Genomic DNA, 72,089 nt, shown 5'->3' with positions numbered 1-72,089 from the left:
GTTCCCAATAAAGTATGATATTCAATTGAAAAGAAATGTTAAAGATGTTAAGATTTTAATGCATATTAATGATAGAATTGAATTGGAATGGAATGTGATATATATATATATATATATATATATATATATATATATATATATATATATATATATATATATATATAAAAATATTTTTTAAGAATATAGTGTCTATTTTAAGAATGTACCAAGCAGAATTCGATTGGAACTTATGTATTATATTGAATGCTATAATCTTAAAGCTATACATTGAAGCTTAAATAAAAGCTTGAATGGATAAAATTAAAGGATATAAAGGTGTCATACTCTAATTGGTAACTACAGGGAAAAATTTGCTTAATAAGAAAAGATAATGTGAAATTGTAACAGGACAGACAAAAGTATAAATATAATGATTTGAATTGAGATAATTAAAACAAAGCTGAGAAAATTAGAAGAGGGGAAAAACTATGTAGAAAATATAAAATGGTAATAAGATATGGAATAGAATATAAAAATGAGCATGAAATTGAGTTTTGTGTCTGTATGAAGAAGTGATAACCTGGGACCATGCTATTTTCAAAAAGGATGTTTTATTTGTATTTTGTTTTTGTGAAAACCCAAATAAAAAAAAAACTAATTATATCTATTGGTATTTTCTGGTCCCAGTGTAGGTGGCTACTACTTTCAGATCAGTGGTGAGATTCAAATTTTTTTTACTACTGGCTCTGTGGGAGCAGCTTGGTGCAGAGTTGGTATTCAGCAGGTTCTGACCTGTTCTGGAGAACCGGTAGCAGAAATTTTGAGTAGTTCGGAGGACTGGAAAATACCACCTGTGACTGAAGATTTTACAGGATCCTTCCCCTGCCAGGCCCACCAAGCCATGCCCACAGAACTGGTAGTAAAAATATTTGAATCCCAGCACTGGCTTGGTGGGCATGGCAGGGAAAGGATACTGTAAAATCTCCAGTCACAGGTGGAATATGCTGGTTCTCTGAACTACTCAAAATTTCCGCTACCACTTCTCTAGAACTGGTCAGAGCCTGCTAAATACCACCTCTGTTTCAGATAATTTGTTTTGCTTGCAGAATGCAACCAAAGAAAATATTCTAAGGTACCTTTCAAGGTAAAGTAGGCTTTAAGAGTGTGCAAAAAAAAAGCTTGAATTTGCCTCAGTGAGACACTTCTTGCCATGGAGGAGACACTATCATTTCTTCAAATACTGGAGATGTACAGAAGCCTGTTACAGTTAATGGAACTGTCAAAGCCAGAGTTAGTGAAACAAAGCAGCATGAATACTCTGTTTTTAGATGCCAAACCATTTCCATTTCTTTCAAAACCAGATTCATACATTTGCACAGGGCAGCCAAGTTGTTTACTGATCAAATCAAGGCCAATTTTAATAAACATAGAGCAGTTTTAATTGCTAAGGACAATTGGTTTTAAAAACTAAATCATGAAGTTATGATTTGTGTTGTATGATATCCTAATAAGAAAGCATGAACAAAATATTAAAATAACCTTTTTCTTAAATTATGAGCAATAATTCTTTGTAATTGCTATAAATTATTTTATGTTTCATTGAATGTTCAAAAAATATACAACACTGAGAATTTGTTAATATGCATTTTAAGCATTTAATCAATGTATTTGTTACTTAAAGGACAGATGACTAATCAATTAAATACAGTGGGATTCAATTGCTAATATTTCTTTTCAGGTGTTATTAAATATACCATTGAGAAAGGTATAATTATGTATTTAGATACATTTCTGTCTGATATACTCTTAATAGAAATGTATGAATAAAAGTATGAATATAATTATTTATATCACTCCATCAGGTGATGCTAGGGCTCGAACCACTGGAGTACAGACTTGTGAAAGTTTTAAGCTAATAAATATTTAAAGGCAAATATTTACGTGCTCTCTGAAGCATTTATATTTAGTCTAATAAAGACTAAAGTTTTAAAGAAGACATTATAACAGATGTCAAATACCTAAAATGTCATGACTAGGAAGAAGGGTTGAATTAATTTTCCATAAGTTCCAAGAATAGGACTAGAATCAACAAGTGGAAGCTTTACAAAGAGTAAGCCAAGAGGTAAAGAATAATTTCCTGTTCGTAACAGCTGTTAAGTACTGGAACAGCCTGCCTCCTGAAGTTGTGGATGTTCCAGTACTAAAATTTTTCAAACAAGGGTGGTATAGGCATTTATCTATCCCATTGGGAAGATACTATCTGGGAAGTATGAGGATTACTGCCAAGGCAAAATGTGCCTTCAATTTCCTGTTCAAGATTTTATACTGTATATTTATTTAAGAATGGTTTCTACTGAACACAGAAGGGATATACTTTTCAGTGAACATACTGCTCCTACCTTTCTGTGAAGTAAAACTAGTCACCTAACAAGGGACATAAAACTAAATAACTATTATATCTATGTATAATATGAAGAGTCACTTTAAGATTGTATTGCTTCTCCAAAAATTGTCTGTATATGAAAGTATCTCTTTAATTTCGTTTATAGTATTCATTATCACCTGTTTCAACATTCACTAGTTAATGTTGTCAAATGCTCATGTATTATATTACCAAAATTCCATTTCATAAGAAGAGTAATATAGGTTAATTCATCACTGTCACTTCAGGCAATGTTCTGTAGCAAGTTTGACCAGCAAAATGAAAGGCAGTAGAGATATGAGAGAATGTGGGTACTTGAGATTTCAAGCATTACCGAAACTGTCTTTCTTACAAGATTCTTTCATGAATTAATGATATTACTCTTTTGCATTCTTAGAGCCATATTTAGGCAAGCAGGTTAAGCTTTCTTTAAAATCACTCATGTACAGATAGAATTAAGAAAAAAATTATCAAACGTTTTTTCTATGCATAAAAATAAGCACGTGCCCATTATGCTTTCCCTTCTTGAATTAGCCACTACATAATGGCTTTACAGCACTCTCTTTGAAGGAAGATTCTATCATATTTAGTAGTTGTTTTATTGGAATTAAGGGATTAAATTAGCTGTGATGAAAAGCTGCCTTTTGCAATTGACTGATGGTGATTTTGTCAATCATGATGGTGTTTAAGTAGTGCTTCAAATGTTTTGGGATTGAACACAAGGTGCCTATTACAATTGATAACTAACTTTGCTTTCTTTTGCCACAGTCATTCTATCTCTATGTTCAGGTTTTTGTGTTTTCTGATTTTCTTTAGTTCTTTGTTTTCTATTCTATTGCATCTAGGTTTTGCCACATCCACTAGCCAGGTTTTTTTTTATTGTTAAGTCTTGTATTGTAATGCTTGAATTATGAAATCCCAGAGTATTTCAGCTTCTTCATTTTCCATTAATTATATATTTTTAATTTATTTATCTTATTTAGCAGCTACCCATTTAGCTCATAAAGCAACATTGTCTATTACATGGTCTGATTAGTGCTTGCCCTGTTACTATTGGTACTATTACTATAGTTACTACCTTTGCTTTCTCTTGCCACGCTCATTGCATTTCTATTTCCATGTCTTTGTCTTCTTCAGTTCTTTCTCTATTCTGTTGTTTCCAGGTACTCCACATTCACGATGAAACTTTTTTTCTTTCTTACTGACTGTTGTTAAGTCTATGGCAGGTACCTGTCTGTTGAATTCCAGAGTACTTTAGCTTCTTCATTTTCTATTAGTTTCTCTATTTTATGGTCCCACCAGTTCTTACCTGCAGGCAAATAGTGTTTCTTGCTGATCTTCCAATCATCATTATTGCTACTTTCTCATGCCATTGTTTTCAGCCAATGTGTGACATTTTCTTGCAGCAGCTAATCAGGTGGACCACTGTTTCTTTGGCTTCAAGAGATGGTACTTGTATGTTTCTGTCTTATCAATTCTGGCTTTGTATGCATTTGTTCTTAAGGCTTGGTCTTGTGCAACCAGGATTAGTCCTTCTGTCTCTTTCTTCATATTTCCAGCTCTTAACCATTTCAGGTCTTGTTCTTATTTGCTTTGCCTGCTATTTTTTTAATGTACTGGGTAAACTTCTAGTAATACAAACCAAGGACATAAATGGATTTTTTTAGAACTTACTAGCATTTGAAAATGAACAATGCTTTCTAAAAACATGTTTCTTCTAATATCAAAACAAATTTGTGGAAAGAACTACAATTAGGACACAACTGTGATAGTAGGTGTATTTTAGTTATTATTATTGTTTATTACATACAGAAAGAGTATTTTAATTTATTTGGGCTATTCACTTTCTACTTTTCCATTTTTAATGTAGATTGCAATTTTAAAAGGTGGTCCTCGATTAATGACCAGTTGTTCTATGTTCATTCAAAGTTACAATGGCCATGGAACAGAATGGCCTCCAGATCATTGTAAATGATCACTCCACCACCATCACCCCAGGAAGACCAGAAATTTATTTTATTTATTTATTTTTATTTATTTGATTTGTCAATTGCTTACAAGATGATAGGTATAAGTATAAACATGAATAAAAATACAGGAAATAGGTATGAATAAATGGGGACAATAGGACAGGGACAGTAGGCATGATGGTGTAATCATCATGATGCTTCCAATCATGTGGGTGCCTCAACTTATGACTGTAATGACTTATAACCCTAATTCTGGGCTCAATTATAGTAGTAAGTCAATAACTATCTGTACAGTTATAAGCACATATAAAAATGGAAACAGTACTTTCAACACCCAATACTTTCATTTAATAAAACTGATGTATCTATGTTTTGTCCACATTTTTCTACAAAATCCTGTGCATCCTTCTTTTCTAGCATTAGAGATTTTATTTTCAATTCTGGGTTGAGTCTTATTTTCTTTCTCCCTTATCTATTGAACTTAGCCTGATATAATGTTCTCTTTATTTTTCTGTGCAGCATTTCTGGTGTCCACTAATGCATAGTTGTAAAAAAATTACTCAAAAAAGGATCTTGATAATCAATTTACATTTGTTTTATCCACTTCTATCAATGCAGACTGGGCACCAACTTATCTGTGAAACTTCATAGAAAAAATGGTGTTAGTGGTTATTTCTGATAGCTCATGTAAGGCAATAGCTAAATGTATGAGCCTTAGTTTCAATTTTAACTTTATCACAAACTCATTAAAAGCCTTAGACAAACAATATACTCTTAACATTTAGTTACCATATCTGAAATAAAGGAGTTGTATGATTATATGTGTTTTAACATTGATTCATTTTACAAAATTCCTTTAAATATTACAATTAATTCAAACTTGAAAGCAGGAATGTACAAAGTAAGACAGGAGCAGTATGTTTTTCTTCTGAAATGTTATCTTTATCCTGCGGTATGCACTAATCTGAGAATTCTGGAGGTGGTTTTTACTATAATTATTTATACTTCTAAATAATGTTTTGCAATGTGATCACATTTATATTTACCACACTTGGCAGGTTTTTATCATACATGTGATTGATGCTGAGAAAAAGGAAGAAAAGTGATTGTAGCAAATGGCATACCCAGTTCTCAGTTCAAAGTGTGAAATTTAAAAATAGAAGAAGAGATTTCCTAAAACATTGGTTTTGTTTTGGAAACAAGAAGCACAGAGACAGTCCTCTAGAAAAGTAGGGAGGATCAGAATCAAACTATTCAATTCGCTATGGAAAAAACATGGTTCAAACATTCAAAAACTGTTCAAAAGCCCCAAACAAGTTCTAATACATTGTTCCAAGCTAAATGAAATTTTTTTTCATTCAAAATCAAAGCCTGGGGTTTCTTAACATCCTTCTAAGTTATTATATCCACAGCTTAATTATGCAACATCACACAAATTGCTTATTGCCTTCAAAGCCACAAGAACAATGGGGCAAATGTTGACTTCTTGATATCAATAGGATTTATTTATTTATTTATTTATTTTTGCAGGGATGGGTGTAATACACTTGGATTGGGTCACTTTAAAAAAAGGAAAACACATTCTAATTGTTTTAATGGGACTTTTTAAATATGTCCCTTCCAATCCACACATAATATGAATATGTGGGAATACTAAATACTAGATTTTGGCTCTTAGGCAGGGACTAAAGATCTTGAAGGCCCATCTTTTGCAAATTATGATTATAAGTAAATTTGGTCCATATGAATACAACTGAATGCAAGTAAAGCATTAAGATTGAAAGGCCTTTTGTCTGATAAATAATTTCCTGGAATCCTTTTCAAATTTAAGAATAGAAGGCAATCCAAGTTGTCACCTTTCCTGGTAATGGGGAAAATAATAACCACAGCAAATATCTAACAATTTTAGCAATTTCCTCAGAAGGAAATGCTTTTGCTCTATATCTTTCTGTTGTGACTACAAGTAGTGATGACAATATGTTCATTGATTTTGTAATGCAGGAGACTTCTTAAAAACACACAAATAAAATCACAATATTTTCAGCAACTTTCCTCCATTTCTTGCTTTAGGTAAGAACAAGATTTTTAGCAATGTTTCATGACTGTGCTTAAAAAACTTCAAAAGTCTTCACTAATTTTTTTTTTGAGGATTTTCCTACATCAATGGTAGGTAATTTATATTACTCACTTTCATCTTTACGAACTTGAACCACCATCCTCTGGCTCATGCTGCAGGAGCATTTCAATAGCAAAAATAGAAAGGGTGCGTGAGTTGCAGTATTTATTTTTCTTCCATCTTTATGAACTTCCATCTTTATGAACTTGAACCACCATCCTCTGGCTCATGCTGCAGGAGCATTTCAATAGCAAAAATAGAAAGGGTGGGTGAGTTGCAGTATTTATTTTTCTCTTTCTTCCAATTAACTTGCCAAGCATTTTCCATATAAAGAAAAAATTAAAAACTCCTCAACAAAATTCAAAAGATCTGTTTTTCACCACCCACTGTGATGATGTTACTATATCTTCATAATATTCTTCAGTGCTCTGAAGCAAGCATACTAAAGAGCATATTTGCTTTATGTCAGTAACTTTCAAATGATATTGCCTCTTGTTGACACACATATTTTTAGCATCAATGTTCAAAGAAGAAAAATCGCATGACTTCCATATATAAATAGTCCTCTATTAAAAGACAGTAAACAACCATTCAAACAACCATTATCACATTTTGGGTGCCTGGCAGTGGGCTCATATTTATGGCCATTTGCAGCATCCCATAATCATATGACTGGGATTTTTAACAGTTTTTGCTTGTTTTCAGTTTTTACTTCTGATCTCTGGCAAAAAAAATGTTCATTGGTGAAAAAGGATTCATTTAATGACTGAGATGTTTGCTTAATGATTGCAGAGTTTACTTAATGACCACCACAAAATAGGTTGTAAAATCAGGCTTGATCATGCGTGACCTGCTTAATGATTGCCATGATTTAGGACTGTAATTTCAGGCTCCATTACAGTTGTAAGTTGTAAGGGCTACCTGAAATGCAACATGCATGAGCAAGTACATGCTCTGCAAATGTGTATAGGACTATTATGCATGGTCAGACTTCCCTGGTCATGAACTAAGTGGAATGATAAATAATTCCCATTATTCCAAGTTTGGTCCAGAGGGATTTATTTTACTTCTTCCTGAATCTCACAGACCTAGCAGGCAAGTAAGAGAAACTTTGCTTCATTTTCATTATTCTACTTCCATTCACATTGTGACCAGCCTGGGCTATTTAAGAACAAATACTAATAGTCCATTAGCCACAAAGCAAGCCTTGCAGTCCCGATGTAGAATTAAACACTCTTACCCAGCCTGACCCAGATTCAGTAGCAAGAGCATGCCAAGTAAATAGCAAGAATTTACATGTGAACTAAGGTCATGCAAATATGGATTTTAGATAAGCTCTAAAGGGCCCAGTGCTGAAGGCAGATACTGGGGTTCAAGAGGTGTATTCACAATGAACCTATGAAATATTCAACTGATTCTGGCTGTGGATGTAAAAAGTAATTTTTCATTGTATGTATATAATGGTATATATTGAATTTTCTCTTAGTTGACTTTAATATTTTTCTAGTTGACATTTGCCTCCCAATTCAGTACCCAAGAATGAAATATGTAGAGTAGAAAAATGGAAGGGAGCAACTTGGTATCACTCAAAAGTTGGCACCATGTTTTTTCACTAGTTAAGTAGGTTGGGATTAATAGGAACTAAAGCTCAGAACAGAAAGATGTCAATCTGCATACTGCAGCAGAATATGTATTTATAGGAGGTGCATAGAGAATCAATCTCTAATTCTTCAATTCTTTATGAATTCTCTCTAGAGAATTCTTTTCATAATTTTTTTTTAGAAACAATGAGGATAGGCCAGACTTGAATAAAATTTGGTTCCTATACCCAGCATGTCACTCAACAGCAACATTTATTTAAATGTGAATAATACTTCCAAAATATTTTCAACCTGGAAATCTTTGCTGATTCTTCCACCAAGAAAAAAAAAAGAAGTATTTCAATCTGGATAGATACAATTTATTACATTTAAACTGTTTAATTATATGACCATCTCACTTGCTAGGTCTTTTTAATGAAACTTCTGGATTTAAATGGTTTAATTCAATAATGCTAATTCAACTGCTGTTAACTTGTAAAATATATGCTTATTTTTCCAGTGGGATTTTTGGAAGAGGGACAATTAATAGTTTAAAAAATCCTGACATTTATCTAGTAATATATTTTGTAAACTTGTTCATGTTCTGCAGAGAATTTATAATGTATTAAAATATAAAATCATTTCTTTTAATTGTGATTATGCAACTTAAAATTTAAAAAATCTGGCATTTATATAGTGTCTAATTCCAAATATAGTTTTCAAATATGTTCAGAAGTGTATGGTAACCTAACTGAAGATTGAATATACAAGTACCAGAGGTTAAATTATACTATTATTTGTATTATTTTCAATAACATTATGATCATTACTACTACTATCAGTATTATTACTGACATCTGTGCCAGACCTATAAAAATCCAAAGCACGTTAGGCAAATTATTTTTTATTGTTTTGTGGGTGGGATTCATTTTACTGCTCATTGTTTGGGATTTGGAACTTCCTTGTTTGAAAGGTGAGATTCATTTATTGTTATCCTCAAACTATGAAGTTGTAATATTCAATGGAAGGTCAGATCAACTATCAGATTGATACTGGCTGAACAAAAAAGCTTTAGGGGCAAATGGAGTGTTGTAAATTGGTCATTTTTTGTAGATGCTATTATTTCAGGGTAGCATCTAAGGTTTGCTGCAAACATTTAATTTCAAAAAATAAAAAAAGAGTCTACCAGCACTTTAGAGAAACCAGCAACATTCACAGAAGTCCTATTTATATTTTTTCTTACCTCTTCATGGGTTCTATATTAGTAATGCTATTTGTATTTTCAAGACACTACTACAACCACTATCTCATATAGAAATTATATTTTCCATAACCAGTTCAGATACTGACATTCCCAAAAACAAGCACATGGAACCTCTCAAGTATTTGGAATGAAACTAAAATAAGGTCTCAAAAATAGTTCTACTCCTCCATATTTGTATGCAGAGTCTATGTGTCAAGCATCCAGACAGTATCCATGAAATTCAGCTGCCACTATGTCCATTTGGATTTCCTAGGCATATTCCAACTGTGAGTTCTTCGTTTAAAATTGTGTTCTCCTTTTATTAAGTATAAGCTTGACTTCTACCATAGAATTTGCAAGGCCATTGTTTGCAATAAAGATGAGTGGAAAAATAAATTCAAATTGAATGAATAGCTGTAGTTCCACTTATAACATTTGAATTGATATAGAGTAACTACAATGAACAATGATTAAATTTGTGTTACCCGATTCTTCCCTATTATTATATCTAATGGTCATGCATATGTAGGTCTCCAAACAGTCTGTACTCTGTCGAAGTAGAGAACAGAGTTTCTATGTCAGGCTTATGCATAGTTAATGTAATGCTACTTTGCAATAAATAGTCATAAATAGAAAAAAAAACAGTGATTAGTGTCATAGTACCTTCACCCTTCATGAAGTAAAATATAGAGTCTATACCTGTTTGTTCAAATGTTTTATTCCCAAAAGCCTGGCCAAAAAATTTCAAACACTGCAATTTAGGAATGCCCCCAAAATATATTTTAAATCACAACTGTACAAATAGTTCCCTAAACTTGCTATGAAATTTTTGAGGTCCTATCTCTAGACTCAAGTATTTTTTGAAAAATAATTCATAAAAACACATTTAATTTCATAAAATATTGTTGACATTTAGTTTGTAAAAATGACTTTCCTCTGTCCTGAGTTTACAATGAATGAAATGGATTTGGACTGGCCTTCAAATAATTAGATCCTAGCTCTTAAAATAATGGCTGCCTCTTCCCACTGAGCATATGTTCACACACATATACACACTCATTCACACACAGAGAGATTCACACAGAGACAGAGTATTTTTGTAAACAATTATGTTATGGTCTCATGAGTTTATAAGTGCAAATTTGTTAAAAAAATAATGACGTACATTGATATAAAAACATTTATTCAAAATTCTTTATATAAAGTTTGAAAAATGGACATTTTATCAGCCCTGCTTGTTCATTCTCAATTGAGAATTACTTGTAAAACTCACCTCTACCTGAGGACTTCTGAAGAGCATCTTCTCATTTGTGCCACAGAATTATAAGAAGACAGTATATTTGTTTTTATATAAATCTTTATATTTCAGTTTCCACTTATAATTCACAAGGAAAATTGGGCATGATATAGGCTACTCTGATGGGTTACTCTTAATTTGGTCAAAATTGTCATATTTATATTTATAAATTTTTCCCATTGCTTAAATACAATTCATTTAATTGTACTATAATTTCCACTGACATAATTTTATTTACTTATTTTGACATTTCTATTGACATGAACTGGAATGTTTTACCATCTCGGTGCATATCTTAATGGAGTCTTAGCAGAATCTACTATTAGTAATGTCATTTTATAATTAAGAATGCCATAACCAATTTTCTTTTCAAACTGACACAGCTATTCCAAAACTGGTTGGGGTACATAAGCATTAGTATGTTTTTAATTTAAAAGTTATTTAAGCTTATACCCAACACATAAATTTATTTATTTATTCATTTTTTATAGCTGTCCAGCACCAAATGACTTGGATTTGTATTAATATCACTCCCATTTCCTGATAAAAACTGTTTAGCATATTTACCATGGAAATGGTAAATTAACTTCAGTATTTGACTAATAAATGTAAAAGTGGACCATACATATGCCACATTCAATTAATATGTAAGAATAGCACTTTGTGAATAATGCTTTCCTGTGTGTATTTCAAGATGAGAGAATTAGTTAATATTTCCAGGCTTTTAAAAGCTGATCGTCTGCAGATATTGCAATTGTTCGCAGTTGTTCTGTTTCAGATCTACTATCATAAACAGTATTATTGTTAGAAGTACAAACCTATTCCTTCCATTCTATTGTTAGGATGTTTCCTAACAGGAAAAATAAATGTCAGACATGTCATTCTTCAAGTGTTTGTGTCACTGAGGGATCTTGATAAATGTTTAAGGAATGTAAGTGTTTTGAAGAGTTGTTAGAAGACCACTGATAGCGTAAGAGTTTGACATTATTTACTAGTGATTTATAGTGCTACTCAGCACCATTATTCAATGCTAGGTATAGAGTGAACTCTTTATTTAATGTAACAACAACTATAAAATATATACCTGTTCCATTGAATCATCATAGATACATTGGCCATTGAGCAAGAATTGTTTACAATTCACAAAAAGTCTACAAAATGATAAGTCTTTCCATTAGTCATAATATGGTTCCTGATAGCTGACATATAGGAAACAAAAGTTATGTTGCAAAATATAATAAAAGAGACTTTTAAATTATTTATTGATTTGAAAATATTTATTCTAGACATTCTTTACAAATTTAAAAAGTGGATGATAAATAAAAAAAATCACAGACAGACAGACAGATACAGGTAGTCATCGTTGTATAACCACAGTTGTGCTCAGAGAGTGCTTTGTATTTATTTATTATAATAAAGGTTTGCTAGAATTCATTATTGGACTGCTTCAATTGACCAAAGACATGGTAGACAATGGAAGTATGAATACTAATAAATCCATCTGTGGACTATCTTAGTAATGCAAGGTTGCAATTTAGAGAATGTAAAAGATAAATATAGATAATGAAAGAAAGAAAGGAAATTTTATATGGTTTCAAAATTAAAAGAAAGGGAAAAATTGCAATACTTCTAAGGTGAAATTAACCAATTATATATATTAGATATATAATGTGTGAGTGCTGTAACTATTTGAAGTTAAAATGGCACTGAAAAAAGTGACTTGCTACTGTTTATCACATTTAAGACCATTGCGGCATCTCCATGGTCATGTGATCAATATTCAAAAGCTTGGCAACTGACTCATATTTATGATGGTTGCCATGTCGTGGGGTCATGTGATCACCTTTTGCTACCTTCTAACAAGCAAAGTCAATAGGCAAGCCAGATTCACTTAACTGTATTACTAACTTAACAACTGCAGTGATTCACTTAACAATTGTCTTACCAACATAAATTTTGAGCTCAATTGTAATCGTAAGTCAAGAATTGTCTCACTATATAGACATATATGCATACATATATGAGTGTGCATCTATGCATACATATGCATACATACATACATATGCAAGAAATGTCTGAATGTACATGTACAGTAGTTTGCTGATGGAGTTGTTGAATTGAATAGATCTGACCTGCAAGAAGATATAAGTTTAAGAATCAAAAGGGAATGTATGAATTAATGAACAAGTATGTTGCAAGCAAAGATGATTTGAAGAGATAGAGAAATATAGAAAAGTATTGCAATTATGTTGATATAAGCTAAATCTAAACCCTTTCATTATGTTGCTCCTTTCTGAACTTTATAGCAACCTATTTATCTGAAAAAAGAATAACACAAAGTTTGTAGTATGTATATATGTTATAGGGTTGCAATGTTTCCTTTAAGTTTAATAAACTTGGAACATTCTACATTAAAATAATATTGGTATGAGAATCATATAACCTTGAGAATGGTAATTTTAACAGTAAAAAATGTAGAATTAACATATTAAGTAAGTCATTACATTTTGGGTTTGTTTATACTTTTATTACATTTCATAAAATGGTTTTAATATATATACTGCATTATGGTGGGGTCTGGGGCCAAAGGAGCCATGATCTACCTCAACCGGGACTGTCAGAAGGTTTCATAAGGTTCCGAGAACTGAGAACTTACCAGCAATCCCGAGAGTGAGCGGAGAGAGGGAGCAGAGAGACCAGGACACCATCCCGAGCAGAGATCCCAAGACTCCATTCTGTAGGACACCATTCCGAATGGGTGAGACCTGCAAGAACTGGGACTGGAGGATAGCAAATAGGGCAATTCCATGCAGAGAGTGATGAGTGGATAGCAGAGAGTGGATAGTGATAAGAGCCAGGATGAGCTGAGATTAGATGAGAGCAGAGAGCAGATAGAAATAAGAGCCGGGATGAGCCATGATTAGATGAGAATGTGATTCGGACACTTACAGAGAGACTGATTCCGAGAGTGAGCCATTCTGAGTGACATAGATTGAACGGCATGGAATGAACTGTGACTGGTGGAGAGTGAGATTCTGAACTGCAGAAAAAGAGATGGAACTGACAGAGGGTGACCCTAAACATCTGAAAAAAAGACAGAACTAGAGGAGAGCAAGAGAGTGTTATTCTGAATGGCCGTGAATTGCGGGGAACTGAGGAGACTGAGGAGACTCACAGAGAATTGATAGAACCTACAGTCTCCATTTACATCACCTAGCTGATAAGTCAGCCTGCATTTAAATTTCCACTCAGCTGATTGGACAACCTCCACTTAAACTCCACCCAAATCTAATCCATTCCAAACTCCCAAGTAGATGATTGGTGAGTTCATTCAAATCTTCTCCATTCAAATCTATCAAGCAGCAATGCTTCCTCTTTAAAAACAAAAACAAAACTAAACAAAAACCAAACAACGTGGCTTTAAGGATAAGCAAAGGAACTTTTCACTACAAACCTCCAATACTTCAATACCTCCACTATTTCAGTACCTCAATACCAAATATTGATAGACAATACTTTGTCTAAAATAATTGATTTATCATCTAATAGTATAATAATTAATTGTTAAATGACCACTAATTTACTGATTCATTGAATTGATAGATATTTAATACTGTATCATTGATTATCTAGTCAATTGATCGATTGATTGTTAATAATAAGTAACCTTACTTTTTATTTGTTCTCTAACTTATCAATTAACATTTATTAATTATCAACATTCATTAAGTAAATGTCTACCTATCACATTAATTAGCCATTGTAATTGTTTTAGTGTACTATTGTCATTGACCATGCCAGCCAAAAACTCCAAATCCTCCACTACCAAACAACAATAAAGAATAATATCTCTACCAATGTCCCCCCAGACTCCTGCACGTGCTTCAAATGTCTTGAAACCATAAATGAAAATGAAAATAACATTAAATGCCACCTATGTGACAGTCAAGCTCACCTTGCCTGCTTAAACTTAAACAAAAGCCTAGCTGATCTCCTAAAAAATCAGATAAATAAAAAATATCAGATACATTCCCTTGTCTATGTCCATCATGTTTTCCTAAGTTAAACAAACTAAGTATCCTGCCTGACAGAGTTGAAAGCATTCACTCAATAGAAGAGCGCTAAGCAATACATTTTGAAACAACAATACAAGCAAGTCTAATCTCTCTTGAAAAAAAATACAGCACAAATAAGCGAATACCTATCAGCTCAAAATCAAATCCCAACTCAACAACCACTACCACAACTACTACCTCAACTACAATCACAACTACAACCAAAAATAACCACCAAACGACAGCCACAAATAATTACTATCCCATCAAATAATTCCACAAATGATATCCCCTTACTCATCAGAGACATCATGGAATGTGATCAGAAACGTCCAAATGCCATCTTATTTGGTCTTGAAGACACCAATGAATCAGACAACATCATCAAAGTTCACAATATCATAAGCAACTCAAATACAAGAAACATATCTCCTGAAGATATTGAAATAACCAGAGAGGGCCCTGAGTTCAAATACAATGATTGCTCAGTGGCCCTGAGATTTTGTAGAGTTGTTTGCAAAAATGAGTCCAGCAAATGTATATTCATTCATACAATAAATGCCATTGCAAAAACCAATCCCACCCATAAAAACTTCGCTCAAGACCAGACTTATCCATACTATAAAGAATCCACTCCAGTGAACTCCACATAGAACTCAAAAAACGTCTAGACAATGGAGAGAAGGACCTGTACATTGACTACATGCAACCTTCTACAATGCTGTAACAAATCTGGGACTAGAACAACTAGTAACCAACAACACTAGACTTAACAACTGCCTCGATATCATCTTCTGCGATAGTTTGAATTCAATTTATGGAATACAAATTAAAGAACCCTTTTCCAGCAGTGACCACAACTTGATTGACTTTTGTCTCAACATACATCCATACAAAAATAATCATAACTATGGGATCCCCAATTATAACTTCAAAAAAGGCAACTATGATCTTACAGACAATGATCTCTCATCTCTTGATTGGCAACTTCTGTTCACTGGATGCAATACTATTGAAGACCATTACAACATATTTTTACTTGAAGTCAAAAGAGGCATCAAACTATATGTACCAAAAACAACTCCCAAAACCAGAAAAAACAAATTACCCATAACAATAAGGAAGCTTCAATCCAAAAAGAAATCACTTTGGTGGAAAAACAAATCTGGTCACGTTGCCAACTTCAAAAGCCGATACAAAAATTTATGCCACCAGATAAAGACTGAATGCACCAATTATCACATTAAACAAGAAGAAAACCTTCTATGCACCAATTCCACCTGTGCTTTCTACAATTTTCTAAACAACAAACTAAAAGACTCAAGGTCCATTACACCCCTGAAAGGACCTAATGGTAAAGACTGCAACAATGACACCATTAAAGCCAACCTTTTTTACACATTCTTTGGCTCAGTATTTGTAAACAGCAATGGATCATGCCCAGTATTTCCTAGTTGAACTACAGAGAACTAAAATGATCTAATACATATTGATTTTACAGAAGACCATGTTGAAAAAGCACTCCACAATCTAAAATCATCTTTATCTATTGGACCGGATGGAATATGTGCCTACTTCTTAAAAAAAATATCCACTGCCACAGCCTAACCTCTAAGTATAATCTTTGAAAGATCTTTCAGGTCCAACTCCTTGCCAAAACTATGGTCACAAGCCACGGTCATCCCCATCTTCAAAAAGGGAGACCCCAGCCTAGTTGAAAATTACAGACCAATCTCTTTATCCTGCGTCACCTGTAAAGTCAATTATTAACCAATCCATTATCCTCCACTTAGAGACTAACAAACTACTCTCTAATAAACAATTTGGTTTCAGAAAAAAAACTATCCTGTAATCTGCAACTCTTACACTGCAAAAACATATGGACTACACAACTTGATCAGGGCAAAGCAATTGATGCAATTTACATAGACTTCTGTAAAGCCTTTGATTCAGTGGTACATGACAAACTACTTCTAAATCTAAAATCTTATGGTGTTTCTGGACACCTGCATAACTGAATAGAAGCATTCCTGTCAAACAGACAACAAGTAGTCAAAATTGGGAACGTCCTATCAAACTCTGTACCTGTCAACAGTGGGGTCCCCCAAGGCAGTGTTCTAAGACCAACTCTCTTCATACTCTACATAAATGACCTGTGTGATCTTATTAAGAGAAACTGTGTTCTTTTTGCTTATTATGTAAAGCTATTCAACACCACTGACAATACTGCTACCCTTCAAAAAGACCTCAACTGTGTATCAGAATGGTCAAACAAATGGCAACTTCAAATCTCAACAAATAAATGCTCTCTCTTACATATTGGCAACAAAAATCAGAAAATAAAATACTGAATAGCTTAATAGTCAAGACCTTGTTGATGATCCAAACTCTGTCAAGGACCTTGGAGTACTCATCTCTAATGATCTAAGAGCCCACTGTAACTACATAGCCAAAAAGGCATTAAGAGTTGTTAACTTAATGCTACGTAGCTTTTTCTCTGGTAATATCACACTACTAACTAGAGCATACAAAACATTTGCTAGACCAATACTTGAATACAGCTCATCAGTCTGGAACCCGCATTACGTATCTGATATTAATATAGTTGAGAAAGTCCAGAAATATTTCACAAGAAGAATTCTCCACTCCCCTACTCGTTGCAGAATACCTTATGCCACCAGACTTGAAATTCTAGACCTAGAAAACCTAGAACTATGCCTCCTTCGGTCCAATCTAAGTATAGTATATAAAATTATACATTTCAATGTCCTACCTGTCAATGAATACTTCAGCTTCAACCATAACAGCACAAGAGCACACAATAGATACAAACTCAAGGTTAATCGCACCAAACTTGATTGCAGGAAATACGACTTCAGCAACAGAGTGGTCAATGTCTGGAATACTCTACCTGACTCTGTGGTTTCTTTCCCAAACCCCAAAAACTTGAACCTTATACTGTCTACTATTGACCTCACCCCTTTCCTAAGAGGTCTGTAGGGGGCGTGCATAAGCACACCAACGTGCCTACCGTCCCTGTCCTATTGTTTCTTTTATTTTTCTTATATGTATCCATTTCATGTATTCATAGCTGTGTTTATACTTATACCTGTTATCTTATAATCGCTTGACAAAAATAAATAAATAAAATGTAGATATGTATACCAGTTATGAACTCAATGGCTTAACTTTCTCCATGACATATGATATCAAAAATAAATCTTATTGAAAGTACTAAGAGAGCCTCTTGAGAGTAACACTGTAGTCCTGAGAGCAATTAAAGAACATGCTAGGGGCAGAGCTGGGATTTTTATTCTTTGGACTTACTGCTGTAAACTGGGAAGAGTTTTATCTTTAATAAACACTCTCACTTTTTTTAAAATTAGCAGCTGTTTGTTTTGGAAGAATTGCTTTTTATAGCATATTTTCTGTGGCTTTATTTATTTAGTGTTGTTTATTATTTATTTGCACGCAAGCATTATTAGAAGCTATGCAAAAATCCTAAATAAATCTTTATGTAGAAATCGTTATTATGTTCCAAAATACAACAAAATTTACTGAGTTTTTAGGTGACCAGTAGTACTAGAACCCTGAAATTGATTAAGGTAGATTAAGATGTGAGAGGAAAGGAAACTAACTGAAATATTTAATTCTTAGTTGTTATCATATAAACTTAAATATCCTTCATCATTTTATAGCTCTTAAAATTCTGATACTTCATTTATGATTGAACAAAACTACTAATTATTTTTGAGAGTTAGATTTATTTATTTATTATTTATTTAATCAAATGTTGAGGCTACCCCACTCTACAATAATTCTGATGGCTTATAGATGTTTTAAAAACATATAGAAAGAACCCATAACAAATTGGGACAGCAGGTCACTGACTGTAAACCACATACAGGAGAAGGAGAAGGCACTACTACTACGACCCTTTCCCCAAGTTCTGCAAGAAATATCCTCTTGCATTTGTAGTTCCTCCTTATAAGATCCTGATTCGATCTGTGCTTTCTGATAGAAAGTTTATCACATTTGGCTGCTCTCTTAAGTATTTGTGTGTGTTTTTTTCAGACAGGGTCCCCAAAGTTAGTTGTAAAAACACCCAAGTTAAAATAACAGCTAAACAAATAATGCAACTATGGCACACAAGCATTTCATTTCCTAGTTGAAGCCCAAATTTAATATTTAAATGTTTCGCAATTGTTGTTTTATCAATAGAACAGAATAATCAATTGAACTCCCAAATATTGGAGTTCAACGAAGGAGCTTATACATCCCAGTTATGGTTTATCACTGCAAATATTCATGTTCAGAAGAATCATCAATCATAGATAAGGGGTCAGATTAAATAGCAATAGCAGTAGCAATAATATTTGGACTTATATACTCCTCCATACACTTTAGAGCACTCTCTAGTGGTTTACAATGGTAGAATATTGCCCCCAGCAATCTGGGTCTTCATTTTATCAATCTCGGAAGGATGAAATGCTGAGTCAACCTCGAGCCATGTTGGGATCAAACTCCTGGCTAGGGGTAGAGTTAGCCTGCAGTACTGCATTCTTACCACTGTGCCACCAGGTCTCCTTGCAAACTCCTGTAAACAACAACAGTCCAATATTCTGCCAAGAAAACCAAATGAACATTTACAATCATGTCAGTGTTGATATGCTACTATAATTAGGTGTGTCAAATTTTTCAACTCTCAATTTCCAAACACCAGAGGTGCTCAAAATTGTGACATGCCTTGAGGATTGTAAAGATATTTTGGTTACTTTAATATAATTTAGATGGGCTTGGTAAGTAACTACATAAATATCATAACTTTTAAAATTTTTGTTTGTTTCATTTATATGGTCACCTTCCACCTCGAAAAGAATCAATGAACTATTTAGAAAAAGCAAAATGAAATTTGAGTAACACTGCTATATATGATGTCACTGATTAACAATCTCTCCAATAACCAGGCAGATGCCCAGAAGCACTTTATAAGTAATAAAATGCACCTGGAAACCAACTCATATGATTAACTCACTACCCTGTTGCCACATTATTGACTAGCTGTAACTTATGAACAGTCTCCAAGGGAAGTTCCATGTAGAGCACATTGCAATTGTCCATTCATGATTGATTGATTAATGAAAGAATGGAAGAAATGGAATCCATTATTTAAAAGGGACTGTTGACATCAATGTTTGGATACTACCTATAAAATGATAAATGATCTCAATTTGAACTCAAGGCAAACCAATCATTTTTTCCACATCCGTCCACATTCTAATTACAGATGCAAGGAAGGTGAAGGTGAAGACTCCTATGATAACCTTCAGTGCCTTATTGACAAAATATTCTAAAAAAGGATATCATAGTAAAATAGGTAAAATAGCATCTGGATAATTAGAAAATGTGTACTTGATGTTCAAAAGGAGGCAGGAGGTAGACTATAGGAGATAGAATTCTGCCAATGTTCAATGCTTACAGCAAACAACAATTTAAAGAAGAAGAAAAACACACAACAAAAGAAAATCCTGAAAACAAAACTTATAGATCAATAGTGAGATAACACCAAAATCAAATTGTCTATATAGTCTGCAAAGAAAGGTGGAGAAGCTTTACTCAGTCACATAAATGAATACCTGTCTACCATGTCACATTGTAAGCGAATGACAAATCAAATAAATAAAATAAATAAAAATTCCATCTTGAAAAATTACTGGTTACACTAGAACAAAATAAATAAGTCAAAAACATTTGTCTTTAGTGGTACCCCATTTAGTTTTGTGGTGAAGATAAATAATAGATTTAACAAGTTCTATCTGATGGAGTACCTGAAGAACTATTGACTAAAAGCTATGACATAATTAAAAAAGAAACAAATGAAAATGTACCAAATTGCAAAAAGTAAATGCAGTTAAAATAGCTGTTGACAAGTTAAAAATAACTGAAGAAAAACAGAAATCAAAAGCCAACAGTGACAGGGAAGAATTTGGCCAATGAACTCAACATTTTCAGAGTAAAGGATTTGTAGATATCTAATATCTATCTAAAGTGACAGGATAATTAATGAATGGAAAAAGGCAAGATATTTATTTTTCCAAAATAATAAGAAACCTGTTTGAATCATTATAAAATATTTAAGAGGGCAAAGATCTACTGGAGAAATAAAAAAGTAATAAGGAAATGATGCTAATACATAGAATAGCTGCACAAAAAGTATGACAAAATTATTGATACATGCTACTATTTTGATACTGAACTACAGATAGAGATTTTGGAAAGTAAACTTACTTGGGCCTTCATCAATATTGTCTAGAAAGAGAGCCAGAAGATTTAGTAAAATAAACTAAGGGCATCTGCAATTTGGTTGGGCCAGGAGAGAGGGAGAAAAAAGTAGCAGGCAGCACAAAAGCCCTACCACTGGGTACATGTGCATGTTGGCAGAACTTCAGTCTACTGTTGAACCAACCATTTCAGACCGACTGCCCCTCTCTCCCAGCTCTGGACCATTCTGAGTTCAATTAAAATATTACAAGACAAGTGTGAAAAACACAGCAGTGGCTAAAGGGCTGGAACAGATCCATTTATATTCCAATTCCAAGCAATGACAGTGCTAAAAAAAGTATATCAACAATATTAGATTTATTTCACATTATATTTAATAATATAATGTCAAGATGTTGCCATAATTATATATAGAAGTGGAAGGTACAACCAAACTGGATGTAGATAACTTCCAGTAAATAGTGAAAAAAAAGTGTCTATTTTTGACTTCCGTTTTATAGTTTATACAAAGGCATAGACCACTGAGAGTTGTGAAATTTTTGGTTAGCCTTTAAATAATGGGGGAACCAGGCCACTTCATCTGCCTATTGAAGAGTTTTTTGTGATAAATTATGAGAAATACCAGATTAACAATACCGCAACATCAGAACAAATGAAAAGGAATACGAATTAAAAGATCTGTTAATACCAACAATCTCATACATGCTGATGACATTCCTTTGATGGCTTGAAGTGAAGAAGATTTAAGAAATCTCTCTTTGGAGGATGAACAATAAGAGTCCAAAAACTCACCTATTGCTTCATATGAAAACTCCACTAGCAGCAACAACAACACCAGTACAATTTATGTCAAAGCCAATAAAGAATAATAAAGAAGTTTGTGATCAGGAATTATTTGCTAGGCTTAAAAATTTATAGGCACATGTGAGCTATCCTTGCCCTAGTAAAATTTCAGACCCTTTCACACTGAGTAAATTTATCATAGCAAATGCTTACCTGGTCTTAAATCAAAAGTTCTTTGACTTTGGTTCCACTGACAGTTCTTTAATCACTTGGAAGTGAACATTAAAGAAAAACAGATATAAATAGGTATTATTTTGAAGGTTAGAAAAACCATGAATACAAATTTGAGCTACTGTTGCAACATCTGGAAGTAATGCAAGAAGTGACTTTAGCTGAATTACAAATTCTTCTCTATATTCATTATTTTAGTTTTTAATATTAGTATCCCTTAGCTATCACTACCATAATATGTAATCTAGTATTAAGCAACCCAGCGAAGCATAGCATAACCTGTCATACCCTAATTTAATAAGATATTATCTACTGAATTTGTATTTATTTTGTTTAGAAGAAAAGCTTAGCCATTGATCTAGTTTAGAAGTAATACAAGCAAGGTGAAAGTAAAATTTTATTTAATGAAGATAGCTTTCTTCTTCTAAATACCCATTGCTTGCCACAGTTATTTCAAAATGTCTCTAAGGTAATGTTTTTCCATTGTTTCACATCGTTTTCTCTTTCTCTACTTTTCCTTGCTTTTCTACCAGTTTATTTAAGAAACATTGCAAAACTATATAAACAGCAGTGAAACTGTGCTTTGCATATTTCATGGAATAAAAGAAGTTTAAATGTAAAACTATATTGATTCAGAATAATGGTACATAATACTAGATAGAAAATTTAAAAAATGTCATAATTTATTTTTTTCAGCCTATTACATAGTGGAGGACATGCACAAAAAAGACCTAACTTACACTCTATACTCCAGCTGTAAGGAAAAGAAATGACTAACTGAAGATGGCTGTGCCAACAACCATGGCAGAATGAAGAGTAATCAAGTAGATTGGCTCTTTCTGTTCTTCCTCTCCAGATAAGGAGAGGGCTTCAGATTGTCCACAACTGCTCCTCCTCATGAGGAAACCACAACAAAGAAGTCTCTAGTGCAGGGCTGTCAAACTCCGAGCCCACAGGCCAGATGCGTCACACACTGGCCATGCCCACGGCCATTTTAGCGAAGGGGAAAAAAGTCTCGATACATCATGTGACACCACCATGACAATGTGAGTTTGACACCCCTGCTGTAGTTGTTTTAGAACTCTAGGAAACTAGAGTTCTTGCTCAAATCATGGTTGGTGCCTTAAAAGAAATCTAGGTTACTATTTTTACTATTTTCTTTTTTCTGCATTTTTTCTTTTTTTCCTTTTATTTATTTTTAGCTTGTTTCATTAGTTTTTTTAGTATTATAAATACGATTTTTAATACAATTTCTATTGAAAATTACATAAAAATGTTTTCATTTGGATAAACATTTACTATAATAACAAATGTTGGCTTTTTGAAGGCTTCAAATAGAATTGTAGTCATCATCCGCTACCATTTAAAAATATGAAGATGTCATGGACTGAAGTATTTGTTCTGCAACTGAACTTTGGTCATTCCCAAACAAGATAAGTTACATGATCAAATGAATTTAAGAAGATGTCATACTGAGCATAGTCTGGAATACAACCTTCTGATTTATGATACTGACCTTTTTGGTCAAACTAAGTGTTTTTGATCTCATGAAATACAGATGAAAGCACCATCCTGTACCTTATAATTTACTTAGAAGTGTTAGAAGCATTAGAAGTAGAAACTTATTTTAGCTAAACAATATGTGCATCAGACATTCTGCTTCTATCATAAAACACCACATGAAAAACACATCCTTTTAAAACCTGGAACTAAATCCTTTTAAAACCTGGAACTGAATTAACAGCTAATGTACATATATCAGTTCCCATTTAAAAACGGATGTCATTGTAGCAAAAGCAATAGCACTTAGATTTATATACTGCCCCAAAGCACTCTCTGGGAGGTTTACAAATGTCAGCATGTTGGCCCCAGCAATCTGGGTCATCATTTTACTGACCTCAGAAGGATAGAAGGTTGAGTTAACCTTGAGCCTATCACAATCAAACTCCAGACTGTGGACAGAGTTAGCCTTCAATACTGCATTCTAATCACTGTGTAACCAGGGCTTCTATTTTTCATGAGTCTCTTTCTATGACAAGATATTTATCTGGTATAGTTCACCAGATGTACTTATTTTTTTCTCATTTTGTTGTAAACACTATGGAGGAAGTATAATGCTTCTGTATAACATAGACAAAATTTCAAAAATTGCTATATATGAACAGTTCTTTCATAGTTAAATGGTTAATTATGTATCTGCTTATTGTTTCTTGATGTTAAAATCTGCTTATTCTTACACGGTTAATTATGTATCTGCTTATTGTTTCTTGATGTTAAAATCTGCTTATTCTTACAGTTTCATTTTGTTTTCCAAAGGAGTAAAAGGTTCAAAGCGTGCTTTACTGTAGGCTTCTTGGTCAAATAAATTGATTCTGTCTTTGTTGTTGTTCTTCTTTTGACAATTATACCTATAATTTTATTTTATGGCAATTATAAAGTATTAATTTAAATAAACTAAGATCCCACAAGAAATAGGGAAGAAATTGCATTATCATTATTTTAATTATGTTATTTTTGGTATACTTTTCCTCCCACTTGTAGGAAATTCTATTACGTGTATCTTTAATTGATTTTGGCTATTTAGTAACAGTTTAAATTATCTTCACACTATCTAATAGATTCCTTTTTCACTGGGCCCACAAAAAATGTGCTTCATTGTAATGAAAGTAGTTTTGAATTTAATGAATTTCGGTGGTGCAGTGGTTAGAGTGCAGTACTGCAGGCTACTTCTGCTGACTGACAGCTGCCTGAAATTTGGCAGTTCAAATCCCACAAGGGTCAAGATTGACTCAGCCTTCCATCCTTCCAAGGTGGGTAAAATGAGGACACAAATTGTTGGGGGCAACATGCTGACTCTGTAAACTGCTTAGAGAGGGCTGTAAACCACTGTAAAGTGGTATATAAGTCTAAGTGCTATTGCTATTTCTAATGTTTCAAAATTGAGGGTCCTATAAACATTAATTATCTATGCTGCACAGCAAGTTATGAGATAAACCCACTAAAACATAACATCAAATAATACATATTAAATCTAGTTTGCATATCTGAAGGTTCTTCATCTTTCTATATTGCTATCAAGACTACAATATATTTTTATATAAACTTGGTTAGAAGATTGGCCACCTTTTCCTTCCCTCTGCCTATTTTTTTTTTATTTCAAACATTCTTGCCCAATGAAGAGTACTTGGACTTGAAAGTCTGCAATTATTTTATGAAACTTCAGCTGGACTTACAAAGATACTGTTTCTAATATTTTGTATTTTATATGCTCTATTTATACACAGAGAAGGAGAAAGAGAAATAAAATATTGGAATAACAATTTCTCAACCTGTTACAAATAAAAACATTTGCAAATATCTTGTGAGAAAGCTTACATGTAGAGCAATGTCAGTTGCTTAAAACAATTGATATTCATCAAGGCCATTTCAATCCTGAAAACTGCAAAAATGGACTGCATTTTTTCTTTTCCTGCCTATAGTTTTGCTGCCAAAGCTATTTTTTCTCCAGTTTTTATCTAGCTTGTAAATAGCAGCCCACAAAAATGCTCACCAACTGAATATTTTAGCTACAGCTATATGAAATCAGATAGAGTAAGTAATCACTTTGCTTGTAGCTCAACACCATTAAATATGTTGCTGATATTTGGGGTGCTGCTGAACTGATGAACACCAAGCTAGCAAAGACTTTTGAAAGTTAGGGTCCATGCCAGCATCTCACAGATGGACAATCAAGCTGTCCTAATAAAGCAAAGTTGTTAGAGATGTTTCAGATTGTGGGGGTTCTATAGCAGAGAATTAACAAGATGATTTGCTGGAAAGAAAAGGCAAATTTCTTAACAATAATTTTGGCATAAAGAACAGCTTTTTTCTGCACTTTCTGAAAAAGAGCAAAGGGGCACATTTGACTAATGAAAGTCCTAATAAGAGAGGAAAATGGAATGAATAATCTAGTCACATATCATACTTGAATTTGTACAAATGCACAGATATAAAAAAATAAAACATTTTCAAATTCTTCCAGTTTTTTCTGGAACTGCCATAAAATAATCTTCTCCACCAGCTTCTCCAAAATGATTTATTCAGGACCTCCTTTAGAGAGGCACAAACATCTCCTCTCAAAAAAGAATTTACCATTGCCAAAACCCTATCACACATCACCTCTCTGGAATCTTTAGTCCATCAAGAAGGATATGTACCTAAAGCAGAGGTAAAAGAGACTGACAAGGCCATTTTTTCAGATTTTAATCATTTCTCATCATTTAACCATTTAATCATCTATTTTTGTCCCTGCTCAGCCACAGTCATAGTAGGCGCAAAATTGAATGCGTGTACATTGTGATGTGATTGGTAGTCTCACATTTTATTTGGTTTTTGAGAGCCTGCTGCAGAATCGTGGACAATATACCATGAATATGTTATACATATTCATACAAATGACTTTTCAATAACAATCTCATTGGTGGGGGGAAAAAGCGAAAATAATCTTTCTATAGTGAAGACCGCAGCACTATCTCAAGTAATCTTTTTAATTCCCGAAATTCAAGGGCACTGTTTCAAGTAGTTCACCAAAGAAAAATCACATTCATATGATATTTTGTACATTTAGATCGCAGTTTAACCTTCCATTTCTGTTTAAAATTGTAGTAAATATCTCATGAGAATTGCTATATTTTCTCATTGAATGCTCTGAAATACTACTGCTTTGGAAGGATGGGTGGATTAATAGATAGATAAATCAAGAGATCAATAAAAAGGAAATATTTATGGATACAAATAATTATGTGGGAAAATATTAAACAAACTTAAAGTACTATATTTGATTATGACTTGTTTGGAAACTAAAAAAGACCAATTGTTTGTACAATGCAGATAAAAGAAAGCTTCTAAGAAACAGAAATATTTCCATCTTTATTCCTATGCATTTTTTATATCTGAAATTATTTCCTATGCACTTTTACAAGTAAATATTTCCCACATTTAGAAAGCAGCAGCTGGCTTTCAAAGCATTTGTGGTTTTGAATGGATTGTTTGCCTAAAAGTAATTAAGTGAAAGAAAGTCCACATAAAACTTTATATTCCTTGGAAATCAAGGGCAGCATACACTTATAAAATGCCTACTCTTTAGCCTTGAACCATTCAGGTACTCTGATAGAGTGCGCAGTATTTTCAAAGGACATGGATACAGAAAACACAAAACACAAGTAATATAATAGGACATAGAATTGCAAATTTGCAGCTATTGTAAAGGAATCAGGGGCAGGAACTCTTTTTCTAATAGGTTTTTGCATTTAACATGTTTGTTTGTTAGTTTAAAAATGAAAATCATACTAAAACATAGTAATGCTGCAGCAGGGATGAAAAGAAAATGTAACATTGTAAATGTTTTCCTCTGAAAACTGAAAAAAAAACCACCTCTATATTAAGGGGTGGGTTCGAACCGGATCTATACCGTGTTTCTCACAAAATAAGGCCGGGCCTTATTTATTTTTTTTTTTTGACACCTGAAAAAATGGCTAGGCCGTCTTTTCGGGGGTGACTTAATTTCCTCCCCCACCTAGACCAGCCCATACGCACGTACCTCGCCGCGAGGCCGCTTCTATCGGCTGATGAAAGTTCCCTGAAGTCAAAGTCCCCAGCTGCTTCAGGGCATGGCGTGGCTGCCCATGTCCCCTCGCCTTTAGGCAGTCTTTTTCGGGTGATGGAAACTCCCCAAATGCAGTCACCAGCTACTTCGATCCGCCGGTAGAAGCGGCCTCGGGGCGAGCACACACACACACTCCCCTCACCGCGAGGCCACTTCTTTCGGCAGACGAAAGCTCCCTTGAAGGCAGAGTCCCCAGCTGCTTCAGGGCAAAGCCCATGTCCCCTTGCCATTAGGCAGTCTCTTTCAGGTGATGGAAGCTTCCCAAATGCAGTCACCAGCCACTTCAATTGGCCGGTAGAATTGGCCCCTCGCAGTGAGGGGAGTATGTGTGTGCAGTTGCCCCGAGGCCGCTTCTACCGGCTGATCGAAGTGGCTGGTGACTGCATTTGGGGAGCTTCCATTGCCTGAAAGAGACTGCCTAAAGACGAGGGGACACGGGCAGCCACACCTCGCCCCGAAGTGGCTGGGGACTCTGCCTTCAAGGGAGCTTTCATCTGCCAAAAGAAGCGGCCTTGCGGCGAGGGGAGTGTGCTTAATTTCACCTCATGCCTAGAAATCATGCTGGGCCTTCCTATTGGTGGAGGCTGTATTGTTGGAGAAACATGATAGAACCAGTTGTTATGATTCTGCGCATTTCGGAGAACTGGAAAATCACACCAATGGCTGGCCCCATTCCTCTCTGACTGCCCCTACCCTCCTCGTCCAGTCAGTCTTATCGCGCATGCATGACATGACAGCCTGGAGCCTGCTTTTGTCCACCCACCACACCAGTCTCTGCTGCCTGCCTTCGTGATCAGTGAGTGAGGCTCTACAGGCAAGCCTCAGTCGCCTACCTGCTGCCACTAGTCATCTTCTCCCCCCACTTGTCTTTTGCCACCACCCAGTTGCTTTCCCTCCGCTTGTCTTTTGCTGCCACCAGTTGCCTCCCCCCACTTGCCTTCACCGAAGAACACATGGAGCAGCTCCATGTCAGGTCCAGCCAGGTCAGTGGCTGCTTCTCTCCCCTGCTGGTCTAGCTGGGAGAGCAAGAGATTCTTTCTTGGCACAGCGAAATTTAGCTTTGGGTTCTGCAAGTCCCCTCCCATCGAGAAATGGCTCCGGGGGGGCGGGGGCAGAGAAGCAGCCAGGTTGAATCTTGTTCCTCTCTGCTGACTGGAGCTGCTTCCTGATGGAGGGGGACTTGCAGGACCCAAAGCAGCAACTCCTGGTTGCTAAAGTAAATTTTGCTATTCTGCACAAGATGGCTTCCCAGGATCCCAAGGACCCTCCTCCTGGAGCACCATCACCACCACTCTGAAGCTCACCTTCAGGATGTATCAGTAAGTTCTTGCTTAATTCCCTGGGAAGGGCTCCATCATGGAAGGCTGTGTCTTTGGGCCAGATGCTTTCTCTCAGCCTTACATGGGACAGCAGGACAAGGAAGTGTGTGGTGAGGAAGGCTGTCTGCAGTTCTTGAAACCAAAGCTGGGAATCCCGAAATGTCTGCAAACTTACGTTTGTATGAGGTCGGAGCCCCATGGCCGTGCTGGTTGGGAGGACACTTGCCCCGTGTGACGCTGCTCACCTTCCTGGCCGGTGTGTATCAAAAGAGAGGGAGGAAGAAAAACTTGGTAATTCTTCTCCTTCTTGGGCATTCACACAGAGCATGCACACGTGAGGCCGGGACCTTCTGCATGTGGGTGAGTCCCTCTGGTGCTATGCACACACAATGTGTGCAAGGCACACTCTCTGTGTATGCCCAAGAAGCAGGAGAAGAGTTGCTGAACTTTTCCTCTCTTCAGAGTGCGAAGGCAGCTGCCACAGCCTGTCCCTTTAAGGTACTTCGACATGGGGTGGGGGGTGGTGTTGAGGGGGAAATCATAAAGGGACAGCCAGTTAGCAGGAGTTTGCTGCCTGGCTGGGGTTTGGCAACACGTCTCCTCCTTCTTGGGTAGAGTGTGCACACAGGGTGCCATAAGGATCTTCTGCAAGGAGATGACACGTGGGTGAGTCCCTCCAGCACTGTGAGATGTCCAGCTCTGTGTATGAGACCGAGAAGGAGGCGGGAAGCAGCTAGGTTGAATGCTGTTAGCGTGGCTGCAGAGAGAAACTTCCTGAGCCTCAGGAAACAGCTGCTAGCAATGCCCTCAGGTGAAGATGTTGGGAGCAGGGAGGCTCGACCTCCCCCCCTCCTTAAGAGCTGTGAATCACTCACTGCCCCTCTGACACCCACCAAGTCTCCTCTCACCGCACATTTCTTCCTCCTTACCGGAAGTGTTATTTTTTGGGGGGAGACTGCAGGATTGCCCCACTTCCCTGCCAGCCATTTGGTCTTCAGTACTGGCTCATCAGATTCCCACCACCCAGCACCAGTTCAGAGATTCCTTCCCCCCTCCACAGACAGAGAAAGAGAGAGAGGGAGGAGGGAGGGAGGGAGGGAAAGAAAGAGAGAGAGAGAGACAAGAGACAGAGAAAAGGGGGAGGGAGAGAGGGAGGGAAAGAGAGAGAGAAAGAGAGAGAGAGAGAAGAGACAAAGAGAGAGAGAAGAAGAGATAACTGTTTAAAAGAAAATAGAAAAATGGCTCTTTGAATGTTTAAGGTTGCAGACCCTGGGTTAGGAAAACACCATGGTCATTAAGTGAACCTTGTGGTCATTAAGCGAACACTGCTTGTTAAACAAGTCCGTTTTACCCAATGGACATTTTTAACCAGAAACCAGAAAGAATTGTTGGAAACTGGCAAAAAACATAGAAAATGTCAGTCACATGACTGTGTGGGATTTGTAACTGGTCATAATATAAGTGTGTGTGTGTGTGTGTGTGTGTGTGTGTGTGTGTATGTGCATGGCTGTCAAAACTCAAAAAAAGGTCAAGTAGGTCTGGGGATGTCAGTTGTAAATTAGAACGCTAAGCAACTGGCGATTAAGTGAGGACCACTTGTATTTTGTTTGCCAGTCATATGGCCACCTGGCCATGCCCACACAGTTATATAACCACCAAGCCATGCCCACCCAGTCACATGACTACCAAGCCACACTCACCAATTAAGCTAAGGCCACTGAACCGGTTCTTAAAAAATTTGAATCCCACCCGTCTATACCTGATCCTTTTAATTGGACAGGAGATTGAATCACCAATTTTTCTAACAGGAAGAATTTCTTCCTACTATAAATACCATTTTCGAAGAAAGATAATACTACTAATTTACAGCCATCTTATAAAGATATCCAGTTCTTGGGAGAATCTTATATTTTGAAGTAATGTTCGAAGTAAAATTGTGATAATCATAAAACAAAATAACAATAACAGAGTTGGACAGTCTTCTAGTCCAATCCCCTGCTAAAGCAAGAAACCCTATACTATTTCAGACAAATATTTGTCCAATCTCTTCTTAAAATCTTCCAGTGTTGGAGCATTCACTACTTTTTTAGGCAAGTCATTCCATTGATTAATTGTTCTAACTGTCAGGAATTTTTTTCCTTAGTTCAAGGCTGTTTCTCTCCTTGATTAGTTTCCATTCATTGCTTCTTGTCCTTCCTTCAGATGCCTTCAAGAATAGGTTGATGCCTGCTTCTATGTGCCAGCCCTTTAGATATTAAAACACTGCTATCATGTCAGTCCTAGTGCTTCTAATTTTTCTAAATTGTTTTCTAATTTTATTTCTGTATTTTTATTTTACTTTTATTATTTTTGTAAATAATTCAAGACAGTGTAGATAACTAATACCCCTTCTTCCTCCTATTTTCCTTATAACAACAACCCTGTGAAATGAGTTGGAGTTAAAAAGAGTGACTGACCCAAAATCACTCAACCAGCTTTCATGCCTCAGGTAAGACTACAACTCACAGTCTCCTGGTTTGTAGCCTGATTCCTTAAGAGCTAATTGGGTTTTCAGCAAAACTTTCATTAGGTATTTTTATTATTTTGAAGGCATATTAACCTTACTGTAGTATTTATTTATTTATTTATTTGTTATACATATCTCCATATAAATACATATCCATATATCCATATATTTGTAATTTCTTTGACGAAGTTCCCAATTTGAATTTAAAGGGAGAAGTTCCCTTCAGAGATCTGTTGGGATTTCACAGAAACTTAATGTGTGAAGAGCTTCAGACTATTGTTTAAAAGTGGTTAAAATAATTTCACCCCATTTTATTTATTTTTAGTAAGGATAGATTTCAAAATTATCTAATTTCTTGTTCAATTTTTAAAATATAAATTCCACCAAGAAATTCAGTAGATCCTACGTAAAGCAGAAAAGCGATCCAGGGTGAGGATTGAGGGTGGAATATTAAAGAATGGTTCTGTTTTAAACCCAAAAATCTTTTGAATGCAAAATAAAATAGAAAGAATCTTCTTGATTATCTTGTATAATATGGCTTCTAATATAAGCTGAACTTCCAACATTTAAAAAAAAATGATTTCTTAGTAGAAAGTGGAGAAGAAAAGACATTAGCTGGTTTTTATTCAATCAGTAGCTGTCATTTTTAGAATTCTGCAAAAATATGAAGATGTACAGTAGATAAAAGACTCCATTCTCGAATTTTCTCAGCAGAACTTATCAACAGGCTTATCTTTGTGAGGATAAAATTGTAAGAGGGTTTCTAATTTACTTCCTTCATTTTTCAGATACAAATAAGAGAAATAAAAATGACATAAATAAGTAGTATACATCCATCAAGCTTATTTAACAAAATATAATATTTCAGTCTTGTTAGACTCTATTGTGTTTATACTGAAATCAGATTAATTGTGTTGAAGATGTAATAAAAATAATGTATGCTTGTTGATATCCCAACATTAACATATTCTGGGAGGTCCATAGCCTTTTGAACTACATACTTATTATATGGAAACTGACAGCTGGACAACCAAATTGTAGTTGGCAACACTTTCCTTGTTGCTAAGAGACTGATTGTTGAAGACTGCAATGATAAATTTCTGATACCAATTATTTAGTGGTCTGAAAACCTGACCTGGAGTTACTTGTTGCTTATGAACATTTGCTTACAGGTGTAGATTATGAGTTAATGATAAATATGACAAAGTGTGGCCACTTTTATTGATATTATTGTTTAAAAATGATATAGGTTTGTGTGTATATACATACACATATATGTGACACATTTCCATAGACTCACTATCCAAACTGTATATTTTTATACATCTATGCACACGTATATTTACATGCACATGCACACACAAATGTTTTTGCTTGTCTTTCTTTCTCTTTTTGCTCCATTTAATTGAGAATGAATAAATACTTCCATTAGTATTCTGTCAGATTTCATTTTAATCCTTATTGGAGAGATAATTAGGCTAAGATCTAGTACTGACACACTCAAAAGTAAATATACAGATAGTAGATGAGTCCATTACAAAAACAAGGAACAGATGGATGCTATCTTCCATTAAAACATAATATGTTCTACCTCTTTATGTAGAACAAGAAGATAAAACGGACCCCAAGACATTGAACAGTGATTGTGTCAGAATTAAAATTCAGCTGTCACATTTCATGGAAGTGGGGGTGAAGGAGTTGAAAAAGTTCAAGGTTATTCTGTATGTCGTATTAAGTAATTCCAGTTGCAGTTAATTGGTTCTCGTGATTGATGAAGTGTAGAAGTGGAAGGAGAGAAGGGAGGAGGAAAGGTGGATTCTGTGTACCGCCCAAAAATAATTTCACTTTGGGAAATTGCCTTTGACATACCAGATCTGTTTCTAAATAAATCAATTGGAGAGAAAATGTCTTGGAGTGATTGATATCATGGATACTTTCTGGATGCCTTACATTTATTTCCCAAAGTCCACTTTTATTTTTTGAAGGGGCTTGGCTGATACCCCGGAGTTCTTTTCCCAGAGATGAGAAAGATCAATGATCAGCCGAAATTGGAGATATGCAGGGGGGAGTATGGGGGCCCTCCCTCTGGAACATTAATTGGATCTGCCAGCCCTTGTTTGGAGGAGATGATGGATGCTTTCAGAATGACAGTAGAGGAAAGAGATTAGGGAGCTATACCAAAGCATTTCAACTCAAGAAGTTGTTATAACCCAGAGCTAACCCAGCTGTTTGAAGAGAAATCTTTCTCAAGCCCCAGGCATATTGCTATTCTGTCAGATTAGAGGGAGGAGACTATACAGATGGCAGTTGGAGGAAGCCAGAAAGATGCATCAACTGACAGAGGTATGCTGCAGCCTCCGAGGCAATCCCCTTATTTTCCAGAGGGAATTTTGCCCCCTGCAGAGAGTATCCCTCTAGGGTGGGGATTTTATCCAGGCCAGGGGTGGATTCAATGCCAATGGCAGCCAGCACCAACACAGCCCTGGTCTGAAGGGGGGTTGCCCAGACAAGAGACAGCAGCCACTTCCCCTCCACCCGACCAGGGAACCAAGCCACAATCTTCCTCCTGGCAACCACAAATACAGAGAAAAATGTACTGGTGGACGCTCTGTCCAGAAAACCTCAGTTTGACAGCCACCGAGAGGAAATAGTACAAGTCTTAATTTCAGAAGCTCAATCGGCAGGCCAAGTGACCACTCGAGCCCAAGCCAACCACAACCCTAAACACCTGGAAAATAAGCTGACTGCAGAATTGAAAACGGCCCTATTGATCGATCCTTGGTTCCTGGACCATGAAACCGAGTTGACAATGAATGATGGACTATCTTGGAAAGGGATTAAGCTTTATGTACCCACAACCCTAAGACTACTGGTACTAAAGCGTAGCCACGACTCCCAGCTGGGAGGCCACTTCAGATTCCTAAAAACCCTATATTTACTGAGAAGACATTTCTGGTGGCCAAAAATGAAACCTGATGTCGAGGACTATGTAAAAAGTTGCTCAATTTGTGCCACAATGAAACATAGAACTGGAAAAAACCCTGGCCTCCTGCAACAAGTTGCTGAACCAACCCAACTTTGGAAAGAGATCGCAATGGACTTTATTGTTGAATTACCTAAGAGTGAAGCGAATACAATCATTTGGACTATAATTGACTTATTTTCTAAACAGGCCCATTTTATAGCCTGCAAAGGACTTCCATCTGCGAAAAAACTTGCAAACCTGTTTGTGAAACATATCTATAGACTACATGGAGTACCTCATAGGATAATATCAGACAGAGGGGTACAATTTACCACAAAATTTTGGAGGGAATTTCTGAAATCCATCGGTTCCTCTCAAGGATTATCCTCAGCTTTCCATCCTGCTTGTAATGGAGTAGCGGAGAGGGCTAACACCATTATTGAACAATACATTAGATGCTATGTAAATTATCAGCAAGAAAATTGGGCTGAGTTATTACCTTTTGCAGAGGTTGCTTACAATTACATTCCAAATCAACACTGGAATGGATTTTGTCCCGATGCCAGAGTTACCTAGACAACCTCCCTAATCCATGTCCCTAACAGAATGGATGAACTCATTAAAGAAAGGATGGGAAGATACAAAAAAAGCTTTGATCAAAGCAGCAAAAAATTATAAAAAGCAGGTGGATAAACATAGATCCCTTCAACCACCTTTTAAAGTAGGGGGCAAAGTATATTTGTCAACCAAGTATCTCAGGTTGAAACTGCCCAGTAAGAAGCTGGGTCCAAAATTCTTGGGTCCATTCCCAATTTCAAAGATAATCAATCCAGTCACTGTCCAATTAAGTCTTCCTCGACTATTGGGCAAAATTCATCCAGTATTCCATTGTAGTTTACTAAAACCAGCTACTACATCAATGATAAGACCACTGCCAATCTCTCCCCCTAAACCGTTAATGGTACAGGGGGAAACACATTATGAAATTCAAAAAATTCTCGATTCTAGATTACACCATGGCTGACTGCAATATTTGGTCTTATGGAAAGGATACCCTCTCTCAGATGCTAGTTGGGTAAAGAGTTGGGATGTTCATGCTGATCAATTGGTTAACCAATTTCGTGAGGATTTTCCCCACAAACCGAAGAGTCCTCATGGAGGGGGGAGAGGGGGTTAAGGACAATGTGTTAACCCCGTATCTGTTTTTTTCCCTTTTCTTTTAGGAGGAGGAGTTTTCAAAGGGGATGCCTGTCAGCTTTAAAATTCAGCTGTCACGTTTCATGGAAAGAGGGGTGGAGGAGTTGAAAAGTTCAAGGTTATTCTGTATGTTGTATTAAGAAATTCCAGTTGCAGTTAATTGGTTCTCATGATTGATGAAGTGTAGAAGTGGGAGGAGAGAAGGGAGGAGAGAAGGTGGATTCTGTCTAACACGCAAAAATAATTTCACTTTGGGAAATTGCCTTTGACATACCAGATCTGTTTCTAAATAAATCAATTGGAGAGAAAATGTCTCGGAGTGATTGATATCATGGATACTTTCTGGATGCCTTACAGATTGTAGTATAAATAAGAGTTCAGATCTGATATTCAGCAGTCACTAAAATTATTTTGTAATGCTGCATATTTGGCCAAACTAGCTCTATCTATCTGAGTATAATTAGGAAATTAGAGAACAGGCAGAACTTTATTTGGCAGTGAAGAAAAGCCTGATAATTGTCAGACTACCTCTTGCCACTTTCCTTCTTTAAAGGCAATCTATTGTTCATCAAACTGATTACGAATTATGGAAAAAGTTTCCAGAAAAGATTAGGCCTTATCATAGTCTAATCTTGATTGTTATGATACAAATAAAGCAGTTTTTAAAATAAAATTAGAAATCAGATAGAAAGAAATCAAAATTGAAAAATCCATAAGAAATGTGAAAAGAAAAGGTGGAACCAATCCACGTTAGTTCATGGGTAGATGGCTTTTAGATATTTATTTATTTGAGGCAAAGTTGAAAAATAAAATGAACACTATAAGAGTAACTATTAGTCATTATTTTTAGAAACCAGTATTTCTTTTCTTCCCAGATGTTGACATTCATGTAAATTCGTATAGTGCAATTCCTACGATTAGGATTTTTTAAACACATGAGAATATGAACATACATATGAGAATATGAAGTCCATATTGATAACAGAAGGAAGTTTTAAGCTCTGAGACCAGAATTATGGTCATAGACAGAAAATACACACACACACATGCATACATACACACACACACACAAACACAAACACAAACACAGAGAGGGAGAGAGAGAGAGAGAGAGAGAGAGAGAGAGAGAGAGAGAAATTCAAGTAATACTACATATAGCTTTCTGCATCTCTTGCAGTAAAATCAAATAAAATTTATATATATATCGCTAATTTAGCCCAATTCTCTTTGATTGAAATATTCAAAGATAGCCATAAAAATTATTTACCTAAGCTTTCCTTTAAGTAGTTCAAGTGACCTAATTTCAGAGGCGTTTTATGATTTTCTATTGAAGCAATTTAACTGTTTATGTCTGCTGTATCTGATGATGGAATAATAGTAGGTTGGGGTTTCATCGGAGGTGGTATTCAGCAGATTCTGACCAGTTCTGGAGAACTGGTAGCAGAAATTTTGAGTAGTTTGGAAAACTGGCAAATATCATATCTCTCTGGAGATTTTACAATACCCTGCCACTCCCACCAAGCCACGCCCACAGAACCGGTAGTAAAAAAAAATTTAATCCCACCACTGGGTTTCATATAACTAAGAAATCGTTTTAATGTTTAAGCAATGTCTGAATTTTGTTCATATATTACCATTTAAGATAAGAGTGATAATAATAGAAATGTGGATATTGGAACAAGATAGTTATATTTTGTTACAACTTGTAAATATTGATCTGCAAGGGAATATTTTGATGTTCATGTCAATATGAATAAAATATATATATTTAAAAAAAAAAAATAAAAATGCATAGTTTGTTATGCATTGTCATCCTTGTCCAGCACAGCTGTACACTTACCCCATTAAGATTTACCTGATATAATTATTTACTGTTTGCATATAGCATCATGAAATATCTTAGTAAATGCCTTTCTCCACTAAAACATACATTTAGACACTACTTTCAGTCAATCAACATACTTATGAAATGTCACAGATTTTCAGTATAAATTAGATTAAGAAACAGATCACAAACTGCTCATGCACAAGTTTCAAGTTAAAGAATTTGGGCATTGAGAAAAACAGTCATTTTCCCACAGAATATAGGGTTGACCTTGGAAATTGTAGAGATAAATTAATATAATTATAGATTGAGAACCTCATTTTTCTTTTCTTGTTATCATTTTTATTGTTAAATTTTAAAAAAAAACCATGAGAAAATTTCCTCATGATATGGAATGCTTTAACTTTGTTTTGCAAAATCAAAGAAGTTGCAGAATACAGATATTAAGAAATCTGTCCAGGAAAATATGATTTTCAGATATATTATTGTCAGTCACAATATAGACAACTTACAAAAAATTAAATTACTTTGGAAAAGATCACATTATTTATCTTCCATCAAATAGAAGGAATAGGAAAATATTAGATTTATTTATTTATTATATCATTATTTATGTCATAACAATACTTGTAGTCTCTAGTAACTGTTAATGGGAGATAATTATTCACAGGGAGATAAGTCAGATCCTGAATTCAGAATCTCTGAAACTGAAGTAACACTTATTTATGTATTTATCACTTACTGAATATTGTACTTATCATTTTCAGTCATTTATTGAATTTATATAGCTGCCCATATAATTTGTTGTGACTCTGTATGCCCTCAGAGAAATGGAATCAGAATCCAATATAATTAGATTTCCAGGGTCAAGTAGAATACTCAAAATGCACTCTGGATAGTATTAAAGTTTAGAGTTGGGATCAAATCAAGCTCAAGCCTTCCATTTCCTGGGTAGAACATTTGTTCCATGCTTAACATAGACGACTGTAAAAAGGATTTAGTAAACTGTTGGAATGGAAGTAGCATGCACCAGCCTCACTAGCCTATTAATGGTTATGCAAATGTAATTATGAAAATTCAGTATGAATTACAGATAAGTATTTATGCAGTAAACAAGTGTTCATGAAGTCACCAGGTGTTTTGCTCAACTCATACAAGGCTTGAACTGATATTATTTATGAGAAGTGACGTTCATATTATAGTCATGTTTCCAAAGGTCATTAGCAAATTGTAGATAATTTGAATTGCTACTACTATAACTCTATCAATCAATAGAATAGAATAGAATACTTTATTGGCCAAGTGTGATTGGACACACAAGGAATTTGTCTTGGTGTAAATACTCTCAGTATACATAAAGAAAACGTACATTCGTTAAGAATCAAGAATCATAACATACAACACTTAATGATAGTCATAAGGTACAATCAACAATCAAATCATACTAGGAAACAGTCAATATAAATCGTAAGGATATAAGCAACAAAGCTACAGTCCTACAATCACAAGTGGGAAGGGATGGGTAATAAGGAGTGATGAAAAGATTAACAGTAATAGTAGCGTACACTTTGTAAATAGCTGAACACTGTTGAGGGAATGATTTGTTTAGCAGAATGATGGCTTTCGGGGAAAAACTGTTCTTGTGTCTAGTTGTTCTGGTGTGCAGTGCTCTATAGCGTCGTTTTGAGGGAAGGAGTTGAAACAGTTTATGTCCGGGATGTGAGGGATCTGTAAAGATTTTCACAGCCCACTTTTTGACTCGTGCAGTATACAGGTCCTCAATTGAAGGCAGGTGGGTAGTAATTGTTTTTCCTGCAGTCCTAATTATCCTCTGAAGTCTGTGTCTATCCTGTTGGGTTGCAGAACCAAACCAGACAGTTATAGAGGTGCAGATGATAGATGATAATTCCTCTGTAGAACTGTACCAGCAGCTCCTTGGGCAGTTTGAGCTTTCTGAGTTGGCACAGAAAGAACATTCTTTGTTGTGCTTTTTTGATGACATTTTTGATGTTAGGTGTCCATTTTAGGTCATGTGATATAGTAGAACCTAGAAATTTGAAGGTCTCTACTGTTGATACTGTGTTGTCTAGTATTGTAAGAGGTGGTAGTATGGGAGGGTGTCTTCTAAAGTCTACCACCATTTCTATGGTTTTGAGTGTGTTCAGTTCCAGATTGTTCTGGTTACACCACGAGGCAAGTTGTATAACCTCCTGTCTGTATGCAGATTCATCGTTGTCTCAAATGAGACCAATCACTGTTGTGTCATCAGCAAACTTCAGTATTTTAACAGATGGATCATTTGAGATGCAGTCATTGGTATATAGGGAGAAGAGAAGTGGAGATAGCACACAGCCTTGAGGGGCCCCTGTGCTGATTGTACAGATGTGATTCCACCTAGCTTCACCTGCTGCTTCCTGTCTATTAGGAAGCTTATGATCCACTTACAAATGTGTTCAGGTACTGCTAGTTGGTTTAATTTATTTAGAAGAGTGTCTGGAATGATGGTATTGAATACTGAACTGAAGTCTACAAAGAGGACCCTTGCGTAGGTATTTGGAGATTCAAGGTGTTGTAGAATGTAATGCAGAGCCATGTTAACAGCATCATCTGTCGATCTATTTGCTCGGTATGCAAACTGCATGGGAACTAACAGCAGATCCGTGATGGTTTTCAGGTGGGACAGCACAAGACTTTCAAAGATGTTAGAGCAACTGGTCTGTAGTCATTCAGTTCCTTGATGGAGGGCTTCTTTGGCACTGGGATGATGGTAGAACATTTGAAACAGAAAGGAACATAGCACATCCCTAGTGATCTATTGAAGATTCAGGTGAAGATGGGGGCCAATTGGTCAGGACAGACTTTTAAACAAGAAGGAGTTATCTTGTCTGGCCCTGGTGCTTTTCCTGGCTTCTGTCTGTGTAATAGATCTTGCACTTCTTTTTCTGTGATCACCAGAGGTTGTGAGCCCAATGGATTGGGGCCAGTTGTAGGAGGCTTGGCTGTTGTTGGTGTGTTTGAGATGTGGGTTGTGGAGATAGGTGGCTGTAGTTTCTTTTCAAACCTGCAGTAAAACACATTCAGGTCATTTGCTAGTTGTTGATTTCCTTCTGCCTGGAAAGAAGGTTTGCTGAAGCCAGTGATGTTTTTAAGAGTTTTCCACATGTTTGCTGGTTTATTTGTTGAGAATTGATTCTTTAACTTTTCAGAGTAGCTTCTTTTTGCTGCTCTGATCTCTCTTGTTAATATGTTTCTGGCCTAATTCTATAGCACTCTGTCACCTTTTCTGTAGGCTTCCTCTTTGGAATGACGTAGCTGCTTAAGTTTAGCTGTGAACCAAGGTTTATTGTTACTATATATTTGCAGGTTCCTTGTTGGTACACATAAGTCTTTGCAGAAGCTAATATATGATGTTAGAGTATCTGTGAGCTCATCTAGGTCTGCAGAGGCATCCTCAAAAACTCTTCTTTCTGGCTCGCAAATATAACTGGAGACACATGAAGGTAAAGGTTTCAATGTCAGTTGTATCCAACTCTAGGGAATAATGCTCATCTCCATTTCTTGGCCCAGGGAGCCAGCAGTGTCAAAAACAATTTCTGTGGTCATGTGACCAGCATGGCTATATGCCAAAGGTGCATGGAACATCTTTCCATCGAACTGATACCTATTTATTAATTTGCACTTGCACGCTTTCAAATTGCTAGGCAGACAGGAGGTGGGCAAATGAGTGGAGCTCATACATTGCATGGAGCTCATGTCTCATATTTGGGCTTTCAATTCTGTAGCTGAAAAGCTTAGCATCTTTAACTAGTCATAATTGTATGTAATTGATGTAATATATATATAATTGATGTAATATCTTCAGTGTCCCTCTTTCTACTGAAATCAGCCTCATGAAAAAAACTTTTTTTAAAAAAGGAAAAGTGCAATTACTGGTGTATGCAGCAGTCTTCAATCTGCCGTCACTGGATGGATGTGGTTCAGACCTAAAATATATATAACCAGACAGTCTTCATACATCATTGATATTAATTTACTACAATCAATTCACTTTGGAGATTCTTAAATATCAAATGAAAGTAGTCCCTCATGCTTGGAAGCTTAGATGGGTAAGATTATGATCCACTCATTCTTGTTTATAAAGTGCAACCTGAGGAAATTGCACAGATAGGCAATTTTAGATCCTAGACATAAATGGTCTTGTGGGATTCTCCCTAGAGATGGCCATGTATATATATTTCAATTATTTAGTCTATGAAAAAAATATTCCTCTTCCCCCACAACCCATCTAGGAGTCAGAACTATTTTAATATTCCTGACAAGCCAAAATATGTGAATGAGGGGAAGGAAAATTTTGCAGGAGGAAGAAAGGTTAGCTCTGATCTGTACTGTTTATTCATAATACTGTCCCACCCCTGCCCGGTTTAGTGAAGGGAAAAAAGTCCCAATACATCACATGATACTGTGATGATGCGAGTTTGACATTCCTGGCTTAAAGAATCTATGTAGATCTTTAATTCAGACCTTACTGAATTTCTTAACAAATCTCTCACTCTCTCTTATTTTATTTTTTCTCACACTCTCAAACAAACACACACATACACACAATGTTTCTACACTATTAGCTTCTTCCACAAAATAAGGTATGGCCTTGACTTAAAAAAATATCTTATCTACTGCTACAGTAATTTTAAATAAAATCAGACAAGGGATATAGACAAGTAGAAAGGAGGTAATTGGCTAGAAATTCTGTGTTTCTCAGTTCCTCCCTGTGTCAATATTTAATTATTTATTTGGTTATAAATATTTATTATTTCTAACATTAAAATTGGAAAAAAATGTGCAAATTAAAGTAAAAAAATAACAGTTAAGAAATTACCAAGGCCAATTACCAAGGGTGGAAGAAGGTACATCAAGTCACCAGCCATCACCAGGGTTGCATAACATCTTAGACCTCCTATACTTATTGTCACAGCCAGATTGTAACACTCTTCTGAAAAGTCATAAGAGTGGGGGCTTTCCTTATCTCTGTTGGTAAGATGTTCAAAAGAGCAGGAGCAATAGCAGAGAAGGCCATCTTTCTAGATCTCACCAGTTGAAAATCTTTAACTGAGGGGGTCCAGACTGTGCACTCCCTACCAAATCAGTTACTGTTAATCCATCAGAATTTTTGATTAGTCTCAGACTTGTCTTTTGACAGAGCAGGTCTGGTATTTAATGTGTAATTATCTCCATATTTGGTCTGGAACATTTTGGAGACCAATGTTCAGTCAGGTTTGTTTATTTCAATTATAGACAGACTTTTATTGCAACCATTTAATTTTTAGGGTTTCACTATGTTTTATCATTGTAAACCAGTGGGACTTTCATTAATTCAGTACATAATGTGATAAATAAGTAATAAATGCAACTTCTAATCTGTTATTTCAGAAGAATGTGCTGAAAGAATTGAATAGATCCATTGTTATCTCATAGCATTTTGCTATTTTCACTGAAAAGCCAATATGCTGCTCCCTTTCTTCTTTTTATTTGTAGCAACTCTAAAGATATTTGGCAGAGATTGTCTCTCAAGGGATTCAGTGTAATTAAAGTCATGTCATCACTACAGCTACTGGCAGTTGTGTCCGGATGGAATGATATGGGCTGAACATGAATAAACATTTAAAAATATGCATTAGATAATTTACAAAGCAAGGTTGTTGCCCTTCCCCACTCTTGTCAGTCTTTAATTTGAGGATACCATAGGCCATAGGTCCTGAACATGTTTTATAACTTATATTCCAAAAAGAGATTCCAAAGGTGCTTTTTCAAGAAGCAACTGGACTTTCTGGTTTTTCTTTGAAGATGTTTCATTTCTCATCCAAGAAGCTAATGTCTTAAAAAAAGAAAGAAAGAAAGTCCAGTTGCCTCTTGAAAAAGCACCTTTGGGATAACCACAACCTGGATGACTGAGAATTTCCAAAGGCAAAAAGGAATTGGCTTCTTTAGTTTTGATTTTCTGTGAGTAGAATAACACATAGAGACATCAGCATATTTCTGAATCCATCATGAGTCTTGTTTCTTTGTGGCCAGTTAAAGAATTGCGCTAAGAAATGACACATTGAATATTATCCTGCTTGACTTCAAAATAGTTTTTGCTGACAAAATATTCATAGTCTGTATCTTCTTGTTACTTTTATGGTTCCCTATGCAGCCTTTGACTTTAACACATCATATTTTGCATAACAATGATTTTTTTTTAATCTATTATGTGTATCTCTGCATTATTTTACAAACTTCTTGTCATTATTTCCAGTTTTGCCTGTAATGAAAGCTTACATTTGGATAAACAGACAAACAAAGCAGCATTTTTCTAAAAATAATGCTTAAACTTTATTGTGAGAATCCCATTAGAAATATAATCTCCCATTGGCTTTGACATAGAAGAGAGTTAAAAGAGTAAGAGTACTTCTTCCTTTTCTATCTGGTGAAAGAGAATTGTTTTCAGATCAATAACATCCCTATCTACCCACTGGAATAAATGAACACATTATGAAGTTCCACTTTCTTCTCAGCAAGTCCTGGTATATCACCATTGTCAGAATATTATACCAACTCTTATAAGTCCAGATGAAGGCAAGAAAGTTTCTATGAGGACCTGGACCAGATTATTTAAACAGCAGCCACCAGCAAGACACATGTCATTTTTGGCACCATTTCAACACTAGGGTGGATAAATTCTGGATGCCATTTCAGCAATAGGATGGCAACAGACAGCAACAACTAGGATGAAGTTCTTGGGAGACAGACGATGGGAAAACTAAATAGCAAAGTACTAAGCACAACTTATGCATCACAATGTTCAGAATTGCAAACCAGTTAAAAACTACCTGGATGCATCTCAGGTCCAATCACTGGAATCTATTTAACTATGTCATAGTATGTCAGTATTATCTTAAAGAAGTCGCCATCTCCACATCATGCAAGTTGATAAGTGCTGGGCAGCTCACAGGCTGGTCCGGTCAGTCCTCAACCTACACATAGCCTTCAAATTGTAAGCAAGCAAGGATTGCCAGAAAGTCATTCAATGTCAGCAGACTATAAGACCAGATCAAATCCAAGTTGTACCTAATTAAAAACTCTCCAACAATCTACCACTTTTAGGAATCTGTTCTGAAAAGTGGACACAGTTTAAAGATGACATCATACAGACTGCAATAATGAGATGGGTGGTGTGAAGACAAGTTTAAGCACCTGTAGCCTAACATATAGATAGAGTTTAGTATGGCAGAGAAAGGAAGACTATGTGGAACATTATGCAGACATGCATGCTACCAGAGACTTCTTCAATGCCATTGTCACTTTTATGATCCTTCTTAATCAAGGGGCCTCCCCCTATCATTTGATGGATCAAAGACCAGAAAGAATTGAAAAACTACTTAGCTGAACACTTTCCCAACTTATTCACAAGCTCATCCATAGTCGCTCCTGATGTCTTCCACCAGATTTCTCAGCTGTCAGATTTAAATGTCCTAGACCTCTCTCTCTCTACTCTTGAGGCCAAGATCAAGAAAGTGATCTCACAGATGATCTCAAATAAAGCAACAGAGCAGGATGGCATTCTTGCTGAGATCTATATAGCACTAGACTTAAATGACTTGCAGGTGTTTCAAGACATCTTTGAAGACTTTTGGTCCATAGAAAAGATGCCCAATGACTTCTGTGTTGCCCTCATTGTGGCTCTCTATAAAAATAAGAGAAGCAACCGCTGTCCATTGTACATAAGACATTTGCCCACATTCTCCTGAACAGATTTGTTATTGTCTCAGGGGGGAACTCCTAGAAGTGCATTGTGAATTTTGGCCAGAAAATAGTATCTGCTATGCTGCTATAGCAGACATGATACTTGCTATGAGACAAACCAAGGAGGCAAACCACATTGAGCAGAACAAGAGTCTTTATCTTCATTGACCTAATAAATGCATTTGACAAAGCATTTCCATACAGTTGATCATAAACTTTATTTGCTGATTATTATATGTTCCAGAATTGAACAGCCAGACAAAAACCTGTTTAAAGTAAAGAGGCTTGTTTAAGGTGTTCTGGATGATGTTGCGGTGTTATCAGACACAGGAAATGGAGCTCTCCATTTCTATGCTGGCTTCTACTTGTTTGTGGGCTCTGAAAGGAGCAAAAGCAGAGGTGGAATGCTACCAGTTTGGACTAGTTCGGGTGTACCAGTAGCTCCAAAGACCAGGTGTCATAGAACCGGTTTGGTCTGACATGCTCTGAAGATCTTCAGTTGGGCCCTCCCATCTGCTCATGCTCCTAGGTCCTTTTTAACCTCTCAGTTGTTTGACATGGCAGAGCAGATTGCCCTGCTAATTAGCTGAGAGGTGCAGGGGTTGTAGCGCATGATCACTGAACTGTTATGCCAGTAGCATCCCACCCCTAAGCCAAAGACACCTTACTCTCCTGCTGAACCCCGGGGATTTTTTTTCCTCTATGCCACAGCAAGGAGAAGAGACAGCCTAAAGATGGCTGCCGCGAAGCTAGGACAGCCGATCACCATCTAAGTACAGTGCAGGAGTGGACTTTGGTGGACAGTGTGTGAACTGGGTGAAAGGATATTTTCTGTTAAAATTTGACCCCCAAAGAAATTCAGGGGAACTATCTATTTAGAACTATTTGTTAAAGTGGTGAACAAGCATTTTGAAAAGTTATTAAATTGGAAGGAAAAGAATTAAAGAGAGGATTTTTTTTTATAAATACAGAAAATTGGATTCTAAAAGTGAGAAGACATGGTATTGAGAAGGCATTTTAAAATGCTAGAACTATGAATTTAAAAAATTAAAAACTGCTTTCTTACTTGAATTATAAATTAAAATAATTAAAATCAGACTTTCCGCTAACAACATTGTGAAGTATCTGCTGATGAGATGAAAAATATACAAGCTTGGGAATAACCATTTGAAGGACTGTGAAAACACCTACTGGATTACATTTATCTACCCTAAAACCACTGGAGACTTGAATATTTAAATAAGATATTTAATTAAAAGACCCCTAAATGTGATGTTATATGATTGAATTTGTAAAAGTGATTTGAGGAGGCTTGGATAACCCCCTGGAATATTTAAATGGATCTGATTGATTATTTATGAGATATAAGGAATTGTGATTTGTGTAAGCTCAGGTTGAATAAATGGTTCCTGGACTTTGGGCTAAAAGTGGGATCTACTAAAATAAAATATGCAACAAAGGTGGAAATGAGTGGAATTTTAAATGAGATGGAGCTGATGTTCCAAAACATTAAGGATTTTATACAGAAAAAACATAAGAAGACTGTGGAATTATTCGATGGCATAGACCAAAAACTGGAAAATATTATACAAGGGACAATGAACAAAGACCAGGATATTCAGAAAAGGAAGAAACCAGCAGAAGGAATGGAGGGGAAAGCAAAACTGAGAAACCAGCAAAAAGAAGACAACAAGAAAGACACATCATCAAAATTAATAATGAGTAAGGAATTTAAAGGAGGAAAAAAAATTCAGAAGACTTAAAAAGAGAATGGGAAAACAGGAGAATATTTTGGGAAAGGAGATAGAGGTTAGAACAGATAGCTTTAAAATTAAACGGTGGAAAAGGGTAGGGAGGGGAGAAAAAGTTGGATTGAACAGTCAGAATGCAGAGTTAAAGATTCAAGAACAAAATATGGGAAGTAAATCAAAAAAAGAATATTACTTAAGGTACTGATGAGGCCAAGAAACAATGGATAGAAAAAAGAGAAGGGGAAAAATCCTTCAAGATCATATTTTAATAAAAACATCTGTATTAACATTAGAATTATATAGACTGGATAATTATTTCATAAGTTCTGTGATAGGCACTAGGATAATATTTTAATACAAATAGATATGAATAATAAAATATGGCAATTATGAATGAGAACTAAGCATTAATTGGAAAATTAGAGAATGAATGATGGTATTATTAACATGTCTAAATAATATGATTAGTAGTGAAATAATAAAACTAAACAATGAGTAATTAGATAATGAAAGAATATAGTTTAATATAAGCATGTGTATTAATAGTAGAATTGCATGGATTGGATGAATGGAAGGAATATGAATAGATATTCCCTATATATTTAAATAATATTGTGATTGGTATTAGAATTGTATATTGAAACACTGAACAATGAAAGAATAAAGAATGAAACCTTTATATGATGTGAAGTGTTAAATAAGGGAAATATGAATAATGAAGCAGGTGAAAGATGGATGACAGAAAAGAAACGTCTTTGAATACTACAGTGACATGAATAAAAGTTAGAATAGAAATGGAAATGAGAGGGGAATAACAATATACATATTTTAATATAACAAGATATATAACAAGATATAAGAGGGAAGATTAGAAATTGAATGATGGTAGTATTAGGCAGGTTTGGGATTCTGCTGGTTCTGACTGGTTCTATAGAACCCCTTGTTGACTTTCTAAGCAGTTCAGAGAACCGGTAGTTAGAAGCAATCTCCTCTTATTTTTTTCCACCCTTATTACATGCTTGCCAGTACACCTAGACTTCCTGTCTCCGGAGCTTCTGGGACTTGACTTTCTTAAAGGGGAAGAGTTGTTTTAAGATTTTTACACTGCTGTTGGGAGGAAATACTTCCTGGACAATCAGTACTTTGAAGAAATAATTGAAACAATGAAGCATAGCTGTAAGAAAGAAGCTTTTAATGACAGGGAACCAAGATGAGTGACATTCAGCAAGGCTTCTTGGCTAGCTAGAAAGCTTCTTGGCTAGCTAGCTGTAAACTCATTCAAACGTGAGTTTACAAACCCTGAGTCTTGGTCTAAAACTGGTTTTTGGTGAAGCTTAATTCTGTGCTTGGTAATGTTTAATGCTGTGTTTATTGATGGGATAATTTTCCCTATTAGCTTCAACAAGCAACAGCTACTGTTGTGATTTAATTATTTGTATTGTTTTTGAATTTTTTCCTGCCTCATGGTTTCTTTGGGGGTGTATTTCTAAGAGGCAGGATGCAAGCTTGGCACTGATTTTTTTACTGCTTTCTGGGGGGCATGTGGCCTTTCCTTAAATCTGGATGATTTCCTTAGGGTATCTTGTGAGTTGAGTGAGACCAGCTGGAGACTTTAAGTGGTGCAAATGGATCTAAGGATTGCTTTTCCTAGGTGTGCTTTTTCTGGAGAGTTTAGATGACCTCTCTGCTAAAGGTTTTCACTTTATGAACAAGAGTTGGCTGCTGATAGTTATGGATTTTAACTATTTTAATTCCTCAAGATGTCTGGCACCCTGCCTGATTTGCAAACTCTGGCTTGAAGGTATTTTTAATCTAATGATTGGTATTTAGGGCAGCTTTTTGCAAGCAAAGAATCTTTTTGTATTTTTGTACAGGTAATCCTTGACTTACAATAGTTCATTTAGTGACCATTCAAAGTTACAATGGCACTGAAAAAAGTGACTTATTACCATTTTTTACACCTCTGACCATTGCAGCATCCCCATTGTCATGAAAGGCCAGGTGAAAAGAAGCCACCCCCACCCAGTCACATGACTCCCGCCAACCAAGCCACGCCCATAGAACTGGTTGTCAAAAAAATTTAATCCCACCCCTAGTATCAGATATGTTTAAACAGTATGAAACAATGAAAATGAAATGTAATAACCATGAATAATAATATGTTTATTTGTACTAAAATGTATGATACCCAGGTATTACACTGTTCACACATTGATATGTATGAGCCATATAAAATAAAAAACTTGACCAAAAAAAAGAGAGGTTTGTTTAAAAAAATTGTCTTTGAATCTTCCCATTATGGCTCTGGAAGGAAATGAAAGGGAAAGGAAGGGAAGAAAAGGAAAGGATTATAGCTTAGAAAGTTACTATTCCAGATTTTAAGAAAGAAAATCTAATTATAACAAATGGTTTCTAGATCAGTAAGAAATCTATATCATAGAAATTATTTTATTTTTAATATGCTACAAATACATATTTCATAACTTAATTCCCTGAGCCTCACTCTACATTTTCAATGAGCAAAATCATTAGCTTTTGTTTATATCTTCTCTTGAAACCTAAGCATTTCCTCTATGTTCAGTGTCTCTATGTTTTTTATTTACTGATGAGTTTTCTAACAAAGTAAATATTTTTTAAGAAGAAAATGTTGATGTATCCCGGGGATTGTAAATCAGTGTAAAACATTTTACACAGCACAGATAACTGCAATCTTTTGTGCTTTTCAATTATCAGAAAGGTCGATACATTTTCTTTGATTTGCATGGCTGCTATATCCCTAGCTGGGAGAAAAAAAAATACTTTAGCAACAATAAACACTGGTAAAAAAATCACTGCTAATGGATATGTTTTGTAAATGATGCGGGGAGTGGTGCCACATCACTTCATTATGGAAATGCATACTTTATATACTGTAATTATATAATTATATAATTTATATTGTTTGATCATATCATGGTATGTGAAACATCATTCTGATTTCTATTGGGTGCCCTTGTCAGTGCTGTATTTACTCTTGGCTGTCCTGACTGATTAGGCAGGACTAGCATAATGAGAACCTTAAACATTGAGTAATTTAGACAATATGGACTGATGAATTTTATAGTTAAAGAACTATGATAGAAAATCTACATCTAACAACATTCTGATTAAATAGATCAGTTAAGACAAAGATAAGACATTTCTCAACAAGGTCATATTTAATGCTATTTAAAATCATGCAATTTTATAACATCTATTTCTTTTTTTAAAAAAAGATGAAACTCTCTTTAATCTTATTTTTATTTTATTCTGTAATTGATATATAGGTTTTGTTAACATAGGCACACATAGAGGAACAAAATTATACAAAAGTTTTAAAATTTGTGTCATTGTCTGATACAATTACCTTCATTCTGCATAAATTATATATTACTAATATATTGTGTTTCTTTGAAATTTTAAAAACACAAATAAAAAAATGACAGTAGAAAGCATTCAAGTAACAATAAATGGTATATAATAATGTTGCCTATAAGTAAGCCTTACATAACAGTACTTTACTTTGTATATTTTATATATCCATGGCCCTAAGGGTAGATTGATGTCAGACATTATACATTATACAACTTACACAGGTAGTTAAGTATAAATAATTGAGATTTGTCACATTACTGCTTTTAACTCCAGAATCCTTCTTGTCCTAATGGGATAAATGAATGTCTACTACTGAGAATAACACTACCACTTGCTAGGAAAATTGCTCAAAATTGAACCAGCCTGAGTCAACACATTTGAAGCAGTATAGAGACTTGACAAGACTTTTTTTTTTTTTGTATGGTTTAATTTAAGCTGTCATTGAGATTACAATAAAAATTTTGCTTTACATTTTCTTACAAGAAATTCTGCAGCATGTTACATCTCAGAAAACTGTGTTCAATGAGGTCAAAGGAGATGAAGCTGAGTGAATCGTAAATCTGCATTGCCCTAAGCAGATTTAGATGAAAAGAATCCATACATATTGTGCCTTTATGTTATTAAAATATGCTAGTTAAATTTGAAACAAAAGTCCTTCTGTTCTGATATTACTTTATATACTATATATTGTTTCTTAACTCACTGACATATAAAATATATTGTAATTGGTTATATAATAGTCCAACTATGTACAATTGTCTAGAAAAATGTAAGATACTTTCCCAACTATAGGAAGGAGGCAATGGCAAACCACTTCCAAAATCTTGCCATGAAAACTACATGGATCTGGCCAAGCAGTCACCAGGAATTAGCAATGACTCAAAGATATGGCTAAAGACATGACCACACTCACACAGAGAAGACAGACATATGTTCAAAGATAAAAGAACTATCAGAGTCTCTCTCACCCTCATGTTTTTGATGATAGCCCTCAGGATAATATTAAAAATATTTTAATACACACACAAACACAATAATATAATATAAATTTTGGAATTGAATTAAATATTTATACTTTAATATCATAAAAATAATTTAACACACTCAGACTTGAATATTTGCTAATTTTAGATTGGGTAATAATTGTACACCATCAATAAGTTATCAATTAATTAATAGACAATAGTTTACTTGACAATACATTACTGTTTTAAATAAAATAAAGTAATTATAGTAAGCTCTAAAAGAGCAACAATAAAACAAGCACAGTGTACTATTGTACTTTTAAAAAGATGGATATGAATATATAATTTGTAGATTTGTATATGCTGTATTATAGTAAAATATTTTCTTATAACAATAACTTTTTAATTTGACAATATTCTGTCTCTCTGAAATTCATAGCCTGAGTCACAAGTGACTCATCTCCCTTGTAGTTTCACATTTTCTTTTTGAAATCTAAGCATGGAGTTCTACCAGCTCTTCACTAGGAGTGTTAAAATGTAATCACCCTCAAATGAACCTTGCGTGTAGATGTAACAAATAACAGTGGCAATCTAACACTGCACAGTCCAATCTGAAACAAAATATATTTGTAGTAATCAAACTTGAACAATATGTACTTCTAATTTAACTCTGTTGCCAAGATGGCTTCTTTAAAGAACTAAAGAACTGATTGACAGATAAAAATTAACATTTCACTGTAAGCTAGCTAAGCCTCTGGGGAAATATAGGTATGCAATATCTAAATAAAGTACTGCTTTTATTTATAATGTTTATAAGTGTCCCTATGCATCAGAACACCAACAACATATAAAAGGAGATGGGTTTTTTCCCCTCAAAATAATATCAAATAAATTTTCTTGCGAAGCACCTATATTTTAGAATGGAATTATGTCAAATCCAGTGCAATTGTTACATCCAGCAATTCTAAATTTTATATAAAGATGAAAGGCCATAACATGATGAAATCTCTTCCTGACCTAGAAAATGCCACTGATCAACTATGTATCAGCAGTCATATCCTACCTGTTCCACTACCAGTTCGGTGAGCGTGCGCACATGTGCACATGCGCAGCTTTCCACACACCAGCTGAGGCCTGCAGCACCAATCAGCTTAGAGGATAAAGAAGAGAAAAGCGCAGGGACAGATGGGAGGGCAGATCCTGTGCTTTTCCTGTGCTTTTCTCTTCTTTATCCTCTCAGCTGTTGTCTGAAGCTTTTTTCCCCTCTTCTCAGCTGATTGTCGGAGGCTTTTTTTTTTTTTTTTACTACTGGTTCAGCTGAACTGGACCAAACTGGTAGCATACCACCACGGCTATGTATTTATTCTCTTCTTAGTAGTAGTAGACTTAGATCACTCAGGTAAATAGGGTGAGATTTTCCTTGATCTTAAAAGGAACAAGAGTTTTCTTTCTTGTAGCAAACAACCAGTTTAGAGACTCAGTTGTATCTTCAAAAGTGTTGAGTTATAATATCCTATTCTCACATATAGTATTGAATATGTGCATTGTTTTGTTCTGTAAGCCTTTAAATAAATCATTTTACTAGTCCTAATTTAACTAGAAATGGATCTGAATGTAAGTGAATGAGCAGCAATTCCTTTATCTAAGAATAGAGTGTGAATTCACATTGGAATGACTAAGTAGAAATGAATGAATTCCATTCAGGACAACTGTCATCTGTTAAAAAAATGAATACTTTAATAAGCAATAAAGCAATTAAGCACATTGCTGCCAATATCCAATTCATATCAATACACACTAAGAAAGATTGACACATATTTTTATTTGACATAATTGGATTGGGCAACCAGAATATTTATTTACAGAATATCCTAGGCATTGCATATTTGTATGAAAAATTGTGAACTCTCCAAAAGAAGTAACCTGGATCCTTGGAGCTCTCTGGGCTTGGTCAGCACCTAGAACGTCACAGCTAATGGATATCTGAGCTACAACTATTCTCTTTTATCAGTAAAAAGAAGTATAGCTATCAGTGTGGAAGAAAATAAAATCACCTAAGATTTTGAGTAATCTAAAAGACTAAAGACCCCTCCCAGTCATTTTATAACTTTATCCAAATAAATGCAGCTCCTATTTGCAAAAAATGGTCCAACCTTGAAATATAGCTTGCCTTCAAATAGGAAGCTATATTTCTTTAGTTAATTAAGTGCTTACATAAGTATAGACACATATTCATCATCTGTCAATCCTTAAAATAGAAACATTGTCTCCAAAGTAGATGATGTGCTAAGATACTTATGGACAAATAATGTATTATTTATATTAATTTTAAGCCACTCTAATGTTGCATCCAAATGGGTGGGTGGCCAGGAATAAGTCTCTCCGTCCTGTATTTCTGATTCCTGTAATTTGGACATAATTAGAGTTTATATTCCATTCAACACAACATTTTTAGATTGATCACCTCAACATAGAGGATTAGGATTAAAAGTGCCTGAACAGCTGGAGAAAATTAGAGTGTGTGATGTATTATACAAAATGCATAAAGGAAATAAGATATAATTTAAAAAGTGAAGGAATGAGAAAAAGAAAAAAGAAAATAAAGCATAGCTAAATCTATATCAATATCATTCACTGAATCAAATCTTTCTTGGCAATACTCTTGGCAACATTATAAGTAAACATTCTGATCAGGGGTGGGATTCTACCAGTTCGGATCAGTTCTATAGAACCAGTTGTTACGATTCTGCACAGTTCGGAAAACCAGCAAATTGCACCACTGGCCTGAGAGCAGAGCTGAACCTTCCTTAGGACTGAAGATTCTATTTTTCAGTGCAGACTCAGGCAGCAGATTGCAGAGAAGTAGATCTGCGAGTGACTCTGTGATTCTGCAAGCAACTCAATCTGCTTGCCTGCTTTGCCCTCATTTTGGGTAAAAGTTGTTCTTTCTTTAAATAAAAAAATCAACATTTACATAAATATTTACAATATTTACATACAAGCCATGCCCAGCCAGTCACATGACCACCAAGCCACACCCACAAATCAGGGCACGCCCACAGAACCGTTTGTTAAGAAATTTGAATCCCAACCCTGATTCTGATAAACTTTAATGTAGAAAGATTATTTTGAACTACCATAAAAAGTTCAAACAACTAATTCAAACACTATTTATAGTGAAATTAAGATTTAAATTCCTGTACATATTTCACATTATTGAATCTATTCTCTTCTGGATAGAAAACATTTTTCAACTATTGTTGAAATTCTTGTTTTGTAGCAGTCTGATCTGCTATGGAAGTATTTGCTTGTGACCATTGTAAGTATTGACCCTGCCACTGTCTTTGAAAATGATTCTTTCTTCAACATTTCTATAGTTATGCTGATTCATAAATGGTCTTTTGCTTTTTAAATTTTGTCAAAATATTCATGAACTGGAAGAAGCATGGTAACAAAGTCAGCCAATGAACAGGCATGGCAACAGAGTAGCCAATGAGAGTTGAATTGGAAACTGAAAGTAGAAGTAGCCTGGGTATGGTTCTAGTTTCTGCTCTGTGCTCAACTCTGAAGAAATGAAACTGCTCCCAGCTCTAAAGTGAAATTAACTTTTTTGACTGTTCTCTTCTCTGCTTATACCACGTTGAAGAATCTACTACTGGTATTGTAAGCTTTACTTCAATATGTTATTATGTATGTAAAGAAGTGAATTGAATCTTGCTGAATCAGTCATCTGTGTGTTTTCTGGACTTGAATTTATGCTGCAACCTCTAACAAATTTGATTATTTATATCCACACCTTTAAGTATTATTTTACAAAGAACTCAAAATGGCAAACATATCCAATGTATTCAACCCTATTTCCTCCTATTTTCCTCACAACAATAATCTTGAGAGTTGATTTGGGCTGAGAGAAAGTGACTGGCCCAAGATCACCCAAGGCAGGGACTTGAACTCACAGACTCTTGCTTTCTAACATGGTGCCTTAACCACCGGATCAAACTTACCATCTTCTAAACCACTCATTGTGACATTTTTTTTTTATTTTTCTCTGATCCATTCCTTCTTATATCTGGTTCCTGATTCATTTTTCATTTACTATTGATATGCAACAAAGCAGCTCAACAAAACTCTTTTATACTATTTACATACTTTTGCATTCAATCCATATTTACCAAGCACCATTCATTTTTGTTCCTATTTTTAGGTAATGCAGTCCCAGCATATTGAACATAGTCAACTTTTAGTTCCACTTAACAAAGACAGTAGAAGCATATTCTTATACACAAACATTTTTGCTTTTTTTCAAAAAACATTTATTCCTTGCAATAAATGACATATTATTCAAAAACTTTCTACGAACATTTGAAAATTTAAAATGTGTCTTTTTCTCATCTTTTGTAACCATTTCTATACCAGGTTACCCAAACTTCTTTCAGTCTTTCACCATTTATATATAACTTGTAATAAGCCACTACATTTTCCCTGTAAGAGACAACTTCCTTTGTAGATTTTCTGTAATTTCACCAAATGTTTCTAAGGAAAATGACAAATGAAAATGATTGACAGGTAAGCCAAAAATGTATAAAAACTTTGCTTCAGTATAAACACATGCTTCTATGTTCTGCTGTACTAAGACCTCTTTTAGTAAGTATTGAGCTGATTCATTGTCTTATAAATAGTAGAAATAGCGTTTTTGATCTCCTGCAGGCAATCAGCTTAGTTTCCAAAGCATGAAATTCTCAGTTGCCTTATCTTAGCTTGCATATTGTATCTAGAAATGTTATTACTGGCCATAAATTTGTCATCTCTATTTTAGAAACTCAGCCACATTTTTTGCTTGGCTCTGCAGAGAAGGCCCTCTTGTGGATCCAGGGTTTTTTTAATGTCACTTTCAATTTTATTTTAACAAACTTGTGACAAAAGGGTTTCATAATATTGCCTAGCAAATATTATGTTTTACTTATCAAAACATCAGTCACATCTGAACAAATATGAATGATAAAACATCATGTTTGCTATGTAAAAGAAATAATCTTAATATAAATGAAGCTATTTGACCTAAATTATGTATGAATTATTTTATGCCTGCTGCCAAATCATAAAGATGACTTAACCAATTTAAATTAGCTGTCTGACTTTGTAATCTCCATCACTTTTTCCCCTTCAAACATGAAAAAGAATGAACTTCAGCCGAGACTGATTTATATTTTTTAATATTTTTATTCAATTCATGGAATATAGTGGGTTAAACTAAAAGAGCAATGAATGAATTTGAGATGATTAAGTCAATGGAATATAGAAGAAATATTTATACAAATGACTGTAGAAAGATGCAAAAATATGAATAATATAAAGAGGTGTGTGTGTGTGCGTGTGTGCTTCTATACACTTTTATCTAACATGATATTTAACTTTATTTTATTTTCAGCGTTATATTCATTTTGTTCATTTTGTTCCTATTTTCCCATCAGTCATTTTTTTCTAGGAAAACAGTGGTACACAGTTCTACAGTATTAGAAATAGGATCATAACTCATAGAATCATAGACATGGAAGAAGTGAGTCCATTCTCACATACCACATAATAATTAAAATTAAACATACATTTGAACTGAACTGTAATTTCTGTTGAGAACTTTAGGGCAAAAATGTAACTTTCCACTTTGTCAGAATAAAAGGAAACAAGGCCTGGCTAAAGCAAACATTACCCAGGCCACGGTTACTAAACCTGAAAGAATTGTTTTTCTCTTTTAAAAGCAAAGCACTTGAGTAAATCCTGGAAAAAACTTGGCACATCAGAGAGACAAGAGGCATTGCCCTGCTCCTACATAAAAGCAATGCATTATCATTAGCAGTTAAGGGCCATTCATAGATCATACCTTGTTCCCTTTTCTGCTTCAGAGCAATAAGGTATATTTGGAGACAACCTGTTCAGTCACAGTCATTTTTATATTTTAGCTTTTAAAAGCTTCTAGATGGCTGCATTTAACCTCTTTTAAGGTAGAGAATCAGAGTAGCATAGATTAGGAAATTATGTCTCCAAGTGGCTATGTCATGCCAGGAAAATGCTAAATTGGTCTCCCCACTTCCTCAGTTCAATAAGAAATTAACTTTGAGGCTAGGTTACTTCTCCCTCCCTGTTCATCAATTTGAGAGTTTAATCAAACCAAATTCTAACCAAAATTAAATATGGTTAAAAATGGAAGAGCAGTGACTTCTCTAAACTGTACATTTCATACAGAGTTGAAAGATTTGTATAACCCACATGCAAGATTAGAAACAACAATATTAAACTCAAAACACTGTGTAACAAAAGAAAGGAGAACAGTGTGACATTCAAGAGTTGATAGAATTCTCTGACCCTGAATGAAAATTGAAGTTCAAAATTATAAAATTATAACAGGTAGAAGATTTATGTGGTATCACCTAAGAGATTAGTAACTTCCTATTAAATCAAGAGTCAATTAAAAAGAAGATCAAAGCCATAAGGAGGGTTTACCTTAATTAAGTCACTGATAAATGAGAGCAAAGGTATATATACTGATTTCTGTAACCTTACCTCTTGCTCAGTGGTGGGATTCAAATTTTTTTACTACCAGTTCTGTGGGCGTGACTTGGTGGGCATGGCATGGCTTGGTGGGCATGGCAGGGAAAGGATACTGCAAAATTTTCATTCCCACCCCACTCCAGGGGAAGGTTACTGCAAAATCCCTATTTCTTCCCTACCCCACTAACCTGCTTTCCAGCTCCGTTCTCCTATGCAGGGCAATAAAAGAAGACCCAGCCGATTAGCTGGGACTCAGGAGGCAGAGAATAGATGGGGGTGGGGCCAGTTAGAGGTGGTATTTTCCAGTTCTCCAAACTACTCAAAATTTCTGATACCGGTTCTCCAAACTACTCAAAATTTCCGCTACCAGTTCTCCAGAACTGGTCAGAACCTGCTGAATACCACCTCTGATCTTGCTCATAAATAGAGACCTGCTGATGACTTTGATTTCTTTGTTGCAAACTGTTTTGGATATGGCAATGGGAGATTCACTTTGAAGTAAACAGCTCAGTTTCTGGGAAAGTTTCATAATATAGCCTGTACTAAATAACTTCTTACCTGTGAAGAAAGTTAGCAGCCCTGCTCCTAGAAGAATGAAATATTTTAGGAAATATAAAAAAAGGCAGAATATTATATTTCCCTGAATGAAAAAAAGGAGAAACATGCTCTTGGAAAGCAGTCCCCATCTTTGTTAATAGCCCAAGAAAGATTGGGCAATCTTATCTACTAGACAAAAGGCCTTCAGCTCCAGGGTGATAGGATTAGCCCTCACTCAAGATCTAAACCAGGACAAAGCCATTAAGCCATAATAGGAATTGCCCAATATACTTTCAGAACACAAGTCTCTTCATTGCAGCAGCAGCATCCAACAAGATGCAACCAAGCCTGGGACACAGACAGCCTACAAGGTTAGGTAGGTACATAGCCCCTTGGGAGTCTGACAACACAAGAACAGAAAGCTCTAGGACAAGGTCCAAGTGAGGGTATAAAAATATCTCTCTCTCCACTCCTTTTTTTCAGCTGCATCAGGACCATGTGCTTAATGGGTCTGCTCCATTAAACCATCCTTTCAAGCAGCCTCCATATTTCCAGTGTCTTTCTCCCCACTTGGAAGTGAACCCAGATGAACATTACTTCCAACACCTGAAATATCAGTTGTCAAAGAGTGTAATAAACCCACAAATTTGATTTTATTTTTTTAAAAAATATTCACCTAGTCTTGGGAAACTCTTGTGCCTGAAATTGCAGCACTGTATTATTTTATATTTATACACAAATGCTTTCATTATAGGGCAATTACTGGAGAAAACACAAATTACCATACAGCAGTGTTTCTCTGTGTTTCTGGGCAATTTTAAGATGAATAGGCTTCAATTCCCAGAATTCCCCAGCCAGCCTATTTGTCATATGTGACCTTTAACACCAATGCTGTTAAGTTATAAAACAGGGCTGCCAAACTCCCAGTCTGCGGGCCAGATGCATCCTGTGCTGTCCACACATTGTCCAGTTTAGTGAAGGGGGGAAAAGTCCTGATACATCATGTGATGCTGCTGTGATGATGTGAGTTTGACACCCCTCTTATATAGCTTCCCTTGAACAGAGATGGAGAAGTACATAAACATCATATTGAAAGATTGATTTGATCAGTAGACTCCACAAAGGTTTTTCTACAAAATCAGCTTGATGGTGGATAAAGCAGCATGGTACCAATGTCCTTTTAAAAATGTTTTGCTGTGTCTTACAATAAATTAAAAGGCAATAATTAAAACCACATGAAAACATAGCAATAAGTAGCAAGGTAAAAAGCTAATAAATGTCTCACAGAACAAGACATAATTGTTAACAACAGAGCCAAGAAATGAAATCACTATTCTGTTTGAACCAAAAAAGTGATTTGCATTGTGTGTTTGGCCGTAGTCCATTCCTTCAAGCAACCTAAATAAAATTTTAAAATAAAATTAAAACTTCACTTCGTTAATTTAAAAAACCCTGTCAACTGTCCAGCACACTTTCCAATTTAACTCACCAGCAAAATTATACTTGACTAAAGGTATACTTCTTTTCTGATAGCTCTTTTTTTTAAAAAAATTGTTGTTGTTTTCTTCTCTGCAGTTGTCACAGTTTCTGACCAGTGTTCAAGTCAATCTCTTTAATTTACTTTGGGACAAGGGGATGTAAGATCAGTGTGCTATGCCTTCTGTTTCTTATATGCTTTACAAAAATATATCTACTTGTGAGTTCTGTTTAGGTAGAAAATGGAGAAATAAAATAAATATGAACATTTCTTTGGAAAAGGCATCTACCTTAATGAACTCCAGCTTGGAAGGGCTTGGAAATATTGAAAACTTCTATTGGACACTCTGACATAATGAGAGTTGTCCTGATGTAGTGATCCATAAGAGAAAGCTTACAAAACATTGGACTATAGCTATGGAATGCTTTATGTATGTAAGTCCTAGAGGCATTTTTGGAAATCCATAATATTGGGTATGTCTTGGTGGCTTTCCATTCATTTTTCTTTTAAATCTGAAAGAATTTAGAATAAAATAAAAATATGTTGGGCAAAAAGTTTAGTGAATTGTAGGAAACATCTTTGGTAGAGACATTATACCTTCTACTGAGAATACTGAGGACCACATAATATAGCTCGTACATTTGCATTTTAAATGTCTCCAGGTTCGGTCCAGGAATTATCTAGGGAAACTTTGATATAATCCTGAATGAGAGAATATAAATAATCCTATCTATAATCCTAAAAAGCTATAATTAATGAGAAAACTAAATAAAAATGTCCATCCAGATGAAGAGACGGATCCTGATTGAATGTTCTATTATGACTGACTGATATTAATAGCATTTAGACATTTAGACTCACAGTGCTTTTACAGTTCTCTCTAAGCAGTTTACAGAGTCAGCATGTTGCCCCCAACAATCTTGAGCCTGGTGAGATTTGATCTGCCAAATTTTAGGCAGCTGGCAGTCAGCAGAAGTAGCCTGTAGTACTGTACTCTAACCACTGTGCCACCACGGCTTTCTGATCCCCAAAAGGTAATCTGGATGAATCTGATTAGTACTTGGATGGAAAACCATTAATATCAGGTTGTCCACTGTCCACTGGGATTTTAAAAACTTTCTGTGAAGGAGCAGTGGCAAAACACTTTTTAATTTTTTTTTAATTTTGGTTATCTATGACACTTATCAGCATAATTAAGCAAAACAGCTGTTAAGTGAGTTTTGCCCCACATTATGACCTTTCTTGCCACAGTGATTCACTTAATGTGGCAGTTCTTGCCACATTAAGTCAATCACTGCACTTGTTAAGTTACTAATACGGTTGTTAAGTGAATCTGGCTTTCTGATTGATTTTGCTTCTCAGAAGGTTATAAGAAGTGATCTTTTTATAACTTTTTATAAAAATTGACTCCAGGATTTTGCAACCATCATAAATATGGCAACCATCAAAAAATAAAGATGTTGGCAGCTGTCTTAATTTTACCCATGTGACCATGGGTATGGTCATACGTGTGAAAAATAGTCATAGGTCACTTTTTTTTCAGTGCTGTTATAACTTCAGCTATCACTAAACAAATGGTTGTAAGTCAAGGACTACCTGTATTTTTCCTTTGAAAGAATTGAATTGCATTGCTTGTTGTGAAGAATATATATGTACTACAAAATCATTTACATTTGTAGAATACTGTTTATTCCTAAAATAGTATTGGCCATTGATTGTACCTTTAGCTATTATCTGTACTGTGTGCTAAATATTATATGTTAAGAATTTGGTAGCAAATAATTGCATCCACATTATAAAAAACAGCATTTTGTTTCAGTCAAATGAACATTTTAAAAAATTTAAGCAACCTTGCTGTGTTCTATAAGTAGTCAACTTCCCACATATTACTTGGTGAGACTGCTTTTCCCCCCTCATACTGAGATAAAAGGAAAGGAAGATGTGCTATTCTCTACAGGAAGAACCATAACCTGCTGTTATGTTTAGTTTATATACAGCTTTACTTAATTGTAGGTCAGCCTCTACTATTGTTTCCTGCTTTTACATCTGAAAAACAGACCGCTAATAGATTTTGTATTATTCTAGTCACTGAGACTATAGAATTTCATTTAGGAGATGAAAATATGGACTTATTAAAAATATAAACAGTTCTGAAATATTTAATGAAAAGGGTGAACTTAAATCTATGCAAAAACTAGAGGAACAAGGTATAAAGATGAATTGGTTTTCATATGCGCAAATACATTCAAGGTATGATAAAGATTTTAAAACAGAAGGTTTCTATGATAAATTGACTGATCTAGATAAGATGTTGACAGGTACTGATAAAAAGGTGATTAAAAAACTGTATGGATATTTATTAGAAATCAAACTAGAAGAAGAACAAGTTAAAGAAACTATGATTGCTTGGGGGAAGAACTTTGGATATGGGATTGATTTAGAGAAATGGCAAAAATTGTGGTCTCAAAATTATAAAATGACAATGTCAACAGCTTATAAAGAAAATTTGTATAAGATGTTTTACAGGTGGCATTTCCCCCCGACAAGAATAGCAAGAATGTTCAAGAATAAATCTGAAAAATGTTGGAAATGTCATCAGACACCTGGCTCATATTACCATATGTGGTGGACTTTTGCGGACGCTAAAAATACTGGACTAAAATCCACATGTGGTTGGAAAAAATGACAAAAAAACATATAGATTTGAAACCAGAGATATTTTTTATTGGGAATTTTACCTGAAACATATAGCAAAGATTTGAAATACCTGATTGTAAATGTATTAACAGTGGCTAGGATTGTATTTGCTAAAAACTGGAAAAATGAGAAAATACCATCGCAGGAGGAAATCATTAAGAAAATATTGGAATGTGCTGAAATGAGTAGATTGACATTTGAAATTAGAGAACAAGAGGATAAACAATTTTATAAAATTTGGGACCTTTTCTATCAATGGTTAGATAATAAAATACAGTAATGAAATATGTAGATTTTTAGAAAATAATAAATATATAAAGATGTACTTCTTTTTTTTATTATATCTACAAAATGTTTTTAGGATAGATTTGGGAGGATAATATGAACTGTTATAAAATAAATTAAGTAAATTATGGTTATCTCATAAAATATGAATGAATAAAACTATAGTCAAATGATTGATTAATAATGATACTAGGGTATTTAATTTTTGATTGATAATATGAGCTTTTATGTAATGTAACTGTAATTGAAGACTATGAAATGGATGCACAAAATGATTTGTAAACCAACCGGCACACGGTTTATATACCTATGGAAGAAAGTTTGACATTTTTATGTTTTGTTTGTTTAAAGGAACGTATGAGTCTTATTTTACAGTTAAATGAATGTATAAAATGTGAGTTTAAAAGCAGGAACAGTAAACTAGTAATACTTCAGAAGCTGCTTAACTGCATTTCACAGCCTATCTAACTAACAGTCATATTAATTGCAATTACAAGATATTTGTGGTTTACCACAACCTCTCTCCAGAAGTAAAAAGAGACGCTGAAAAGAAATTCCATAATGGATGAAGAATTCTAGGATTTCCCTTGACCCTTCTTCATTTCAGTTTGGAGCAAGTAGTTTCATTTGCATATGTATCATTATTTGCGAAAGTTACAGTATATGGCACCCTTCCCTTTTCTTTCCCCTGCCCCTTCCTTTTCCTCTTATATTATTTAAAGCCCCCTGGGCTTTTATGCTACTACTAACTCCTATTTACCATTCTCAAAAATTTGAAGGACATCAATTTTAAACAGCTTCAATAATGTTAATATATGTAAAAAATTGCTTCATGCTTTTTAAACACTGGAGAGGAGGCATAAGTCTGGGTATAGGACAGAGATAGAAAAAGGGAGAGGGAGAGATTGAAGGAGAATGTAACCACTGAAGATGATCACATCCTGAGCGATTCTAAATATGAAATATAATGCTGAAGTGATTGAATGCTTACTAGAAATGAAAAAAAAATGAATTGCAGGATGTCAAGTATAAAGATATAATGGAATTATCACTCAGAATGGGCAGTGATATATGGAACACACTTTCTCAAGTATTGATATTTGTGCTCTGTTACCAATGAGTATGGAGACAATATCTGCTCTTTCAAAGTCAATGTCAGTGTTCCAAGTAACAGACCCAAAACAATCAAAACTGAGACCTAGAATTTTTCACAGTATGAATTTATTAGGAGTGTCATATTGGCACAGCTGGGGAAAACCCAACTCTGAAGGATACGAAGTTTGCCCTACCCAAATCTTGCCCCCCAGGTCACACGTCTATCACATGGTCCAATCAGGTCACAGTCCCAGCTCCGGCTGGCTTTTGTCCATGCTTCTCCAATGCCTGGTAAAGTGTCCTTGGCTCCCACAGGAAATAATGATATTTTGGCTACACATACTATAGCTATCTGTATCTCCCCACTCACGTTCCCACAGCTCCAACTGGCCTGGTTGTGGCCTTGCTGTGGCAACCCTGAAGTTGCTCCACAATACTTCAGGGCTGACAGCCAAACTAAAACAAATGTGAAAAGGTGAAGGCAAAATTGTCTCATGTTGTTTTTCTCCAATGGAGTTCATTTGATTGCATATTGAAGCTAACAACATTAATGCAGAAGCCTACTGTCAATAGGGAATTGAGACCTATTGGTAGCATGGAGCCCAAATCTTTCAGAGAATAGCATTGCTGTTTGCTTTTTCTGTATTGGTGGAATTACATGCTGTATCCATAATCTGGTTTACACTATTGATAAATCAGGGTGAATTTATTTATTTATTCAATACATATGGTTTTCCATCTCAAAATCATAACTCTGGGCAACTCACCACAACTAAAAACACTATGAACCATATACAGCAATAGATACAATGTACACATAATCAGCAGTGAAAACAAAGCCACTGCCAATAATAAAGATAAACATTGCATGGACTCAGACACACATCCAAATCCCCAAATGATGGAACCATGTTCTCTATGTGACAACTACGCTCCGCATGGCTGCTTGGGATTACCTAAGCAAATAACTCAATTCCTAGAATAATCCAACCATGCATTTCAATATTTCTGCCCATCATGCAGACCCAAACTGGACAAATATATTGCCCTGTTTGAAAGAGTTGATACCATAGAAATATGAATAACATCCCCTGAGACCATAGTAGCATCCCTGGACAATTTAAAAGAAAGATTAACTAACCTTAAAAAAAAAGACGCAACATAAAAACCCAAACATCCAATAGCTACAAACCACATCTCTACAACCCAATCCACAAAAAACCACAAATCTAACAAATAATGATATCCCAATCCTCGTCAGAGAAGATGTCGAGTGCGAACAGAAGCGTCCAAATGCCATCTTATTTGGTCTAGAGGCAATGATGACATCACAATTGTCCGCAACATCAGTGACTATCAAGCATCAACCATCTCCACTGATGAAATATTTGACTTTTCCCGTATCGGCCCAGAGTTCAAAAACAGAGACAGCTCGGTGGCCCCAAGCCTCTGCAGGATCATTTGCAAAAATGAATCAAGCAAACGTAAATTCATTTATCATATAAATTCACTCACCAAAAGCAACACCAACCATAAGAACCTCCATTCTTGCCCTGAGCTAAACTTACAGCAATGTCTCCGCTCCCGTGAACTCTGCACAGAACTCAAAAAATGTCTAGACAATGAAGAGAAGGATCTGTACATTGACTGTCATGCTAACTGTATCAAAAGTAAGTCACACAACCCACAACTCAGCATTCAACCAATCCACCATCACCCAAGACTAGGCACACACACCCTTAACTACCTCAGTTCCCAACTACAACTGGCCTTAAATGCAAGCTACTCAATGCAAGAAGCCTTGTGAATAAAATACCTGAATTTCTCCTCTTATTAAATACGGCTAAATTTGACATCATATTTGTCTGTGAAACATGGCTCAATGCATCTCTCCCTGACTCCATTACCACAGTAAGAGACTATCATGTTTACTGATCAGATCATGAAATCTGTAGAAGAGGTGGTGTTGCTGTCTTCTATAAAAAGTCCTTACATCTAAAAAACATCCAGGTTACCCAGGAGCTTGGTCTTCCTGAGACCATCATCTGTGAACTGTCCTTAAATATCACATTTCAATTATTACTATGTTACAGAGCCCCTGATTATAACATCAAACATGTAAACAAGCTAAATTCACTACTAACATGGGCTACATCCTGCCCACATGCTTTTATCTTTCTTGGTGACTTCAATCTACCTCATATTAACTGGACCTTAAATGAATGTAAAACTGAATCCATACATGCAACCTTCTACAATGCTATAACAAATCTGGAACTGGAACAACTAGTAACCAACAATACGAGACTTTAACAATTACCTCAATCTTATCTTCTGCAATAGTTTGAATTCAATTTATGGAATACAAATTAAAGAACCCTTTTCCAACAGTGACCACAACATGATTGACTTTTGTCTCAACACCCATCCATACAAAAATTGTCTTAACTTCAAAAAAGGCAACTATGATCTTATAGACAACGATCTCTCATCCCTTGAGTGGCAATTTCTATTCACTGGATGCAATACTGTTGAAGACAATTACAACATATTTTACTTGAACTCAAAAGAGTCATCAAACTATATGTACCATTAACAACTTCCAAAACCAGAGAAAAACAGATTACCCATAACAATAAGGAAGCTTCAATCCAAAAAGAAATCACTTTGGTGGAAAAACAAATCTGGTAATGTTGCCAATTTCAAAAGCCGATACAACAATTTATGCTACCAGATAAAAACTGAATGCACCAATTATCACATTAAACAAGAGGAAAACCTATGCACCAATTCCACCCGCGCTTTCTACAATTTTGTAAACAACAAACTAAAAGACTCAAGGTCCACCCCACCCCTGAAAGGACCTAATGGTAACGACTGCAATGGCGACACCATTAAAGCCAACTTCTTTAACACATTCTTTGGCTCAGTATTTGTAAACAGCAATGGATCATGCCCAGTATTTCCTAGTCGAACCACAGACAACTACAATGATCTAATACATATCGATTTTACAGAAGACAATGTTGAAAAAGCACTACACAATCTAAAACCATCTCTATCTATTGGACCAGATGGAATATGTGCCTACTTCTTTAAAAAGTTATCCACTGCCATAGCCTAACCTCTAAGCATAATCTTTGAAAAATCCTTCAGGACCAGCTCCTTGCCAAACCTATGGTCACTAGCCATGGTCATCTTCAAAAACGGAGACCCCAGCCTAGTTGAAAATTACAGACCAATTGCTTCATGCTGTGTCACCTGTGAAGTCATGGAATCAATTATTAACCAATCCATTATCCTCCACTTAGAGACAAACAACCTACTCTCTAATAAACAATTTGGTTTCAGAAAAAAACTATCCTGTAATCTGCAACTCTTACACTGCAAAAACATATGGACTACACAACTCAATCAGGGCAAAGCAATAGACACAATCTATATAGACTTCTGTAAAGCCTTTGATTCAGTGGTATACAACAAACTACTCCTAAAATTAAATCTTATTGTATCTCTGGACACCTGCATAACTGGAGATAAGCATTCCTGTCAAACAGACAACAAATGGTCAAAATTGGGAGTGTCCTATCAAATTCTGTACCTGTCAATAGTGGTGTCCAAGGCACTGTTCTAGGACCAACTCTCTTCATACTCTACATAAATGACCTTTGTGATCATATTAAGAGCAACTGTGTTCTTTTTGCTGATGATGTAAAGCTATTCAACACCACTGTCATGCCCCTGGTGGAGACTGACTCTGAGGAAGAGGAGGAACAGCCAACAGGGAGTGGGAGTGTGGCTCCAGAGATGGTGGAGGAGGCTGGGGAAGCGCAGGGGCCATCTGAGCAGTCAGAGGAGGATCCAGGCCCACCCCCTATCCATCCTAGGTCACACAGGGAGGAGAGTATCAGGGAAAAGTGAAGTCTACTCAAGAGGAGATAACCATGATCCTCGTGGCTTGCAGCTGGGAGCTATGTATATAAGTTTGTAACTACACATTTAGAATTGCTGGAGTCAAAGTTTAGTGTTTACTTTAAAAGAGGTTTATCTTTGCTGGCGTTCTTCCCATAGACTCTCCTTGGTTATTTTCCTGGAGTTTATGATTAGTTATCTTGGCTTGCTTTGGAACTCTCATCAATGTGGTTTGTTTTGGTTTTCTTTTTGCCTCATTATTTACTTTTGTGACTTTAAACTGTGCCTAATAAAACGGTGAAGTTAAGTTGAAGGCCTTAATGGATTTTAATGTATGTTTTGGGTTTTGGGTTATTTTGAGAGACTACGGGTCATCACAACCACTGACAATACTGCTACCCTTCAAAAAGACCTCGACTATGTATCAGAATGGTCAAACAAATGGCAACTTCAAATCTCTACAAATAAATGCTCTGTCTTGCATATTGGCAAAAAAAAATCAGAAAATAAAATACAAGCTGAATAATCAAGACCTTGTTGATGATCCAAACTCTGTCAAGGACCTTGGAGTTCTCATCTCTAATGATCTAAGTGCTAGAGCCCACTGTAACTACATAGCCAAAAAGGCATTAAGAGTTGTTAACCTAATCCTGCGTAGCTTTTTCTCTGGTAATATCACACTACTAACTAGAGCAGACAAAACATTTGCTAGACCAATACTTGAATACAGCTCATCAATCTGGAACCCGCATTACGTATCTGATATTAATATAGTTGAGAAAGTCCAGAAATATTTCACAAGAAGAGTTCTCCACTCCTCTACTCGTTGCAGAATACCTTATGCCACCAGACTTGAAATTCTAGACCCAGAAAACCTAAAACTACGACGCCTTCAGTCCGATCTAAGTATAGTACATAAAATTATATATTTCAATGTCCTACCTATCAATGAATACTTCAGCTTCAACCAGAACAATAGAAGAGCACACAATAGATACAAACTCAAGGCTAATCGCACCAAACTTGATTGCAGGAAATATGAATTCAGCAACAGAGTGGTCAATGTCTGGAATACTCTACCTGACTTTGTGGTTCTTTCCCCAAACCCCAAAAACTTGAACCTTAGACTGTCTACTATTGACCTCACCGCTTTACTAAGAGGTCTGTAGGGGGCGTGCATATGCGCACCAACGTGCCTATCGTCCCTGTTCTACTGTTTTTTTCTTATATGTATCCATTTCATGTATTCATAACTATGTTTATACTTATATCTGTTATCTTATAATCACTTGACAAATAAATAAATAAAAATAAAATGTGTTTGCAAAAGGCCAGTAGAGTCAAAGCCAATGTAATGTCCAGTTCTAGTTCCAGAATTGGTCATTCTTAAATAGTAGTTCATCAATGTTCTAAAAAGCAAATGGTATGAACATATAGTTACACACATACAGAATACACACACACACACACACATATGAGAAAGAGAGACAGAGAGAGTGGGAAGGAGGGAAGGAAAACTTAAATTAGCTTTTGCCTTTTCAGTTATTGCACATATGATCTTTCTGGTAGCTCTCTGTCTCACGGGTCTGTCAATCAGCAGAGTATGCCTAGACCTCTGAGATCATAGGAGGCCTTAGACAACTTTATTACTGAAAAAAAAGTATTGAAATTCTTGCAAAGCCCGAAGAAAAAAAGGAACAATAGCACAACAGCAACAATTCTTTTTTTAACAGTTGTAACTATGAATAACAGAACAGGAACCAGAAAAAGGTTGAGTAGACAAGAAGAAATTCCAGGAAAAAGATGATGATTGTAATGATTTTAAAATTCTATTAGCATTGGGTCATAAAAGAAGAAAGAAGTCAGAGAAGCAAGAAACAGAAGAAAGCACAGCAACACCAACATTTCCAGCTGCAGTCTACTGTTGCTAAGATATCAGATGTCATTTCTGGGCTTTATTTCTGGTATTAAGCTTATCCAGCTATAAAAGCTCTCACATTCTTATCTAAAACTAAGAAACAATCATGGTTAACTAATTATACAGCACATGCTTTTAGCTTTGATTTTCCTTAATATGAAGTTTTGCCAACAAATTATAAATTCCTAATGTACACGCCAGTGGTGGGATTCAAATTTTTTTACTACCGGTTCTGTAGGTGTGGCTTCATGGGCGTGGCAAGGGAAGGATACTGTAAAATCTCCAGTCAGAGGTGGTATTTGCTGGTTTTCTGAACTACTCAAAATTTCTGCTACTGGTTTTCCAGATATGGTCAGAACCTGCTGAATACCACCTCTGTTACACGCTAACAACATTAGTCTCAAAAGTTTTTTTAAAAAGATTGTAAAGAACTAAAACCTTTAGGAAAAACGTTTCATTTGAAATACTCTATCTTCCAAATGTTAAACTACAATTTAGTTTAAGGCTTGAAATTTGTCATTTCTACAGAACTTCCCAAGATGATTTGTTAATTGGTTTGCATATTGACTGAAAACATGGTGGGGCAATCCTTAATTATTTTTTTCTTTTTAACTGAACAGATACTGATAGATTAAACAGTGTAAGTGTCATAATTCTAAGGAACCATTAATGTAAGGCTGTAACCTACCACTTTAAAATGAAAATACTTCAGGATTAGACAAGTGGTGTTTTTTTTTTTTTTTTTTTTTTTTTTGCATTAGGCTATTAATCTAATGGAACCTGACAGATTTCCTATTTTTTAATTCTGCAGAAAATGACAGGTTTTCTTAATTAGAGACCAACCAAATTGTATAACCACAAGGATCCTTTTGCTTCTAGTTTCAGAGACAATGTATGCTTTCTCACACAAAACACATACTGGTTATACATGACGTACTAGCTGACAAAAATATAAATATTATTACATTTATTGAAAATTAACACTTTATTCCAAAAATATAACCCATGATCCTAAGGTGTGTATTTGAAATGGATTGAATATGTAGAGTATGAATATATTATACATATATGTTGCTTTATTTTAAAATTTAATTTAATCTAATCTATCTCAGTTACAACCAAATGCTGCATAAAAACTTTTGATCCATTGAATGATTAACATGGAGAGTGGGAATTTCTGGACTTTCTATGTCACTGTCCTTCACCTGCAAACATTGTTTCTATGACAAACTTTAATGCATAAACTTTTATTTCTGCTAATGAAAGACCCTGTCAAAATGTTATAGACATTGAATAGTCAACTGGTTTTCTATTAGGCATCATACTCCATATGAGAATAGTCTACTCATTCATAAGGAAAATAAGAAAAAGAGTTGAGTAGAAAACCATGGGAAATCTACCCAATGCAAAACTGCAAATAAAGCTTTGTTTCTGTGGAAAATGATTTTTAATAGCAACATATTTACACTTCAGTAAGAATAAGTCATAAAATATGAACTCTATGATATGAATGAGATGTTCTCATGGAAGTGATATTTTCCTGCAGCGAACATGTCTACATTATATAACAAATTGCATAAAGTGTAAATGTGTTCCCAGAAATATACAACAGCTTTTCCTTAGTTTTTTTTCCAAATCAAAACACCATCTTGCACAGCCATCTGAGTATGTTTTTAATCCTACTCTATATTTACACACACATTTAACTATATAATATCATCATCAAGGAACAATATCTGGCAGAAATTTGAGTTACTGTTTACACAGACTTTAAAAAAAGATTAGCACAGGAGTAAGGAGACAAATTAATCACCAACAACATATTTCCCAAACAAATTAAACCAAAGGACTAGTTCAAAGTCTGATAACTTAACTTCTTCAGTTACCTTCAAAAGGTGGGCTTAACATAAAGGAGAAGATTTACTGAAGACGGTCTATACTCTAATTTATATAGTGTGCTCCTTCTGTTTGAAAGGCTGCCAGACAAACTACTTCTGTCTGAAGACATTCCTTACTTAAAGGGTTATGTGGTCCAACTTCAGTTTAAAAATAAATGCTTTCTTGCTAGTTTATGATGGCACCTAAAATAACCATCTCAAAACGCTTCAAAGGCAAGGTCTTTCCTTGTATAGATATTGAAGATATGAAAATGTAAACAGTTTAAAAATAATCATTTCCCCCTTTTTATTCCTTATTTATTTTAATTACCTAAGTATGAAATCTTTTAAATTAGAAGTTAATAATTCTGCTATTATAGCGTCAATAAAGAACAATTCTAGTCTTTCTGTGGAGTTGCTTTTCTGGTCTAGTCTATCTAGTG

The sequence above is a fragment of the Notechis scutatus genome, chromosome 5 (genome assembly GCF_049901735.1).
Source record: "Notechis scutatus isolate UNSWTSFEM ecotype Mainland chromosome 5, rNotScu1.2, whole genome shotgun sequence".
In the NCBI taxonomy this organism is placed as follows: domain Eukaryota; kingdom Metazoa; phylum Chordata; class Lepidosauria; order Squamata; family Elapidae; genus Notechis; species Notechis scutatus.
The sequence above is the reverse complement of the archived record's forward strand: the minus strand, read 5'-3'. Positions refer to the sequence as shown.